This window comes from Aptenodytes patagonicus, chromosome 1, assembly GCF_965638725.1.
Source record: "Aptenodytes patagonicus chromosome 1, bAptPat1.pri.cur, whole genome shotgun sequence".
Lineage (NCBI taxonomy): Eukaryota > Metazoa > Chordata > Aves > Sphenisciformes > Spheniscidae > Aptenodytes > Aptenodytes patagonicus.
In genome coordinates, this window is record NC_134949.1 from 39686616 (window position 1) to 39748848 (window position 62233).

General features: G+C 40.3%; 1 protein-coding gene across 1 annotated transcript; it reads left to right on the forward strand.

The window, feature by feature from the left end:
• The first annotated feature begins 26852 nt into the window (after positions 1-26852).
• On the forward strand, positions 26853-59078 carry RAP1B (RAP1B, member of RAS oncogene family). The gene is made up of 8 exons (XM_076332477.1): positions 26853-26928; positions 45808-45892; positions 47314-47382; positions 50137-50193; positions 52218-52358; positions 54429-54572; positions 56289-56404; positions 57853-59078. The coding sequence occupies exons 2-7, from the start codon at positions 45836-45838 to the stop codon at positions 56373-56375; spliced, it is 555 nt and encodes a 184-aa protein (XP_076188592.1). The 5' UTR covers positions 26853-26928; positions 45808-45835; the 3' UTR covers positions 56376-56404; positions 57853-59078.
• Positions 59079-62233: the final 3155 nt, after the last annotated feature.

Genomic DNA, 62233 nt, shown 5'->3' on the forward strand with positions numbered 1-62233 from the left:
TGATTTTGCATTTAATAGCCCCCAGTGGATTCACCTTTCATTAAGTTGTCTAGTCACTCTGGAACCCATGCTAATTTTACTCATGTACAGCATTTTGTGGTGAGGGGAGAAGAGAAGGCTCTGGGGAGACCCTACTGTGGCCTTTCAATACTTAAAGGGGGCTTATAAGAAAGATGGGGACAAACTTTTTAGCAGGGCCTGTTGCGACAGGACAAGGGGGAATGGTTTTAAATTCAAAAAGGGTAGATTTAGCCTAGATATAAGGAAGCCATTTTTTTATGATCAGGGTGGTGAAACACTGGCACAGGTTGCCCAGAGAGGTGGTGGATGCCCCATCGCTGGAAACATTCAAGGTCAGGTTGGACGGGGCTCTGAGCAACCTGATCTAGTTGAAGATGTCCCTGCCCACAGCAGGGGGGTTAGACTAGATGACCTTTAGAGGTCCCTTCCAACCAAAACTATTCTATGATTCTATGATCTTCAGCATTCTGTCCCCCCCCCATGTTGTTGCTTAAGGTCCTTGGTTTTGATATTTGACGGCGATATTTCAGGAAATAGTTCACGAATTGACAAACTAGGGTTGATCTTTGACCTTGAGATGAAGAGAGGAGATGTGATTCTCCTTCAGAAGATCAGACAATGGACCTCTACCTTTAAAGAAACAAAAAACCCCACAACTGAGCACAGCAGTAGCATATGTTTTTACACAGTGAAAGTACTTGAGTCTGGTTTCAGATGCAAGCCTTTCATCTTGCACAGTTGAACCCATTAGAAAAGTTCTCAAGAAGTAATCTAAACTTGGCTGCATAATGGAACTGTGCAGATGTATTGTTTTTTGATAAGTATTGACTGAATTTATGCTGCAGTGTGGCTAGACAGACTGACTCCCATGGAGTTTCATAAGCAGCATCTTCTGTTTTCCACCATTCCTTCTTGCCAAAGGAGACAGTTCCCTGTGCAATTCCTCAGAGCGTTCAAAGGAATTCACAACAGAAGCATGAAGTCTATTGTATACTGAGAAAAAACAGATCCTTTGTGCCATAAGGTAATGGAGCATATCTAAAATAATACAGTACAAGCATTAAACTCAGCAAGAAAAATTCTGTTCTGTTGCCACCAGCTTATTGACGGAAAATGGAGCTGAAATATTTGGCCAAGCACACTTACGTATTTTCTTCACGCCTGGTTGTTGCGTTCAAACAAAGGCCTCCTCTTTTCCACACAATATAAATGCTCCTTGTTTGAATCTAGAGTTCATAACTTAAGAATTCATTCCTAGGGAAATTGTTTTATTGTTGTTACTAGTGCTACTGAGAAGAAGGAAAAAAAGTGTTACTAAAGCATTTAGGATTCTGTATTATATTAATACAGACAGCAAGAAGGGAAATACTAAAGCAGTGAGATGACTTTGGACAGCCTGGACAGCCTCTGCACCCTGCTGGCATGCCCAGGTTGACCCGACATTTGCTTTTGCAGTTCAGGGAGGGCGAGATCTGCTTTCTGATTCCCTCTGAGGACACCAAGGGCCCAGAACCAGTGAGACGGTGAACAGCAGTGGTGTAAGCAGGCTATGGTCCAGCAGGCTGGATTTTGCAAAGGAAGGGTGGGCAACTAGACCACAGGGCTGCCATTCAACTGAGTGACTGCTTCTCAGCAAGGCAATGTGTGGTGGGAGCTGCAAGCAGCCACAGGGCCACAGCCGTGCAGAGGGACAACCAGAACCTCCTGTGTCTCTGTTGCTGTGAAGCCCACACTGAAAGGAGGAGAGAAAATGCCTTCAATTGTCGCACCCCCAAGCATCCCACCTGTGCTCCTGCACCCTCAGATTGAGTGCATAAAGATTTTGCCCTGAGGAACAGACATAGGTTGTTCTTCAGCCACTACTGTGTCGTGCTGTGCTGTTTGCTGTAAACTTACATTCAAAACAGAGCTGGACTTTTGAACTGGAGGCCCCTGGGGAGGAAAAGCTATGTACCATTACTAAATTTAGACGCTTCTAAAGTGAAAAATGGTAAAATGTTTTGCAAATAGCAAACTTTTCAGGATGCGGTGCACAAGACTTGTTCCACACAGCCTGGCTGCTATGAACAGATGATTGGAAAACGGGCAATCATTAATCTCCTTCTGGAAAGACATAGATTCCTGAACTGTTCACAGATGACTTCAGATACATCCAGAATGAAAGGCCCGATTTTTCTTCCTGGCTCCAGTCACACAGAACGTTTCACACTAGCACTTCTGCCTAGGAATCGCTGTTCCCCGAGGAGGCATTTGAATCCTCTGCAGAAACAGATGAGTCTATGTAAAAGCTGCCGCATTTCCTGACAATATTTGGGAAGGGTGTTTTTACCCTATATTTGGCTTTTTTTTTGAGAGAGAGAGAGGCTTTATAGGTATTATCAAAATTAATAATCCACTATGTCAGATAATTGTGGCCTTTATCACCTTCAGCTCAGTTCAGAGTATTTACTTATACTTCAGATATAACTCACTTTTCTGTACAATCTTCAAAGTCATTGTTCCGACAGCAACATACAGGCACCTCCTTGAATAAGTTATTATTTCTTAATATTGGGATACATAGTGTTAACTAGGATGCCTTACTACTTTGTGTCTTGCTGTGGCATATTTACAAAGATCTGTAAGAAATCTGGCATTGGATTTCTTGACTCTTCTGAGAAAGCTCATCCACTGCATTGCATCACAACATCTGCTTCATGTAAGCTCCTTGTAAGTTCACTGGGACACAGCATAGCAAGTAGCAACTAGAGGTTAGCTTGGCTGGTGGAGGCAAGCGAAGGTTCATCTGCAGAGCCTTTCTGACAAGCACCACGGTCACTACAAGTGATCTGTGTATTTCCATGGATATTCAAAACCATGAGTCCCAGGTGGCTCTTGGGATCTACAAACTGGAATAGATAAAGAGGAACAGAAAAAGCCCAGAGCTATGCCTCCTCCTTTAGTTTTTATTCATTAACAATAGAGAAGCCAGATGCAGTGAAATAAAATGTGTGTACTTAGACAAGAATGCTTTACTATTTAGAAAACAGAATTATTTAATAACAAGAGGTAAAATCCTATAAAAATTAGCATTTTGCCTCTCTGACATGGAAGATATGATGCAGACTGGTGGTTCAGAGTAAAACTGGGATAATACAGTTGCATGAATTAGGAGACACTATGATTTAAGAGAAAATGTAATTCTATTGCAACACCATCTCTTTGTTTAAGTTGTACAGCAGGACAAGGGTTTCCTAAGACAAATTTGATAACCACCATGGACATTTTTTTCTTCTTTTAGTTGCCTAGCTACAGAGTTTGTAAGCATATATTACAAGGTTAGCCCATTTGCAAGGTATCCTAAATATGTTAGGCCTGAAACTATAGACTTGGCAATGTACCAGAGACCCAAAGGTCTCTTACAGGAGACTCTGATATGCATCAGTTTCCAACAAAACCTACAGATTAAAATAATTTTTGGCTTACAAAAAGATCCAGGCGAGACCCAGACGGACAATGATCCAGTGTTTCTCCATGGATTAGTCATTAGGCTTCTTTGCGATTCAATCCAACTGATATCTGTAATGTGCAAAACAAAAGTATATTTCCTTCATTTCCACAAAGAATTTTAAGATCTACAAATAAAAGTGTTGTATTAACAGAGCTAAGTACTATTATCCTAAGTAACTCCATTGCTGTGGCTTAAATTGATGTATCTACATTCTGTGAGTCATAGATTTGCTCTTTTTAGTAGTAGTTTATATAGTTTTTGGTTTTTTAAATTATTTTCAATATTTTCTGATTTCATGCTCTAGAATTTGCAAGGATTCACTTTCTTCAGGACTCTGGTCTAGAACCTAAATTGCCATGGTATCTGCCTCTCTCCTGTGTGGTCGCAAAGGTAACCTTGAAACTGTGACGGCATCATCAACCAGTGCAGTAATGTCTTCCTGAGGCTGCCAACAGTCTGAATTTAGCACAATAAACTGCCTGTTCATATTCCAGGTGACCATGCATACGCTGTGATTCTGTGGCTAGAAATTGTCTAAGAACAAACAGGCAGTGCTTTTTTACATAAAATATTTCACCTTCTCCAACCTCTTCTCTCCAACACTTTGTTTCCTCTTTTTCTGCCCTACCGTGACCTCTCTGAATCTGCCCTGTTTTCAACCCTCTAGGAGCAAATTAATTGGATTAAGCAGCTCCTCCTTCAACCATCACGAAAGGAAGTAGAGTGTTAGAGATCCCGTCTGCAGCTCTTCAGGCAGAAAGCCACGCGTGCAGGAGGCAGAACCAGGCAGCCCAAGGACCAGCTGGGAAGCTGGGACCAGCCGAGTCCCAGCACGGAGCTGCTGAAGCCGCCTAAAAGCGACCTCTTTCCTTTGAACAAATGGAAGGGAAAGAAGGTGCTGAATAAACATCAGCCGAGCCAAGGCCCAAGGAGCAGAGCCTAGCCAAATGAGAGGTGTAATGTAATAAACTCTTCCTCTGATACAACCTTTGTTGAGAAAAATTACCAGTTAGTTTCACTGTCAACTTCAGCAACAGTCAGCTGTCAATTAGCCATCACTGATTATCCATCCTGCTCTTGCTAACTTCTAAGACAGGTCTGGAAACAGTATGGGCCCTTCACGGGGAACTGGGCCTGCCTGATGAGCATAATGCTAGCTCACTGGTTTTTTCTTACTGTATGTCTTTATAGCCTAATTTAGATATGTTTCGTATTGCTCATTTTTTTTCTTCAAGCCGAGTGTTCACCTCTGTCTTCCCTGCCTGCATTTTGCTAGATAATTAGCAGCTGTGTGAACCATACTTACGGGATGAAGGTGGGCACGGAGAGCTGGGAGCAAAGATTAAGGCCCCATTCTTTCACCTTAGAAACAGCATTTTGTTTCAGAAGAGCCCATGAATGTTGCCATGGCACTTGGGGGTTGTTTTTGTGCGCTGGGTTCCACTGTGTGGCGACTTACATAGAGCTTCTTTTAATTTCTTGACATTTTCAGTGATGGGGCTAAACTATAAATTCTTGGATCCCTGAACTTTGCTCCTATTTTGTGGTTTGAGCTCCTTTTATTGACTGATAATGATTTTATAATAAGAGAATTGTTTCACTCATTAGCAGTGCAGTGGCTGCTGGAAGTCTGTGCCCAGCGTAGATTACTTAATCCAAGCTGACCAGATATTTAAATCAACCATGCATTTTAGCTGTTTCAAATGAACACTGTTTTCACTGAGCTGCTTTCTATTAATTTTCACTGCCCTCTGACAGCTGCTGCATCAGAATTTCCTTTCTGCAATTAGTTATTGCAAATTTGTATATATGAACAGTTTTTAAATACAAAAGGTAGCTGATACTGGTGCTGTTTGCACTGCCAAAGCGATTAGCCCAGCAGGAAAATAAGTGTAGCAGGGAGAATAGAGGGGACCTTACAGAAGTGAGCTCCTGCCATATGAAATTACATTTGACGTAGTGAAAGGCCTCAGAGCCACACAGCAATCATGCAGTGTGCAACGTCCCCCCCCAGCCATGTAAAGCCGTGGCCCACCACAACCAACCAACACTCCCCGGGGGTAGCTCCCTCATGCTCTCCTGGACCCCTCTGTCACGAAGTCAACTCTGCTGCCATGTATTTAGCAGCCCAGATATACCATAGGTTGCAACGAGAAGTTGACATGAAATGCTAGTTGCACTTGAAGAAGTGAGGCTGCCAGGCTAGGCTATCCATCAGAGCTCTCTCTACTGAGACACCTCCAATGGACAAGTCATTCACCATCCTCCAGCATAGCAAATGGGCAGATTTTCCACTGGCAGTGACAGCTTAACCAGGTCTCAACATTTCTTTTAGCCACCCATTTCTGCCCCCACAAGAATCCCTCAGCAGGTCAGCAAAACTCTGTGTGGCTGCTCTGTGACCACCAGAGCAAATAACTAACGTGGACTAACAAGAGTTCTGGATTTCCCAACACAATTCACTGCGCCCCCCCAACGACAGCTTCACCAGCACCAGTCATACAACAGTGCAGAGGAGCAAGAAGGCAAGGAGACAAAAAGAGCTGCAATTTAATTAAAGCCATTGCTGACAGCAAAGGAAACATCTGTGGAGCCACCGTGTCCACACAGACTGCAGAATGACCGAGCCTCCCCTGGTACTTGTCTCTGCTAACTACAGACAGAGCCTGGGAGACCTCCTCAGGCTGAACACCTAACTTTGAGACGGTTATAGTCAGATTAAAAAACCCCACCCAAAACATCTCTAGGTCTTTGGTGTGAAAGCACCACATCCTGATATCTTGTTTGCTAACCATTTTTCAGGCTATCAGACACTTCATTTCTGATCATGCATCTATCTTGGTGCCCCCTCACTACCTACTTTTTTTCTCCCCATCCTTTCAAATTGTATTTTGACCTTTTCATTTGCTCTTGCTTCTGTTGTACTTCTTTTCCCCTTTCTTTCATGTTTTTTATCTTTTTTTTTTCCTCCTCTGGTTTCAGCTTTACGTTTCCGTACTTTGTTTTCAGTGCACCGCTGCCTCGTGGGTTGTCACAGTAACACCTCGTATGTAATTAGGTCCTGTGCTCTTCGTAGTACTGTCGGGTAGAGAACTAATTGGCCTCTCAGTTCCCCTGCTACAGCTCCATGGCCAGGCCAAAGACAGCCTTGGTTGTCCCTTCCCTTTCGTGCTGATGTAGGCCCAGAGCCAGCCAGCTCCCCGCTTTGGTAGCTCATCAAAAATCTGCATTCCTCAAAACCTAATTTGGAGCTGGCAAGTCCAAAGCCGAGCATCAGCAGTCGGATGAGCACGTGATTTCTGGCTGGTGTCACTGACTTTGGGGAGTTGTACGCGCCAGAACCACCCTTGGGCCCTCAGCACCAAAACCTCTGAAAGATGGAAATAGAAATAATTCTAAGAATTGAAGCAAGGGGTGGCTGGGAAGGAAGGGGGGAGGAGGAACAGACATGCTCCTCGGTGTTTGCCAAGAGACAGCTTGCTGTTCAATCTGGTTTATAACCATTAGCTTATAAAGAGGTACTTCTCAGCTCTGCTGGGCAATAACACCGAAGAGTCAATGCTCTCCCAACTTGTGAAGGGCCCATGCACAGCCTGTTGTAACCAAACAGTGCATTTGATACGTTTCCTCCAGGTATTGCCAGACATAAATATCCCAGATTGTTTAGTTCCATTAAAGAAAGCAATTACACTGTCTTCATTCAGCTGGACTGGCAGGCCAGCACCACTGTAAAGGAAATTCATCTCCAGGATCTGCAAATGACAGAGCTGGCTCCCCTGTACAATAAAGCTTACTGCAGCAGCATTAGCTGCAGTACCTTTTGTTACATTCTGCTTACACTGTACAATATTGGGTAACTTGATATGTCTCCAAGTGACAATTAAATTTAAGTCCAGAAGAAAGCTCATTGTCATCTTTTGTGAAAACATTACGTGAGAATTTTAGACCCCTGTGTCACTTGACATAAATCAGCTCGGTATATAAAAAGCTACTGAACTACCCTCAGACCCCGTAAGGGCTATAATTTTCACATAATTTTGGTGTGATTATTGTTCAGCCATTTATGTGTGACTATGATAAACATACTCCCTTGGAATTAGTCCATTTAAAAACATGTTTCCATGATCAGCCTGCCCTTCTTAGCCCTTCTTGACCCCCACTTGGTAATTTCTTCTGTCATTTTAATCATGTTTTATCATTACGAGGCTTCTTAATAGGACAGTCTAGCCTTCCCTTCTCACTGCATGAAACGCTGCTGCTGGTGCTTGATTTGCATGACCTAAATGATTTCTGCAATCACTGCTCTCCAGTTGTTTGTCCTGGAGGGACAGTGAAGGATTATACTGTTTTAAAAGCATTTCTATTTAGCAAATACCTCATTTGCAATAAGACATCAGCATTTACCACATTCATAATGCAGCTTGTCCTGCTAATAAATTTCATTTCTGCTTCAATTTCCTTGCTTCACAGAAGACCAGAGACAAAGATTGCATAATTGAGATCCAAGAGCAGGTAATAATTCCTTACCCATTAGCCCTCCAACTGCAGAGCTGTAAGCTCTTTCGAAACAGTTAATCAGCAGCTTGCACCATCCATCCTATCGCAAGGACCCCACATGAATACCTCCATATCCGCCTGCATAAAAAGGGAGGAAGACCACTCTGCTGAAGCTTTGAAGTTCTGTTCCTCATGCTACTGTTCCTTTCTGCCTCAGTTTCCCTTCATTTAAAAATTAAAAAAAAAAATTAGAGAGAGGCTTTTAGCACCACAAATACTTTGAAACTAAAGATGATATCTCTATTTGAGGGACTGAGCCAATCAATATGAATCTCATTACGGAGTTAAATCACTCCTAGTTCAAGCCCACTTTTGGGGATGTGAAACAGAAAAACTGTGAGGCGAGGCGAGGTGAAGGGATGGTGTTCAAGCCTTCTCCAGCTGCTCTCCAAGATGGGCTATTCTCAGTACCAACAGCTAATGGAGGTAATACTCGCTAGGCCAGGAGCTATTAAGCTCATTTCCTTTGCTGCCACTACACAGATGCACAGAGGAAGAGTTAGGTGAGAGGAGGAAGGGTCTGAAGTTTCCCCATCACATTGCAGCTACGCAATACAAGAGGCACGATTTTCTTCATAACAGTAAGCTAAATGAAAGTTTGAGTTGATGAATGACCACGGCAGAAAAAGAACCAATAGTGAAAGCATTTATAAGTCACTGTATACTTTCCAGTCCGGCAAAGGATTCTTAAACAAACTACTGCATGCAGTGGCTGCTGTTGAAGGGAGGCATTCATCTTGCGTTATTGATTTTGTTTATTCATACAGGTCTCCACTATAACCACCAATGTCATGTCAAAAGCAGCAATAATGGATTTCCACATCTTTTTGAAATAGCCTATGTCTTTCTTAAAGCAGGGTATATCTCTCTGCCACGTTTCTGTAATGCCTCAGACATTGATATCGGACCTATTAAGACCTCATCATGGTAGAAGGAGTAATTATTTTATAATCCTTGTAAGAACAATATAAGTCAATATAATAGTTTGGTTGGCTTCTATATGTAGACGATGCAACAGCATCCAGCTCCACAGTTCTTTTCATAAAACAGGTCCATTTCTGGCAAAGGGAAACATTTGTTTCTTTGGGGAAACATTTTTTTTCTCCATCCGTCATTGAATCCGAAACAGCGTTTCCCTCAAGACCACCAGCAACCCAGAATATTGCTGCTTGGAGCAGAGCGCGCTGTCCTCCGCACTGCAGGCCTACCTTTGTAGGGGATAAAAAAGCAGCTGAGCCAGTGGACACTTGTTGAATTCTGAGCATTCTCCACCACCCACCACGAGCGGTGAGGGCAGCTCGGCTGCCGGCTGCAGCAGGAGCCATACAGAAGACGTATTAACAGAACAGACCGTAAGGCATCTTATCAGGTTACACAAACACTCACACGCAAGTACACACATGCACACACAAAGCAATAATAATGGCCCAAGAGAGATAAAAGCAATTTATAAGGTTTCCATCTTGCAGTGGCACAGCAAGTTAAGAGACAGACAACTCCCCAAAAGGTGGCAAATGGCCATAACTGGAAGTCTCACTATTAGCAGTCTGTTTCTCTGCTAAATTTGGATTAAAGGAAGAATCACAAAATCTGTTGCTGGAAAGAGCAGAATCCCCTATAGAGCCAGTAACACTCTCAGAGCAGGTGAGACTCGCAGTGAGTTGATACAGCTCATGCAACATCAGGCAATATGAGGTGTCATTTACAAAAAACAAATATTTGGCAGATAACTTTGGGTCTGTTGGCTGAAGCAGAAAAAGCAATCAATACATGTTGGCAATATTTACCCACTTACAGTACTGCCAAATCTGAATTTGCGGGAATGTATTGGCTGTTTTGAACTGATCTTTGACTTTGTCTCTTCACAGATGAATGTGGACTGAAACTAGAATAATCACATTACCGAGAAAGAGATACGGCAGGAATGCACAGGGTCACCCCTATTATTTGTTCTTGCCGTAAGAGTCACTGCTGAAAAAATCAGGTCAGATGATACAATTTCCAAAGGGATTAAGTGAGGTAAATCAGATTGATAACTGAATATGAGTCTGAAAAAATTCACTGTGTCAGACTTGATCACTCTTCTACCTGGAATAAATCCTAGATTTTTTAAAAATTGGAACAGAAATTTTGGATTTCAAAAGAATGAGCCCACATCTGGTACATTATCTGTTTCCAGCTCTCTCACTCTCCCTTCCTCTCCCCCTTTAGGCAGTGGTGTTCAGATGCACCCCCTCAGAAATACAGACTAAGACACCAATAGTTATATGACGTGCTGCAAGTGGACAGTAAAGAATAACACCTACAAGATAGAAACACATCCTATGGCAATAAAAACTAGGACAAACATGACTTCTGCTTATTTAATTTGATTCATGATTGCTATTACAATCCAAGTGCTATGAAAATTTCACTGAAAAACAATAATAATTTCAAATACCAGGTCCTAATTAAGAGCAGCAGAAATGTCCCACTAAGTCAAAGTAATGATCCATCTTATCCAGTATTCTGTCTTCAGTACGGGCAGTGGAAGATGTTGTTCATGGAGAACATGTGAGTCTAGACACTTTCTGCGGTCCATTCTTCCCCATGTCCCAACAAGCAGAATTGCTGTTTGAGGGATGTCAGATGGTGCGTTGCTGCCTAGTGCTGTTAGCACATTTACTGACTTTTTATCTGCAAATTTGCCTCATCTCTTTTTGTCCTGGTGATAGCATCTGCCTCCCCAACCTCCCGTATCACTAGTGTAACACAACAAAGCCTTTCCAGTCTCCACCCATGTCTTCGCAAGGAAGGCCTGGCTGACTCAGAGAGACAGACCTTGGACCACAAACGCCAACATGTGGTCCCCTTCCTGGAACACAACGTCTTTCTTCTAGCTCTGCAGAGGTCAAGGAATAGTTTGAAACAGAAGAGCTGGTTTCTGTGGGAGAGCAAAGGCAGGAGAGGAAAGTTAGCCATTTGCAAGTTGCCAACAGAAACAGGGCTCTCCTATGGTCATACAGAATTTCAAAACAATTAAGCAACGAGCCTGAGACATGGAATAAATCAAAGGAAAAACTAACTATTGTTTGAGGGCTTTTGCTAGCATTTCTAATTGTGGAAAGAAATGAGAAAACTGTCAAGTGGAATCTCTTTGATACAACTGCATTAAAGGATAATTTCCATTCCCCGGATGCATGACCTAACTCCTAATGAAAGGTGTGTCCTGAAGGACAGAATTTGGCCTTATGTGAATCTAATGAACCCAACATCTTTAGCAGGCTTCTCAAATACTCCTTTGTTCTGCAAAGTGCTTTACTGTACTGTTTACATGAAAGAAGCTGTACAAAAAAATGAGTCAGATTAAATGCTCTAGGGCCAGATTTCATCTGACCTTCCCGTGATACCCTAGTAAAAAATTAAAGGAAGGTCTTGTACAGGCAGTATTTCTTTTTACTGCATGAAGCAGCGGGTCTGCTCCCTCACTGGGAAGGAAACAAGGACTCGGGTCTAACTTCCGTCTGCACCAGAGGAGATACTGAAAAGTTGAGACCATCTGCATATTTCCCCCACGTAGCAAAGCTAGGTAAGAATAGTGCCCAAGGTGTAGCCTTACCTTTCAAGAATATCTAGCTTATAAAAGGATTGCGGTTTTCCCTGCGTCTGCAGGGCGGAGCTGCTTGCAGACTGTGGGGCTGAAAGGCATATAGGGAAGGTTGATGTAACTGTACAAAGCTGGAAAAAAATTAAAAAGAAAATGAAGCTTTTAATGAATCACAAAGCTATACTGTCCCAAGCAGGTGATGAATTCTGAATAATTGAGAGTTTCATTTCTCTTACAATGCAGATGTATTTATTTTTAAAATTTCCTGCAGTTGTAGTGATATCACCTTATACTCCATCTACTTCTTAATGACAAATCTGCTTAGATGCCTGGAGGACTAAGTTCAAAATAAACAGAACAACAGGCACCAGGCCTAGGAGGACCTATAGTTGGCATGTAGCACTCCGGAAGAACTGCTGCTAGGTATGAGCTCTGTTCAACAGCAGTGCAGAACAGTTTGGGAGAATGACAGTAAGATAGACTTCGGAGGTGCTGTACGATCCCTGGGGAATGAAAAGTATTTTGGAGGTGATTTTTAATTTATTGGCAGAACTCTTTAAATGTGCATGGTAGAGAAGGAGATATGTTTTCTGCAGCTCAGTTAATAAATTAAGGTTCTGATTTACGTGGACGTTCATTACGAAGGACTGTTAGCCTGTAGATATGGCCAGACTCTACTTAGTGGCAAACCTGATGGGGACTGAAGTTAGAGCTCTGTGTCCCCCACTCCTCACGATCACTAACAGCCAGCTTTAAAGCAGCTTTAAAACTACTGACTGTATCTCAGCAGCAGAGCAGCACAACCATAAGGCCAGGCAGAAGGACATGCTGTTGCACAGCACACTGTGTAGCTGCTGGGTCTGATCTGGTTGGGCTACCCCAGCTGGCTCGCGCCCTTGCGCCTGGCCTTGGGGCCCCAGCCTGGGAAACCCCCCGCTGTGCCTTGTGCTTTCCTGGGCGCTGAGAAAGGCAACAAGATGGACCTCCATGGCCTCGTGGCCCTCACAGCAATGTCTCTGGACACACACCCCACACATTGCCCTGGTTGTCCCTGGAGAGGTCCTGGTATGATCTCTAGCAGGACAGCAGGGGCGAGGCTCTCACCAGCCTGATCTTGCAGCAAGCACAACTTCTCTACAAGTGAGGGATGGACATGTAGCGCTAAATCCTGGGACCGCTTCAGGCACCTGATCTGGTGCCTTCTCACTTGGCCACTGAGACTTACTAACATTTAAAGGTCCAAAAAAGACTACAGTGCCAGATGGGGATCAGTAGTTTGCCTCCAAATTTTGGCTTTGCCCCTCCCCATAACTCTGTATCTTGCATGGTGTTTCTACTGACAACTGTAACAGAAATGCAGGCACCTATCTCAACTCTCCCATATATTAGAAGCCACCACTATTTGTTCGTGAACACTTTCCCGTGCCTTTCAGTTGAGAAAACCACATAAGAAGCCATATATGATATCCAGTTTAGACACGAAGGGTCACAGATTTTTTTTCTGAGAACTACTTTGAAAAATCTTTGTGAAATAAATGCAGTATAATGCAATGAGGTAGATGACACTAAGCTGTTTGCTTTACAAGATGGTTGTGCGGTATGAAAGGAAACACGAGTACAAGAACCAGAAAAGAACAGAAAAGAAATAGTGAAAATCTAATATGCAAAAACCATTCAGGAATTGGAAAGAAGGAAATGTGTACAAAGAGGTAGATTGGGAATCTTGCAGGACTCAAACAGCAACAGTAATATGATGAAGTGCTACAAATAAGAGATGGAACCAAGGAATTTAAAGAGAAAAGATATAGTCCGAGAAGCAAGAGAGAAACTGATTTCTTTGTCTTTTCCTATGCCTTGTCTTCATGCTGATAAAACTGCAACTATTTAATGCACAGCATTAGTGGCAAACCTTACTCTGAGCTTTCAAGTATTTTCAGACATGTAGTCAGATTTCAGCTGAACAACAGTTGAACAACTTCCAACACATGCACAGACAACAGGTCCATAAATGAGTATCAAAAGCACCAGGTACCCTCCAACACCCTCAATACAACAGTTCTGGATGCTGGGCGTATATGCGAGGAATGAACCACAGAAAGTGTCAGGGCTCACTTGCTCTTCTACCTGTACAATGTCTCCTATCTGGGCCAAAGGCAGAATACAGGACCGGACAGATCGTTGGTCTGACCTCGTAGGGTATTTCTTACGTGCTTGTGCTCTTAAATCCTTTCAGAAACGTTGTATTAGATGACCAAGTAAACTTCAATCTAAGCTCACAACCCCACTCTCTCTGCTGTAGTGTCCTATGCTATAAATGTACTAAGGGCATTCAGGAAAGCTTCTGTCGCACTTGGGCAAAAGATTTGCAGGATGGCCACAACAGGCCACATCATTGCCAAGTTGTCTTCTGGTCCAGAGGAATCCTTTCAGCAGATCAACATCTCGGACTGATCGTAGGGAAAACCTCGTGGGCACAATACAGAACATGTGGACTCGAGAAACCCAGAAGAAATATTAGATTACTGTGACAGGACAGGAGAAAGGGATAAAGTTGTCATTACTTGAAATCGTAACGGCCAGTTTCTTGTACCCCTTTTGGCTATCAATATAAATCTGAAAATTCCTGCTCTGCTCAGAAGAGCTGCTGGTTAATATATGTGCAGTTTTCCTATAGGGCTTTTTCCTTAGTGTTGCTGAGTATCTTTGATTCTCATGTTAATACTTTATCAGCCAGTAGGAAAGGAGCCGGCACCATTTTACACTTGGCCCACAGGTTCCAGTGTGAGTAAAGAGTACTCATCATCTCCTACCATTGCACCCAGTAATTATCTTTGGGATAATTAGCATATGTATCCTGGAGATCTCTATCAAGACTCTTCTTTCTACTGTGGACCATAACTATTAGGTTGGATCTCTGGCTGTATGAACTGGCATAGCACCCTTAATTAATATTTTTTCCTCTCCCTCTGAGCTGGGAGGAAGCCTTAGGAATAGATGTTGTTAAGGGATATTCAAGGCAGCTGTGAGCTGAAGATTTGAGTCTCTTAAAATCTGATTATGCATTCCTTGTGCACTCAGAGCTCTGAAAGTTTTAGCTTGGTCATAAATATGAGATCAGACCCTCGACTTGTTTAAATGGAGGAAAGTGTGTTGCATAGAATGCAGGTATCGTTAAACTGCTAAACTTTGCACTGATAGCAACATTTTTTTAAAGACTGAACAAATGATTTTCAGACCCTAAAACCTCACAGCCAATATTTATGATGCAAAAGTGCTTGGTCTGCCATCCTTCTCATTTTAATCAGTAAAATTATAATGGATTACTTTGTATCATTTAAACAAGTTCCCATATTGTCATCTTGCAACCAAAATACCAGTGGCACTTCATGGATCTATCGCAGCTTGAGGACAGCTGAGGTTATTATTATTATCCCTCTTTCTCTGTTTGTTGTAGCTATGGCCTGTTTCGTGTCTGCTGCTGAAACACGACTACAGCCTATTGTGGCAGCGGATCTATGTGCAACCTGGGGAGCCGGCAGCGGGAACAGGGAAGTTGTGTCCCCACTTCCTTTCAGTGATAAAAGCCTCAGGATAAAATGTCTGTAAAGCCAAGTGCTTCTGAATGAGCGGTTCAGAGGAGTGGAAGCAGGCTGGGATTGAAGTCTAGCTATTTATCTCTTCCTACAGCAGATTTGTGAGTGTTCGCTCTGGAAAGAGGAGAGGCTTCAGAAGCCGCCAGTGTTCACAAACCACAATGTTAGAGCAGAAGCGTTAATGCCTTTCTGTGGCAATGCGTTGTCTTTGTAAAAAGTACAGCAACTTCTGCCTACAGATAAATGCTCACAACATGCATCTCTCAACTTGTGGAGAATCTATTAGTAATAAAAATGGGGTTTCTGTACCTCGTAACATTTCTCTGGATTAAAGTAAGGTATGGATTTTAATTATAACGACAATTCCAGGACAGCTACTTTTTCAGGCACATGTAATATACTACAGTTATTTTGGTTAATTTTCTCTCTGCAAATAAGTACCACTAGTAATAGCTGGCATGTCGTTACAAGCCTCTTACCATCTTTCTCATCACATACATTTATACACAATTGTAATTATTATTATTACATAGCCCTATATAATAATTATATATGCTATAGGTATGTGTAAGTATATGTATCATGTCATTAAAATAATGTGTGTTGTATAAATAAATGGCAAATATTAGTGTATATGTATGTGCTTTGATACATAGATGCACAAGGGAGTGATGGATACTTTGACATAGTGTATGATATTTTGAGACACATATGAATAAAAATTCGAGAAATAAAAAAAAGGGCTATGTTAGTTCAAACTAAATTCCCTGGAGACAAAATAAGAGAGAAGATCTAAATAAAAGCAGTGTATAAAACAGAGCCTAGACATAGATTCTGATGGCAAGTCAGCGCTATAGATATTCTATCAATATCCAAATTGTTAGTGATAAAGTATTTTTGAGGACAGATTAACATAAAAATACCCAAGAACAAAAAAAAAAGTAATCACCAATCAAAACTATATTTCCTTTTCTTTCCCTCATAGAATGACTTTGATTTTGACTGTACTCAAATAGATCCCAACATCCAGGAACTGCCATCAGGCCACTTGTTATTCATGGGGAAATATAACAGAACTTGTCTTTCAGTAAATGAAACAGGAACATCTGATATTGCCAGTATAGTATCAGCACCTTCTATTTCATTTGGATACAATTAATCTGGAAATACGGTAAGGTCCCAGGAAACCAATCTTTCCCTAGTTTTACGCAGCAGAAATAGATGTCATTTACTGGAATAGCGGCCTCACTATGTGGGACAGACCTTCCAGTTGGAGTTTCCAAGCACCCCAACACTTCTACTTTGCCAAGCTTCCTGTAGGGTATATATATACATTTTCTGTGCTGGCAGTTACGTGAGCTGTGAACTCCAGGTGTAGTGACACTGGGTGCATAGCCTCTGCACTTAAGAAGAGGGGAACTTGCAGGACATTTATACGAAGATTTGGGTGACATACGCAGGAGGACAAAATGGTGGATGTGTAAAAAGGAGCAAACACACACTGAAGATGTGAAGCTGAGAGGCAAAGAGGGTCATCTTCAAAACACCCCTTCTCAACAACACACAGAGAGGACAACTACAAGGTCTCCTGCTCCAGTGGAGTTATTGGCTGGTTTTGAATCCGTGTGGTAGCCTTGCAAGGCTTACAAGCTCCTCGCCCTCTAGATCTGCTCTCTGTCACGACTGCAAGCACGACAATGGCAGCTTTTCAAAAAGCTGCTTAATCAGGGAATGAAGATTCCTACCGGGATGCCTCTGTTGAGCGCTGCATCTTCCCAGTGCCACCCTCAGCTGCTGGCAGCTGTGGCTGGCACTAGCCAACGCCCAGGCATAAATAAATGTCCTTTATTGTCTGGGGATGAGGTATTCAAACACAAAAAATGGCAGGTAACCCCCTAGCCTATAAAACCACTATGAAGATATTGACATTTAGCTATTGTGACTTAATCAAGATTTGTAAATACGTTAGAATGAGTAAGTGATACACTCAGTGTCAATTAAAACAAGAGGATGACACAGCACTGAGTTAATACTAGCCAAAGATATTTCTTGATGATCTGAAAACCGCACCTCTCTACTGCTGATGCTTGGGGCAAATTATTTCTGTAGGCTCAAACAATTAGAGATACCCTTCTGAATGTTGTTTATCTAACGCTGCTTTCTTCACAGTAAAGACTGTTAATGCAGCAGTTGAGCAACTCCAGGAAGGCACAGTTATCCTGAGATAATCAGGAGCCTGAGGGCTCAGAGGCAGTCATCTGTGTTCTCTGCCCCAATTTCATCGGTATATTAAATTAAAAAAAAAAAAATCTGTATGTTAATACATCATGAAGGTCAAACATTTCATTGCAAAGAAGTGTGGAAATTCAAAAATAGGATTCCCAGAGCAATCCTAACTATATGTTTACATGTATATAGGTATGGTGCATTTTCCCAAATATTATTACTGCTGTCACTCAAAACCTATTAGAAATGTGGACAAATTATTAGGAAACTGATGTCTCAAAAATTGCTTATTTGTTTATTTGCCACCATGTATGTGTTTGTGAAGTGTGTGGGTAAGTAAATAACCAATTAGTTCAATTTCACTTTGGACATATATTTAACAATATTCTTTGAAGAATTTTGTAATTTGTCTATATATTATGTGATTGCGTATATAGGAGGGCGGAATTAAGGTTGATCTGTCCATCTTACGAATTCCATGTAACTACATGGAATCTATTATATATGATACTGGTATCAAACCACAGGACACTGGGTATATGATATGTTTTTTACTGTCCTTTAGGGAAATGACAGTTTCCATATAGGTTCAACTGGCAAGCTTTTCACCACTGATACACTCTGAAAGAAAATGGGGTTGCGATTTATTAGTGGTGGTTAGGATTCCTAAATACGGGCCAAGCCGCCTTGGAAATACACTAATAAACCTGAAATGAGCTGTAACGAGCTGACAGACATCTATATGACAGAATGGTTCATGACTCTGTTGTGAATAGGTAGCTTATTACAGAGCATTTAAAAAATACATCTCCAGAGTGTAACTTGGACAAGTACACGCACAGCTTTTCAACACGGGTGTCATGAATGTATGCATGTGGCAAGGAGTCATGACTGACTGTCCTCCCTACACTGCAATCTGAGAGAGCCATCTAATCACACTCTGGCTAGATGAGCAGAAATCCTGAGCATGGAAAATGCTGAGAATTACTGGCCCAGTGAATTGATGACACTCGGTGTTCTCTGTACATTAAACAATGTGGGCAGCTCTGTTCACTTTCTGGAGTCCATATGCCCGTATACTGCAATCCCCACACATGCAGCCTTCACGAACAGCCTAAACCATGCAGAGAATGTTCCTGGGAACTAAAATACGATGCTAATGCCTGGAACAGGGCATATACAGGGAGAGCAGGACGTGGGCCAACCTGGGAAAGCCTGAAGCGCCTCAGAAATTCTTCTATAAAAGGAAGGATTCCCTCCTGAGGGCTTTTCCTCCATTACTGAATGCCCAAAGACAGACAAAAAAATTCACTTAAATGATAAAAAGCTATTTGCAAGAACCGGCTATAAAATGACTTATATCCAAGGCACTGCTCTTTCTCTGAATCCACTGTTATGTACCAAAATTGTTAAATAACATGGTGCTAATCTAAGAGCATTTTCAGGAAAAAAAGCTACAGTCCTCTCTTTTTATATCATTGAAGGAGCATAAATAAATAAAGTAAGAGTAAATGCTGATCTCCGAGCATAAATTTCAGTATTGTAGTGGATGAAAGGAAATGTAAAGATTATCTTGAAGTTGATTATATCACACAACCCCACCCCAGAACTAACTTGCAATCTTTAAACTGCTGTGTTGAAGCAAAAAGGGAGACAAGATAAAGAGAAAAAGAAGGGGGGAGGGGGAAAGTTGCTGTTTTATAAAATAATGGAATGAGATATAATAAAGCTTAGATGAAATTATATGAGTTAGAGAAAGACGGCATGAAATTCATTACTGCAATTCATTGTGTCCTCACTGGAGTCTGAAACGCCCGTAATTTGTTCATTTTTTAAGGAAAAGGAAGAATGGAAAGAAAAGGAAGAATGTAGAAAACAACAAGAGTAAGGAAAAGCAGGGAGCAAAACTAACAACTCAAGTGGCAATACCATTTAAAAAAAAAAACAACTAGAAGTTTTATTTTATGTTACATCATTGAAATCATGGCCCTGTGTCTTCTTTCACTTGAACTGAATTTGGAAATGCCACACGGCGCGCACAAACCGGCTGCACAACTAGCGTAGCCAGTGGAGTATCAGCTTAGCATGTGAAACACAGCACCAGGGCAACAGGAGTATCGCCTTCACGCAGGGAAACGCAACACCAGGGCTACAGCTTCCACCCTGTCCCTACCTTTGGTAGTGATTCACAGGGCTCCTCTTCACCCAGCCTCCTCTGAATATTAAAATACTGTCTAGAGCTCAAATTAGAATAAATTTTATGCTGCTCGAGGTTGTAATAGAAGATTCTGTGTAGCGCAGAGGTAGTTAAAAGGCTTGGGACCTTGGAGCAGTTCTGAATTTGTAAGAAAAGTTTGGAGAGGACAGCATTTTCATTTCAAATCCATATTTTTATTGATAAAAATTGAATGTAACAACACAGACGTCTCATGGGAGTAGGATATTATGAAACCTTCAATTTGAGTTCAGCATAACTGCATAGTATAGCAGTAGTAAAATGAAAGGATTCGTAAAATAAATCTGTAACACAAATAATCTGTTCAGAACCTCAGGCCAGTTACGGAACAAGAAGGGATTTGACCCCTGAGTCCTTCTGAAAGTGACAGCAGAAAGGGGCAAATAGGTGGTAGGCCTACTAGCTGATAAACCACCCTGAAAGACGGGCTAAAATGAACCAAGCAAGCTGCAAAGAGTATGGCGAGAAGGAGCAAGAGGAGGCAGGAGCATCAACACGTCTCTGCACAGCTCCGATGCCATTGATTATCCTAGCACCCTCACGACACGGAAAAAGGTCAAAACTTTTCCAGATCAGACTGTGAGCCATGGCCTGTGGCAGATGTACCAACTTATTTGGAGATGGTTTGAATATATGCACTCATCCAAAATCAGCACGCTTGTCAACATTTTCCTGTTTTTACATTGGTTATTTGGGGGATACAAAGTTTCACTAAAATATTACCTTCCAACGAAAATATACAGTTGGATCAGCGGTAAACACTTTAACGAAATGGCTGTTTGAGGGGTTTACCACTTACGGACTTGTTAAGAAAGAAGTAAAACAAAGAATTTTTTATCAGCTAAAAAACCCACAATGCATTATTTTTGCAAAAAAGATTAATGGAAAAAAAAATTACCCTGCTTTTTGGCTAGCTTTAAAAGGCAAGAAGTATGTGTATTCCTTGGTGTAGACTTTAACAATCCTCATTAAGACCTCTCTCCTGATTGTAGTTTCAGCAACAGCTTCCATGGCCAGAGGAAAGATATGGCAGAACAAGGCCATATCTACAAAGAAAGCTTAGGAGAAAATGATCTAACGAAGTTATGAAATAAATTTTCCTTTCTGTGCTGTACATTTTGTTCTTCTAACCAAACTGAGTACCAAAACTAGTGAACTGCTAACATAACTAATGATTTCAAGAGATCCCTGTGAATGCTTTTGGACCACTGTGTTAATAAAGGCTTGATTCTAAAGTGGACAGAAATGAAAGGAAGCAAAGAAAAATCATATCTATATTTCAGTGTAAACTGCTACGTTAATTAGGATATAATTCTGCTGCTGGGGGAAGCAGGACAAAAACACTGAGTATTTTTAGATCTGTCATCATTAAATATACTTGCTCCTGTCTTAATATTGACATAAACTAGAAGTGAATATATATTTTAAATGCAAGTATTGCTAAACGTTGCACATCCCTCAAGGGCTGAATTTAAGTCCTGGTATAAACCTCATTAAAATCAACAGTAACTTTTCCTCTGTCTCCAGTAGAGTCTGAATCTGGATATAAATGTGTATTCTAAGAAAGAGTAACAATGAAAAAGAAAAAATCAAAGAACAGAAGAAAGGTACGGTAGTTAAAGTGTTGGTACTGACATTCAGTTATAATTATAAACACTCTTTTCTCAGGTCAAAATTCTGTACTTTCACGTTCTGGTAAAGCAGAGTCAAAAGTACCCACTTCCCATATACTTGACTGGGACTACCACTACGGTCCCAGTGCTGTCTTTGCTCAGGCTATTTTGTTCTAAATGCATTATGCATTATTATATATATTATATAATGCATTATTCTAAAATATCTGGTAACGGGGTGAAGAAGGACATTCTCAGGAAGAGTGCAGAATTACAAATGGGGGAAACTAAGCGTTAGTTTAGAACTTTATACTGCCATGTTATCTAAATTGTGAATGTATCAGTCATCATCAGTTAACTGCCGTTGCACCCAGTCCTTTTATGGAAGACTTTGAAGAACTATCCAGGTATCACACGAGCTGGTGATTCAGAAGGTAGTAACCTTCTTTCTGCATCATGTGCTGCTAAAGTGCTCTCCTGGAAAAGGAGGGAAGTAAAACTTCTCAAGCTTTGAAATTGTTAAAACAAATGTGACTTTTTTTTTAAGAGAAGTGTTCACCCATATCCTGGATAGATTCTGCTCCAGGTAATTACATTCCCTCTCTAGTTCCAATTGGATACATTATTCTTCATTTACTCTTTTAAAACACTTATGTTGCTGTGACAATCTTGTTCTTTATCTGATCAGCTGGTTGTCCAATGCAATTTGAAGGATCTTTTCAACACAGGATAAAATAAAGTAGGCTTTTCCTTTTACCAAATTAATCCTTATTTTCAAGAGTTTAAATTCCAGAGCTCAGGGCATTTTCTTGAATCTCTCTGCAATTCAGAGTACTGTGCTTTCACAACAGCCATGTTGTGAAACAGCTATTCCTTGCTTTATCTGAAGTAACAGCAGTGATATAAAAAGTAGTCTCTCAAAGACAGGAGAAAATAGATTAAAAAATGAGACCCCTGTAAGTAAATGTTGACATTTACAATTCAGACTCAGTAGTGTCCATTGCCTGTTCTTCCCCAGCTTAGACAAAGAAAGGCAAATTTTGCTCCTCAAAGCCGTTATCATGGGGTGGGGCGGGAGACAAATCACAAGATAAAGGGAGGGCTATACTACATGAACAAACAGTACGATTTGGGCCAATGGCAAGGAAAAGGGTTAGCCCAGTAAGAGATATTGGCAGATAAATTGGAAGATGATTGGAACATCCCTAAGAGGTAGGAAAAAGCATTAATTCAAGATAGTTTGGAGGAGGAAGAGGAGCAGAGAAGTGACTGAGGATTTTCCTCAACAATGAGGTAAACATATGGAAAGTGAAGAAGACTTGGGGAAAAAAATCTGGGAGTTAAGTTTCAGTCAAGCTTATGATTAAACCCTTGTTTAAACAACTTTGATTAGTAAATGGCAACACATCAAGAAGATGCAATGAAGAGCGGTTAAGATGCGGAACTGCATAATGGAAGCTATGTCAGAAATGAAGATGATGAACTGGTAGAACTGATAATTATCAGTGTAAAAATCTCAGGCTGAAGCTGTATCAACAGATACGAAGACACAGAGAAATTGCATCGGGTTTGCAGGGGAAGACACATCTCTGAAACGTCTCAAGGAGCTATTCAGGCAGGCAGGTATTCCCAGTCTACGTGACTAAATCTTCTGAGTATGGAGAAATACCAAACGAAAATCATGTTGAAGGATAAAGAATGATAAAGATATCTCATGCATCTATGTCTCAAAAATAACAGACATTTTTCTTTAGTGTTGGAGATGTTGTCTCCTTATTGCTCTCAGGATCCAGAGCACATTCTGATCTAGTAAACACTCCCTTGCTGGAACAACCGAGTCTCCGAGCTAAGAATCCACCCCTTTCAGTCCATTCACCAGAAAAGACAAGAACTTTGCTTCCTCTCTGAAAGCAAAGCATCCTCCTAGATTAACCAAATGATATTTCTTTTCCCTTCGGGACAAATTTCTGGAAAAGTTCACATCTAGTTGGCGTGCAGCCAGCACAACATTCCCTGGCACCACATGCCCATTAAACTTCAGAGTTTGCTGGCACAAGCCAGCTCTGCATTCTGTCCCGGAGATGGCTGTATTTCAGCAGTAATGAAACTGCAATACACATAGAGCCACATTCTTCGCTCCAACACCCATGCAGCCCTAGTGAAAACAATGCAGGCAAAGTTAGGAAAATTATCTGGAGGTGACCAAAGGCCACCCTGTCAAGCTTTTATTAAAGCATCGTTTAAAAAAAAATTCCTTTGTTTTCCCCAAATAATCTATCAACTCCCCCTAGCCCCCCACTAATTCCACAGAACTTTTTAACAAGATCTGTCAGTATTTTCCTCTTCTTCTTCCATCAGAGGGGATCTTCTACCTTCCCTTGTAGCTGTTCCTCACAAGAGCCATGACATTATGAGACAGCTCACTGTGTTAGTGATGAGCAGGCTGAATGAGCTCCAGCTAAGCACTGGTCGTTGAAATAAGAGGTTTTTGAAGTACAGGCAGGCAACTGGTAAATTGGGGGACAGAAGTTACAGCCCAAAGGACAAGTGGTACAGTGTTTTGGAAAGGTCTATTTGTCATGAAGGTTTATGGGCATAAGCAGGTCTCTTCTGTTTTTTCGTTTGGTGAGCAGGCGGCTGGGTATTTGACCTCCTTCTTTTAAAAACTCCAGACCTATGCTGGGCACAGGCAGGCCCACTAAGCAGGAAAGCTGATGCAGCTGTGTCGTTCCTATTCAATACAACAGCACTTTGGCCCTATCCCCCCATTTCTTCCGTATTCACGGTTCTTTGGGGAGTTGCTCTGTCACAGGGGCACCTCCGCACTGGCACAGTTGCTTGAGTGACCATCAGCGAGAGGCTCAGGCACATGCGAAACACTTAACAAGCTGAGCAGAACAAGCCCTGTGGAGTACCGGGTGAATATGCTTAACAAGCACACCAATTTCTATTCGCCAGTCACACTGATATGAGTAAAGCTGGTTTAAGAATTGCGCTGAGGATTAGCTAGATGATTCATAGGAAAATCCAAACTTAAGGGCCCGATTTACATTCAAAGTGTGTGGCTGAGAGTTAGAAAAAGGGAACACTCCATCTCTTGCTCAGAATGGATCCTAATTGCCTATTTCTTCTAGTTACAGTGATCAATCTCCAAGCATGTCTATATTAAGTAAACCGTATGTGTATATGTGTGTGTATACACTTCTTTTAAAATACTGAGTTTCAGATTCCCCCGTATGAACCTCAAAACGCCAAGATCTGCTCACGGGAGATTCACGCAGACTCCCAAAGGCCCCTTCCTGTTTTCTTGTTGTATAGCAAAGAGCAGTATTTGCTCCACTGCCTATAAAACACAGGGCAATTAAAGGCACACTGTAAAATATTATTACGGTAATGACACACATCTGTTCCTGGAACACTGCTTGTTATTTGTGATTAATTTGGTTCACTGAAGAAAGTTGTGAGGGCAGAGGATATATCTTTCTGTTTGTTCTTTTCCTCTGTACAATGAGTATTTCTGGGGGCTGATAATAGTATCTACTGGCAGAAAAGACTACAGAAACAGGAACACTTTTCTATCTGGTGAGTAAACATACTATACAGCTAATAATTGCATGAGATGCTCTTATGGTTTTTACTTGAGAGACTGTATTTTATGTATTTTGACATCTCTCATTAATGATTTTTGCCCCGCATAGGACGCCCCCCTCAGAAAGGACTGGTTTCTATGTACTTGATGTCTCACAACCCGAGCTCTCTTGCATTATCCGCCATTTACAGGGATTCATTATCAAAGTACTGCACAAGGGTTTAAGCTGTAAAACACCAAGAGATTTGTCTGGACTTTGGAAGAGATTTTATGACGTTTGGGATTTGGGAGCAACACTCTAAAGAAAAGTATTTTTTAAATGCGTCACTTTCTGGATGCCTTGAATCTAGATGAAGCTTCTCTTACCGAGGGCAGTTCATTTCTCCGGTCATTCTTTGACTCTGCTCTGAACTCTAGTGTCTCCCACACATTCATTTGAAGCTGTATGGTCTCCAAACATTTACAGCAAGGAACTCTCCATCACACAACTTGGGGAAATGTAATCTCTTTTTTTTTAATCCCTTTTCTATCTCTGTGCTACAAACAGAAAGCCTGTGCTTCCTCCACACCCACTCTCCTTGCCAGAAGCCTCACTGCAACTTCCTGTCAGTTTTACACACTCTGCTGTGGGCTTCCTCTGAGCAAAAGTTTTATCTGAACGTACCATGTTAACTATTTGCTTACTAAGTGTTTCCTAGAAACATAAATGCTCGCTTATTTTTAACCTTTATCATTTAAATCCTTTGTAACTGGAAAACATTAGTGACACTCAGAAAAAAAGCGACTTATTTAGGACTAAAGTAAGAGAAAGGCTAAGAAATATTGTAATTATTTGCAGGCAATGGGCATCCTGCTTTGTATCAGCAGGGCTAATCATAGGCTGTTCACATCCAGAGGTGTAATAATGCACATAAAACCGGTAGTATGTAGCATTTCTAAAACACCCTTCACCAATGGATCTCAAAACCCTTTCAGAAATGTAAGAAATACTGCCCTGGCATTTATGTTTCCAGCTCTTGATGTTCCAAATTAACTTAAAGCAATCATAATGTGCTGTCGACCCACCTTTGAGCGGTAACTAACCTACGGCTCCTACTTGGGGCTTACAAGAACTTGGGGAGAGGGACGGCCTTATCCCAGTGAGAACTCGGAGAGAGAAGGACCGCGTTACCCCGACGGACGCGCCGCTATGGAGCACAAGCCGTCTTCGGGAACGTCCGACAGGGCTGGAGACGGGGCTATAGATCAGAGGCCTGGCACTGCAAGACAACCCTAGGCTCTCCTCTCCAGCTTTAACAGGCGCTTCCAGCCCCTGGCCGCTGAAACAGCACATTTTGCTCGTGCTCCACCCCCGAGCAGAAATCGCCCAAGTCCAAAGCAGAGGCGCGTGGACGACGACGACGGCTCACGCGTCCTGCCCGCCCGCCCCCGGCCCCCACACGCCCCGGGCCCGGGGGAGGCCTCCCTCCCTCGCTGCCGCCACAGGCGGTGGCGGCAGGCCGGGGGAGGCCGCAGAGCCGCACGGCGGGTGGCCCGGCCCGCCCCAGCGGGGTTTCCAGCCGGGGCAGCGCCGCCGGAGCGGCGGCCATCCCTTCCCACCCGCCCCGCCGCCAGCCGTTCCGCGCCGGGGGCGTGTGCCCGGGGTGGGGGGGGCCGTCAGCGCCCCGCGGAGGCGAGGCCGCCCCTCGCCGCCCAGGCGGCCGCACCAGCATGGGGCCCGGCGCGCGGGCGGGCGGGGTGGGGAGAGGTGGGGGGAGGGGCGGCCGCGCGGCGCCGCGGGGCCGTGCCGCCGCGCGCCTGCGCAGGGGGAGCGGAGCGGCGAGGTCACCCCTCCCCTCCCCTCCGCGCCGCCCCCGCCCCGCCGCGCCAGAGCGAGGCTGGGCGTGCGGCGTCACGGCGACGGCCCCAAGCCGCGCCCCGGCACAGGCAGCGAGAGGGAGCGGAGCGGGCGGCGGGCGGAGCGCAGCGCAGCGGGCTCGGCCGGCGAGGCGGCGGCGGCGAGCGGAGGCGCTGTCCGGTAGGTCGCGGCGGGGAGCGCGGGCCGGGCCGCTGTGGCGGGGAGCGGCGTGTCTGGTACAGGTGGCGCGGCGGGGCGGGGACGGGCCGGTGGGGGCGGCGGTGGCGGGGGGGGGGAGAGCGGCGGCGGGGAGCGGCGCGCTGTGAGGGAAGGGGCACGAGCCTGAAACATGGCGGAGGAGGAACTGGGAGCCGCCGCCTCGTCCGGCCTCGGGCGCGGGGCGACACCGCGGGGGGGGTCGGGGGGGGAGAGCGGGGCGCTGAGGGGCAGCTGCTGCCAGCCGGGCCGAGGGCCCGGCCCTGCCCTTCGCCGCCACCCCCCTCCCGCCGGTCCCCGGAGCAGAAGTTGGAGCGGAAGCGGAAAGTTGTAACCCCGCGGCTCGGGGCCGCGACGTGGGGCCCGGCCGGGTGCGGGGAGGGGCGGGTGACGCCCGGCTCGGCCCCGCCGCGGGCGGGGAAGGGGACGGTCCCCGGCTGCCGCCGCCGCCGTCGTCGTCGTTGTTGTCAGCGGGAAGTCCGAGCCGGAGCCCCACCTAGTCCGGTCGTCGGAGAGAAGCTGCTCGCTCTTTCCGGCCGGTGTGTGGGGGCGAGGCGAGGGGGGGACAGGCCGGGTGCGGCCGGCGGGTTGCCCGGCCGGTCTCGGGGCGCTGCGGTAGCCCGCCGACCGCCGGTGCTTGTGCCTGGGTAGCCACGGAGTGGGACAAGCAGACAACGTCGTGGCCAGCGAGTTCCCCTCCTGCTTGTCACAAAATAAAAAGGAAAAGGGGATGACAGGGATGTTCATCTCGTCTAAACAACCCCCGCACCCGTGTGAAAGCAAATGGAAGAATTTGACTGACGCTTCCTGCACCAAACCCGTCTAATAACCCCGAGATACCTCGTACCCTTCTGCATGTGTTGGTGAAGAAGCGGTGGAAGGAAAGCGAAGTTTGCAAAGGGTCAAATAAAACCAAATCCGAGTGTTTTCACATTGGCCTCGGATTACAAAAAGAGGATAATAAACCAAGGTTTCCTGCAAAAAAGATCGGCGTGCTTTACTCCCTTTTCCATCTTAAAGGGATGGGTTATCCTTTTCAGGGGTTATTAAAAAAAAAAAAAAAGCTTTTTCTATACTGCTTTGGGGTATGATAGTAAGGTAGTACGGTTCCAAGAGAGAGGGTATTTCAGAGATGTCCAGCATGAAAATTGCACAGGTCGTGTGTGTGTTCTCGCATTTAGATGTTTTGATTAGTGTAATTTGTTATTTCCAGCATATAACAGCTGCATCTTACCCCAATGTGAAATGTGTAGACAGTGTATGACAAAGACTTTTCAGTACTCTTTCACAGTAAAATATACATCGAAATTACTGTTACAAAAAAGAAGACACAAAACACTCTTCTTTTTCATAAATTATAAGGCAAAGAAGCAATCTCATTGTCTTATATAGTAACCATTCAAAACCAAATGTATTTCCCTTTGGAAATAGATTCTTTTTTCCTCTATGGAAAACTTGCCAAATGAATCAAATTATCATCTTTGGGATGACTTGCCTCTGTGTTAAAATTGCAAGTTTGGGGGGGGACACACCAAACTTGCTACAGTCAAGTGTTTTCACTTTCTTTATTCATTGCATCTTTTTTTACTCTTGCTCAAAGTCTGTCCTTTGCTAGACTTCATTCTAGCTAAAAATGAGCTAGAATAGTGAGTGAGTGAATAGAATGAGTGAATAGTGGAGGTTACCTTGGCTGTTCATATCAAAGGCTTTGCAAATAAACTTTCTAACTAATTAGATGCAGTGTTTTACTCCTTGGTACCTGCATATTTTCAGGGATGTTTCTTGTAGTAGTATGAACTACTTCAAGTTCAACTTGCAACTGTAAAGCTTTGTGATTTTCTGTAGCTAAATAACTGAGTTTTGAGTTGCACTGTACAATATAAATGTCATGTATCTTTTTTGCAGCAAAGCTCATCATACTTGGAGCACCTGTCTGCCTGGGGGTGAAATAATCTCCAAAACAGAGTTCAAAGACTATAAATGTAAAAACAGAACTTGTATATGGGGAGATAAAACCCAATAGTCTTTTTACTGTCTGTAACTGTGTCTTGCTTCTATTAGTACATACATGCACCAGATAAGTTTTCTGAGTGGAATTAAAATTGTGCTATTTTTTTCCGAAGCTCTGCCATAGGACAGTTCATCAAAAATAAATCTGAAGTGAGCCATGACAGTTCTCTTTGTGCTGTGCCAGTTTTGCAGAGTAAAACTGTCTTTTTAATTGAGAGCCTTTCTGGAGCAGAGGCAAACAGATGGGAATCTAGGTGAGGGCCTACAAAAGGAGAAAGGAATTACTTGTATGGCTGAGGAAGGAAGTGTGGTGAAGACTACACTGTAGCTTGTGATCCAACAGTTAGTAAATGTGACTGGGAATTAAACAGTTGTCCACCTATCATCTGGGATGTGGGAAGTGCAAGAGTCACAGAAGTACTTGAGTACTTGATGCTTACTGCTATAGTGCTAATCCTGTCATACGCAGAGCTCTGCTAGCTGCTTGGAGTTAGGTATGGAGAGGTGCTCTTAAGGGTAAGAATATCTTATAGATAAAAACAGGCACTCTGTTGTCCTTGGGTGTATGGTAAGAGAGTAGACGGGTCCTTTATGAATTGACCTGTCTAAGTAACGTTTAGATGACTTTCAGGTACTTAACTGACATTTGAGTGTATTCTTCAGGGTAAGTTCAAGTTGTTGTGAGTTTTAATCAAAATTGCTCTCTCAGTAAAGAGATCGCTAAGCATACCCTGTGCAACAGAAGTTCATGTTTAGCTTGTGGTTGGAAGCACTGCCGCTCTTTTGCCTCAGAACAAATACAAAAGCAGACTGAAGTGCAGTGTGTAATGTCAGTGCGTTGAATCCCTGCTGAGTTGGGGCAGGCTTCTGCTGTGTTCTGTTGCATCTAGGTCAGGTAGAGGGATATTTTAGACAGCCTCCTTGTTCAGAGAGATTGAAGGAGTATCTACAGTAACTACACGTTCATATTTGAAGGCAAACTTTGTTTTCCTGCTCAGACGTGGTTAAGATGGTCTGTTTCTATTCTTGCATAAAGCAGGGAAAAAGGAAGTTGTTTTGTTACTTGAATGCCATTAGTCGGGGACCTGTTTTCAAGTTGATTAAGTTTTCAAAGTTGTTCAGCAGTTGGCTGCGGTAGAGCTTTAGTATCTCATTTAAAGCATCTAATGTATCACTTTCTCCTTAGGGCCTGTCAGCCATGAGAAAATCGAGTGGGACAGGCGTAGTAGAAGCAATATTCTGATGAAGCTATGGCAGTTTGCTTGTAGTAGGCAAGCACATTTGGAGAAAGTCAAAGACCTTGTCTGCTGGCACAAACTGTTTCTTCATGGAACAGTTGAATGAGGCTACCTTCAAAAGCAGCAGTAGGTTCTGGCTTGAAGCTCTCATCTCTCGAGCTTTAGAATGTCTAAAGAAACACTGGACAACTAAAAGTGAAAATTTTTTTTTTTTTTAATTACTATGTGTGCCTGTTTATATATGCTGTTGTGAGCTCCTGACATACTATGTGTTCCTTTCCTCTAGCAGCAAGAAAAGGGAGGAAGGCTGTAAACGCCAGGTTGGAAATCTGCCTATTAGGCAACTTTTGAAATATAAAATCATTTGGGGGCCCTCTAGCTATTCAGGATGCTCTTTTTTCAAGAGCAATGTTTTAATAGTAACTTTTACTACTGAAGCAGTAGAGTGAAAGTTACTATAAGACCCTACAGGAATGTGTGTAGTAGAGTTAAAGGAGCTTTTTAGAGTTGAACCAGGAAGAAGAGGCATTCAATGGTATCTTGTACACTGTCACACTCAGCTTTCTAGTTATTAATCTAAGGACTTGATGTTATTTGAAGTAAATCCCTGCTATGCAACTATGAAAAGAGACTGACAATTACAGTACACATGGTTAGTTCATTCTTGGCTGAGGGAGGAAGGCCAGACCATAGTGCAGGAGTGGGACAGCCTAGCCCTTCTAATGGACTGGTGTTTGCATCCTGTGGCAGAGAAGCAGCATCTCATGTTTCTCTCCAGCCTGAGATTCTCTTCAGGGAACCCCTAGTTTCTTAGATCACTTCATATCATTCCTGCAGCTGTTGCAATACAGGAAGGTGTTCTAAATCTGAATTACTTGACCAGGTCTTCTGCAAAAAGGATCTTGTGTGCCACTGTTATAGATTCATGAAATAATTTTCAATATAACTCTAATCGTAGAGCTGTGAGAAACTTTGTATCATTAAATTTCTGGACAGTATGGAAGAACTAGAACAGGAGAACAGTTTATTTTCATAACTGAAGACAAACCTAAAGCAAGGATCTGTAGTTATAATTCTTGCCTTTTCTCATAGAAACTCTGAGGCGAATGTGCTCTTTGCATCAAAATTTGACATTGAGGTGAATGTTACTCTTACTTGCTTTAATTATAACAGTTACTATTAAGTCTTGATTTCAGTAGGTAATCTGGATTAAAGGAAAAGATGTAGATTAACAGTATTTCCTTTAGTGTGGCTTACTTCATAACTTTATGTGAAATTAGATGGTGAAAGTTTTTTTTTTTTCTTAAATGAATTTGCTATCTATATCTCAAATAATGTATGTTGGCTAGCCCCCTCTTAAGTTAATCTAAAATAGCTTGTGAACACAGGTCCCTGCAACTGTTTCTTTTTGTTTCTCTGTATTAGTTGCCTTAGCTTTTGAAGTCTTGTCCTATTTTTTCCGCTCATAGTCTCTGTTTCTGCAACCTAACCAGTTGTGCCTTCATTTTTTTTTTTCATGTCTACAATGAAGGGAAGTTTCTTAAAAGCATTTTTCATATATCAGGAAGAAGCGAAAAGAGTACCACCCCATCTGTGTTAAAGATGAACTGCAGATGTGTGTGAATTACCTGTGTGGAGTTCAAGAGGGGAGGTACAGAAGACAAGGAGGACCTGTACGTTGCTAGGTGTGGCACTTCAGCACTACTGAAATCAAAGTGGTTTTGGTAGTTGCAGGGCCAGACCAGCTACTTGTGTTTTTTCTAAAGGTTTCATGTATGGTCAGTATTTTTTATTTAAGATGAAGCTAGTATGCTGAACAGTGCTTGGACTGCATCAGAAGCCAGGCAATACTGATAGTTAAGTTGTGCGGTTGTATAATCCTTGCTTGCAGTTAATCAAACTTCTGTAACATCTGGTCTGATACTTCCCCCAAAAGTGATTCATTAGAAGACTAGTGGAAAGTTGCAACGTGTTTTGTTTTTCATGAATGTGGAGGAGGGTAAACTGGGATGTGGAATGGAAGTAATCTATTAAGTGGGAGTTATCTAAGAATCTTATTCTCTGCAATACAATAATTAGGACTAGATTATTTGTTTATAATGTGACATTTGCAGTTGAGACTGAGCTGTGTGTGGCTGTGTGTCCAGGCTTATGTCGTTAGTTAAGTATGGGGGCAGGTCAGTGACATACAGTGCAGGAACCTCTTTCATTAATCTTGCAAATGTGAAGTGGTTAAGGTGAATTGTTAGATGTTGTAAGATGCAGTCAGTAACCCTCCTCTGATCTTTAACTGTGAAGCTACTTACAAGATAACATTCTGAAAGCTTGATGTACAAGATAACCCATAAGCATAGCCTACTTGGCTTCACGTGATTGCTTTTTGCATGCAATATTGTTGAAGGATTTTCTTGGGGTTGGGAAAGTGTATAAATTAATACTGCATGCAAAGCCTTGACTCTTACGCTTCTGGAGTTATATTTATGTAGTTAGTATGTGTAAGGATATATCGTACTGTCTTTCTGTGACCCTTCTGACTTGTTTAAAATGGAGAATTGATGGGTAATAGGCATTCTGTGAGTGTGGTGGTTTTATTCCCATTCAGGGAATGGTCCTTTTGTTATTTACTGCCTATTGTTTGTGCAAGCGTACAGAAAATGGCTATGTGTTTTCATGGATTTTGAGAGCAGCATCAGAAATGAGTTCTTGGCAAGTGTGACTTCACCTTCAGAGTTCTTGCACATATTATACCAGTCCATAGATGAATTTCCAAGGTAGTTTTGTATTCACTGTAAGTATATAATTTGAGATGCCCTGGACTTGTGTTCTTAGTGTGCTGCAAAATGCTGTGTTCAAAATCCAACTTCTGCTGACAGTAGTTATTTGAGAATATGCCGTGCTTCTAGAAATTGATGTCAAATTGTCATCTTAGCACTGGTGGAACATAGGACTACTACACAGTCTCTTGTGGCATCAAGAAGGAGCACTGGAAGAGGCAAGAATAGCTGACTGTCATGATGGAAAATCACTCTTCCATTTATCTGATATATCTTTTTTGACTTAAGTAGCATATTAGGTGGGATCTCACCAAAGAAGAGACACCCTGTTACTTGATATAGATCATCCTGGGCATTGAGTAAGTTTGGAGGCCAACAGAGAGAAGTCTGCAATACTATAATAAACAGGCATTCATAACTCATTTTTTAGCTGGATGCTTGGTCTTCAAATGTTCTTACTTTTGGTGTACAATTTTCTACTTGCTTTTTATATCTGAATACTAGAGAGAAACAAGCATTTCTGAATGATACCTATTTCTGCTCATTGTATGTTCTTACAGTTTTTGTTAACCTTTTCACCTTTCTTTATATTTGAGCAAGTCCATTGCTTTTTTTAATGATCCTCTGTTGTGTTTTTTTCTGATGTCCCTAAACCTTTTATTTCAGGAAATGCCCTAAGCAAAATTGAGGTTCAGCCAGAGATCTCGCATAGAAAACTTAAGTGTGATAGTTGAAGTTCTGCAAAAACTGAGTAGCTGAAAACAAGGTTTTACAATTAAGTGCTTTAGGCCACTGTATGTGCTGGTGTTTGGCATCCTGTGGATCTCTGTGTTGGTCTTCATCAAACTCTTAAGAGTAATCTCAGAAGAAAAGTGCTGTATCTATGTGAGTAGGAGTTAGAGTGAGAAAATAAGAATATTTCATGTGAAGCCTAGAATGAAAAGATCAAGTAAGTTGTACAGTTTTATTCTTGACGAACAAAAGTCCTGATGCTACCCCTTCCTTTTCTGCTAGAAATCTGGGTCCTGTCTAGCCAGGAAACTGATGAAGAAGCAACATTAAGTGCCGGTTAGTTTGGACTTAATTTAACTGCGGTAACCAATATTTTGAACAATGTGCAGTCTTGCTAACTGAAAGTACGTCCTGCTTTTAGCCAGAGGCAAGATCTTAAGATGCAGTTTGCAAATACTTTTTTCGAAGACAAATATATCAACTTGAAAATATTTGTATTGTCAGGTAACGTAATTCTTCCATTACTTAATCTTATTGTGGACTACTTTTTAAATGAAATTCGGTGCTGTAAGTTTCACAGAGGAAAGCTGAAGCCTCTTTTCCAAGCAGAATGCTGAATCTGCTGTGATAGTAGAAGTGAAAATAAGGAACCATTCACAGCCCTATCTACAGAAGGCTGAAGTCATAGATCCCAAGAACCTAAACAGAGGATACACTGGGTAAACTGGGAGCACCCTTAGCAATGTGGAAGTACAAGACTGTGGTTTCATGAAGGATAAACTTGCTTCACTGGAACAGTCAGGACTGAAAAGTCATTCTTCCAGTCAGGCTTTGCCCAAAACATAGTTTGTTTTGAGATGAATATATTTAACTTGCTGAAAGTAAAACTCTTCTTCAGTAAAAGATTTAGAATGTAGTAGTAACATTTGTTCAAATGCTGTGGTGATTGACATAGTCTAAATATAATAGATGTCTCTTAGAAGACCAGACATGCTGATTTGTGTTTAGAAAGGTCTTCCCATCCAAACCTCTGGAGCCGATTTTAGATTTCAGTATGCTTTGGACATCTTCTGCTATCTTATCAAAGTACATGTTTGATTTCACTTAACAGCAAAGTGAGTCTTAAGGTATGACAGGTTTCTCCAGAAAATGGCAAGCTTTGAAGATGCAGAGGAACCAAAGAGTGCGCTCTAAACAAGAACTAGAGTGATCTAAAGAAGATTCAAATAGACTCTTGTGGAGACTTGATTAAACAAGTTTAACCCTCACTAATTTGGTAACTCTGTACTAAAGATCTCGTCCATGTAATAGAAAGTGGTGTGGGAATGAGTGTGATTCAAATTCATTTGGTTAAAATTATTCAGCTTTTTGTGTGGGTGTCGTTGTGTCTATGAGCTCAGGCTTGCAAGCGTGGATTGCTTACCTTTGGGTTCCTGCTCATAATTGTCAGATTTTTCCCTCTCTTGGAAATTCCTAACCCATTAAATGATACTTTTTTGGGGCTAAGATGCGTCAGCTGCTCACAAAGCAGGTGCAGAACTACAGCAGTTCACAGTTTGGCATGTTAAGATAAGCCAACGTTTGTTTTAGTGATTTTTACTTTTTTTTTTAAATACCTTGGTCTGAAGCTTGCAATGACTTAGCAGTTGCCTCAGAAACAACCAAGTTGTATGTGTATCTGCATATGGGCAGAGGTGTGGAGGTCAACTTCTACACTTGTCATCTTCTAGTCAAGGTATGTTTGCGAGTTGGACGTTCCCTGAGATGCTACCATCTACCAGTGGCCCACGTTTTGGCCACTTCAATTAAACATTTCAGACCTTTTACAAACTTAACTTCATCAGTGGATTCAGCTAATGAAGCTGACTGTGAAAAGAAGCAGTTAAGGTTGCACCTCTATTATTGCAGAGGTAGCAAAACCATGTGGCAGAAGATGGTAGTTATTGTTGGGTGTTGGTGTATTCTTTTTTCAACTTAACCTCAGGACAGATGTCTCAAGCTTTAACAAAAGAACTGTTTGTGAAATTATGTCTAATTTGGGTGACTGAGTGATGTTTGCTGCTCACGTTCAAATACCATGTTTCTATTAGGGAAGTATTGATTGAGAGGTCAAAACAGACATGAGTTACAATTAGTTGGGACTTGGCTGGTATGGTTCATTTATCACAGAAGAACTCATTTTCTTCCTGTTAATGAATGTTAGTAGCTAGTATTCTTAATTTGCATAGAATCAGTGTCCTTTCAACAGATAAAACTTCTAATCTTAATTAAAATGACGTATGGGAATTTGTAAGACTGCTCTCAGGCTACCAACCTGATGCGTAATAGAATTACGGTAAATCATACTATGGAAGGATACTTTGTATGTAAAGGGCCTACACCAGCCAGTCTTAAATGGCCAGTAACAAAAGATCATATAATGAAGGAAATCTGTATATCTGTGCCTTGATGATGTGTTAGTAATCTAAACAAACCTGAACTGAAACCAAGCTTTTAATAATGAAGACAGTGGAAGTAATGATACCTTGGTATGCAAGCTCTGGCATGGCCAGGGATGTATATGATGTGTGGGTTATAGAGAAAAATAGACAGGAGGGACAAAGATTCAGGTGGTATTGGAATTGCAGTTGAACTGAGCATTGCCTTATGTCAGTAGAAGGAAACCTGATACAAGGCTTTACTGGTTCAGCAGCCGCCAGCGTCACAATCGGAGTAGAGCTAGGATCGCCAGCTGTTAAGCAGGTAACACGTGGAATTTGAGGCTAGGTCTTGTTTCTGCAACAGAATTTAAGCTGCCTTTTTCCACAGAAGAGTATCTTAAGCCAACTGGCAAGTTTATTCTTGAAGTAACTTTCAAACTGCACGAGTGCATTTTTACAAGAGAAGTATCTTGACTCTGAAAATGTCCATGCCTTACTTGTAGTCCTGCTGTTTTTAACGGTTTTTGTAGCTTGAAAGATAAAATTTACTGTAACAATTATGCGGAGAAACAAATGCTTATATCTGCTTTTAATTGGAAGGATGCATATCAGGTAAAGCATGTTGGGTATACCATGATGTGACAATCCATTAACTGATAAAAGTTTTAGAGCTAAATACTCATCTTTCTCTGCAACGATAGTAGAGCCAAATTCACAGCAGTAAATTGCGGTCTCAGTTCTCAAAACTTGCTGTATGGTTGAATACTTAGCTTATGCCTACCGAGATATCATAATGTGGTAATTATACATTCTCTGAATTTAATATACTTGTAGTATTTTTAAAAAGCTGAGTAGTGTTCTTTATTTATTGTCTGCCTGGATTATCTTTGCAAGCATAAAAAACACTTTCAATTCAGTTTCTTCAGGAATTCTGAGATCATCGTTTTAGCTGGAAGTCTGATGGGTAGAACATACACAAACAACTTCCATGGGGGATGGTGACTATTTTACAGAAATAGGGAGAAAATGCAAAACCCTGGCAAACAGTCACCAAAAATAAGAATAAATCTGATAAATGTTACAAACTCCCAATTGAGGCTTAAATAGATTCTATAGCTTAGGTTTTTATAAGGGACTCCAAATTTGAATTGACAGATTTGAATTTTTGCAAAGTTGAAACTTGAACTCGGTAAGTGTTGAAGCATAGCATATTTTTTAGTAGCTTAAGAATGTTCATTACATCACTTGCTTTGAAATGACTTTTTATACTTTGTATGAAACTACTGCAAGTTGCACATGCTTGTTAGTCTCTCACACTAGGAGGCTTTCATCTTGAGATATCAGTGGCTTCAAGCAGACCGTATTTCATCCTTAGAACATGCATTGTTTGTGTTCAGATTTAAGATCTAGATGGGACTTAACTTTGACTTAAGGAAAAAAAAAATTCAGCTGTACTAATTATAGACAGTGGAACTAGTCTCACAAGGTAAGCTCACGTTAGCTGCTTTGCAGAAATTGTCCCTGTGTGCAGTATTAATCAAGGTAGCTACCTTCAATGAAAGGAGGGAAACTTGGTTAAGCTATCTCTGTGGATAAGTGTCCCCGTGGGCAGTTCAAGGAGCAGCTTAAACCTCGGTGCCCTGTTTGTGCTGCAGTAACTTGTTGTCGGGTCTCAGCCTTTTTCTCAGGTGGTCAGTATGATTTCATGTCACTGGATAAGCTTAATCACCCAGACAGCTTTTTGAAAATCCTCTGAAGATTCTCTGGCATCAGTTAAAATATATGAACATAATTGAAGAAATATTTTTATCCAAGAAAAATTACTCTTATTATTGCCCAGAAGAACTAGCTGTCCAACTGACAAAATACCTGTTTGTCAAGACAAGAAGCTATCAAAACCAGGTAAAAACTAGAAATAAAAATAGCTTCTAGGTTTGTTTACCGAACAGTTGACTCGCTTCCAAAGAGTCTGCATTAGTAATGAAATAGCTCTACTTCAGGAGTCTTGAGTATAAAATTCTTTAATTAGACCCGATCAGCTTTTCAGTGTATCTTGTCTTCAGAATTGATTTCTGAATAATGTTTTCTATAAATAAGTGTGAAAGTCAGCTCTGGAGTATTTTAATTTCTCTTTTGTAAGAGATACCACTTACCCTGCTGAGTAAGGATTATCTGAGTTGCTTTAATTCCTAAAGCATCTAAAAGTTGGTGAAAATGAACAGGCTTCCATTTTGGGTTATGTTGTCAAGGTGCTGTTTAGACACTAGAATTATTCTTAAAAAGCAAAAACAAACCTCCTTGGAGTTGAGAGACAAGAATTTAGGACTTCCCCTTACATGTAAGTATTTGGGGAATATTAAGAACAGCACACATCCTCTCTAATTAGTTGCTTCCCTGAAGAAGGGGTTCTAAACCAAGAGACTCAAAACTTAGTGGAATCTGGATGGTACAGACAATTAGAAAGATTTAGGTTTGGCTGTCTGAGACTGCTCCAGTACCAGAAGTGGGAAACATCTTGTCTGGGAAGACTTAATCCTCTGACCTTGGTTGGTCCTGTGACTGAACTAGAGCTATCTTTCCAAACGTCTGACCATTGCCGTCTTGTTCCATGTCAGGGCCAGTATCCCCTCTCTGAGAAGCAGGTTTTTCTTCCTTGCCTTTTTTCCCCTCCACTGCTAATTGTAAGCAGGTAAACCAGTCAGTTAATTTGCTTCATCTGTCATTCTAATGTTTGAAACTTTTTTTCTCATGCAAACAGTTGAGATTAATTTAGGAGGGCTATTCCCAGGGTGGTTCTAACAAAGTGTCTGTTCCAGAGAAGTAAATGTGCTGGGGCAGAAGCATTATGAAAGTTTTAGTGAATACACCACAACTTCATAATACAACCAAAATGTCAGGGTCTGAACAAGAATCATGGTGTCTGTAAAATGCTGAATAATCATGATCCCTTCTGAAAATGATAATGCTTCTGGGAGGGACTATTTGTTTAATTCCAGACCTGAACAACTAGTTCACGTAAGCAAGTCTCGGGGATATCTTCAAGTAATGACTGTATTTAGTTCATGTCTTTGGCTTGGGGCCAAAGTTACAGTTACAGCTTCATTTGGCTTAATATCACTTGGAAAGATTGCATTATTAGCTTTCCCATTCCTCAGACAGGTAACAAAGTTGAATCAGAAACTGAAATTTGAAGCTGAAGGAGTTGAAAGAAAACTAGCGAACTAAATTCTACCAAAAAAAACCCCAAAACACTTTCATAAGTATGATATCAAGCCCAATTACCAATGGTGCTTGAACCTTGATAAATTCTTCATTGCGTGGTTTCTTTTTGGGAAAGCTTTACAAGCAGTAAGTGTGCAGTTTCTTTATTCACTGCTAAAGTAGGGTTTCTTATTCCTCAACTTTCTTAGCATCATCACTTTGGTTTGCCTTTTTCTGGAGACAAACTTCAAGAAATTGCTCCAAGAAAATGTCCAGGAGGCACTTTTTCCTGGTTTATCCGATAAGGGCAGAAGCTGAAAGCAAGTTCCATGTTCACAGTCCTTGACAGATGTGAAGCTTTTAAAAATACATTTCTAGTGTGTTGTCTTGTTTAACCTTTCTTCCTTCTGTTCAAATGGTGTTTATTCAAAGATCTGCTCATCCTTCAAAGAGAATCTTTATTGGAAAAAGTGTCCATATGCATATATAGCTCTTGCTCCTCTAGTTTATCAAGTACTTTAATTTTAAGAAGGGTGCCATTCAGAAGTAGAATTAAGCAATTACTTTAATACACTACACTAATGCATTAATACATGCATTAATTAGAAAAAGTAATATGAACAAACTAACGATGTGGTGGTTTTATGGACTGTTATGTTTCAGGAAGTATGCAAGGCAGTTACTGAAGCGCCACTTGCAGTTAATGGATGCAATCTGAAAGTGAGCTCTGTACTTTCGAGAGATTGTATACTTGAGACAGCACTGGAATCCGGTTTATGTAAAAACACTATTTCTTGAAGAAGAGTAGCTTCCCTCGTTTTTCTCTTTCTAGCTAAATCTTGCATTAGACATCTCCAGAGTTCACAGTTATGTCAAATATCTGTGCATATAAATACTTGACTCAGCTGTTCAAAGGCAGTACCTGCTGCAATTAAGAGGAAAAAAAGACTTTTTGCATGCTTCCAATCTTCTTGTTCTTTAGCACCTACTTAGAGACCACAGTTGACAGTATTTTCCTGCCTAAAGATGGAGAAGCAGAAAAATGAAAAAGTAAAGGAAGTTGGCATTGCTCTCACTCCTTGCAGGTCTGTCACCTTAAAGGGTAGCTAACCTTCAAAGCAAAATTTCTCTCTTAAAATAGACTCCACTAAATGAAGAGGGATTCAAACAGGTTACTTGGTTTATTTGGTAGGAATAAGTTTAAACTTACTTATATCTAATTGTTGGGTGATTTGGTGGATACTTCTCAGCAACTGTCCAATAAATGGGGGGGGGGGGGGGGGGGGGCGGTGGCGTTGCTTATCTGTTAACTCAGTTATCGTAGTCTCTTCATTTCTGTTGTGCCCCTCTGAGTATATCCATTTTACAGCCCTGGGAGTACAGACAAATACTGTCGTTGGACTTAACCCTATCCTATTCTAGAAATGCTGGCCATGCTGTGATACAGCTGTAGCTTTAGAGTGCTAAGTTTTAGACAAGGAAACACGTAAACCTAACTGTCTCCTTATTTGAATGACTGAGATAGTGTGATCTAATGATCCTTTTTCCTCCTTTCCAGTTAATACAATTGCTTTCTGATAGCTTTAGAACTGAAGGGTGTCATTGAAATGACTGGTTAATGCAGACTGCTGAAAATTATTCTTAAGGTGCTACACTGAGCTCTGTCTTGACTGTACAAATGTTTCATAATTACATATTCTTCCAAAGTTCTTCCAGTAACTTCTTTTTCTTGAGGGTGGGAGGGGATGCCGATATGTGAAATGGAAGGCACAGACTTCATAAAGAGATATTGCATGCACTAAGTCCAGTATCTGTTTTAGAATGGCTAGAGAAGTGTGTTTTGGTTTGTTTGGTTTTTCTTCTCAGGCAGAAAAGGAAATCCACCAGAAGTTTGAGCCTCCATCTCAGGCTTTATAGTTTGCATCTCTTTCAACAGTTGAACTTTTTACTTTAATGTTTTGCTTGAAGCTTAATGGTTTCTGTTGTTTCAAATGCCATCAGGTAACTGAAAGACAGGGTGCTTTATGGCTTAAACCTCCTCTTTTATACTTTGTCGTCTTCCTCCTCTGCCCCACTCGTTTGTCATAAATGAGTCAAAAGGAAATCGTGTTGGCAGTGGATGGAGCTGAATACAGTACTAGTTCCAGAGTCAAGCATTGTCAATCTGAAAAGTAAAGTACGAGCAAGATCGAGGTTTAGGATGTAAGCAGTCTGTACAACATGTGATACGGAAAAATAGGTTTGAGCTAGAGCAGAGTCGGGTCAGGCTAGTTGGGAATCACTGGAAAGTCAAGTTCAGGCAGGATCAGAACCCTAACTCAGTCTGGGGCACACTTGCAGCCAGTGGGCATACTGGTCAGTGAAAAAGTGCTTGCTAGGCCCTTATTCCAAATAGTGTGGCAGTCCGCAGTGTCCTAAAGCAGCTCCTAGCTTCCTGGGCTGGTGGTCTCTTAGTTGAGAGGGAGGCAAAGACCTGTAACCAGGCAAGTTTTCTTAGGAAAGTTCTCTTAGCTAGGAATTGAGTTTTTCTTTTCCATTAGAAAACAGTAAGAGGAAGGTGAAGTGACACCAGGACTGCTACTCAAAGCCAGTGGGGTGGTAGACCTACGTGGGAGCAGATGATAGAAGGTGCTTCTGCTGCATGCTGTGTTAGAGATGTCCAAGTTAGCTTTCTTAAAGCATTTTCGAGAATACATTGGTTTGTGTTTCATTCCAAGATGTCATGGCCAGACCACCTGATGATACACCAGTGCGGAGATGCCAAGCTACCTCTATGCTGTATAGGTTTGTGTGTATATAAAGGATTGCTGTGTGCTCTCGGTGAGTTAAGGAGTAACTGTACAAATGACAAAACAGTTGTCACAGAGAGAGAGGAAGTTAGTACTTATATTACTTATTGCCCGAGTTTGGAGGGAAGGTCAGAGAAATGTTTGAGTGTACTGCAGTCTGGCTTTTTCATGTCTTCAAAGATCTTTAAAAAAAAAAAAAAGCTTTTTGCTTAGGTGCTTCAGAGATTAAGAATATTGGCCAACCAAGCTGTAATAGTGTGTATATATATGCTTTAATTATGTACCACCACTTAAAGTAGTGAAGTCGGCTCCAGAGTGTTTTACAGCAATTGGATATTTAGGGCTGACCTTCCAAATCTGGATGCTGAAAGAAGCCTTGGCTTGCGTTAAATTCCTGAATCCCTGTTTGAGAGCCAAAATGGAATTGCCAGTCTCCCACTAAAACCAAGTTGATAGCCTCTTATTTCAGGAATTGGAATTTTCTTTAAGGAATTGTAGATCATTCAGTAAGAAAAAGTCACAAATAACTTAAAACACTAGGTAAAACAGGCATTTGGTAGCTGCTTCTATTACTTCTAAATTACTGTCAGCCTTCGTTATTGACATCTCCATATTTAGTTGCTAACTTCAGACTGAAGACTGAAAAATTCAGCTTAAACTGTTCTTTTCAAGACAGTGAAATTGCTGCAGTTCACCCAGATTACTGTACTGGGATTTCCCCTACACCCACTACGTTTATGTCATTCTAGTGACACCTTTCCAAAAATAAAGGCATAACTGAATGTTTGTTTTAAAGAAATGACAGGTAGTGTAGTTATAGGCTTAACTTGTCACGAGTTTGAAAGGTGCATTGCAGTACAGTTAGAGACAATCCTTTTTCTTATTGTTTGCAGAAAGGCTGGACAATTTACAGGTTTGTGGATCTAATTGAACATTTACAGTGGTACCAAATAGATTAAACTTGTGGTGTGCATGGTTCTGGTGGTCTATGTTTGCAAAAAATAGGTGTAGGGAAGGAAACATAGTTTTTAAAGTCAGGAGTGAAAAGATGTTATATTAGGTGTGAAAATCTCTGAAGAGTCTCAAAACTTACTGGTAACAGAAGCCTGTGGAGAGACCTGCTTTGCTGGGCATCAGGTCAGTATTTCCTTATGGCGCTCTCCTTGCATTCCTATTGCTTGCTTAAGGTGCAAGAAGTGGTTTAGGTAAGTTGAAAGATTGCTCATTATGTGTTTGCAAGAAAATTAAACAGGACCTGGCCTGTTGATTTCTCAAGTCTTCTGACAATGTGGAGTTAATCGGTGATGGCAAGGATGGACACTAACATGGAGGTGCTCTAATTTCTATGTAAATCATCTTAGCATTTTGTGCTAAACACCTAACAGATGGTGTCACTCCCAGAGATGCTGTGAGATTACTGGGGATGAGAGGGGTCTTTCTTACCTTGCTTCTGCTGCTTACCTTGTACAAGCACCTGTGTTGGATTCCCTGCACTTCCCCTCTCCCCCAACCCCCAAATTATTAGTCTGTTGGGAAGGGTTTCATCTTTCTGTGTGCATGGAGAGGGGAGAAAACAGGTAACTCAATCTCATAAGAGCTAGAGCCAGTAGAGGAGAGGAACTGAGACCTTCCTCCCAGGGCAGCAGCAACAGTCCTGTTGGCTCAGTTGCTAGCAGGACTGAGAGGTGTGTTTTCTTGAGCAGTATGACCCAAAGACATGTCCCAAAATCTGTGGCCTTGTTTTGTTTTTGCTGGGTCAGTTTTCAACAAAGATGAGCAAGCAGATCTGACAGACTGCTGTAGGCAGCCACACTAGCTAGTGTGGAACAGGGGAACAGATCTAGCTTGTAGGAGAGGAATGGTCTCAAAAGAATATTTTAGTTGCTTCCAGTTATTCATGAAACTACAGTCATTATAACTGTGGTTAGATATCTAGCAAAACATTAATCAACTTTCAGACTTAAGAAGGGAAAACTGACTTCTGGGATCCTGCTGTTCTTTTTGAGAAATAGTTTTGGGGTTTTTTTTGCTGGGAAGAGGTTGGTTTAATTTTCTTATACAAGTCTCTCTCTGTGATTCTTTGTTTAGCATTTAAGTGTTTCAGAATGAGAAAATGTATGCTATCTCCTCTTGGATAATTGTTTCTTATCAATAGTAACTGTTAGCTTTACTATAGTAGGGTTTATTCAATATTTCTTTATGGGAGAACAGTAATGAGGTAGAGGAAATACTATATCTGATGGTTTGCAGCATTTTATTGTAGCTGCATTAAGAGTTGATAGTTTGAAAATGGCCACTGTATTAAAAAAAAAAAAAATCTAAGCCCTTTTATCAAACCCTGCTTAGTGAACTGGATTGTGGTATCATGGTTGTACTTTCTGCGTATATATCAAACTTTGGGTCAGTACATACAAACTTTGGATGTTATTTCAAGTAAATGACAATACAAATAAAGAGATGCTGTTGCCTAAAGAAGTTTCCCATTCTGTTTCTTTTTGTCAGCATGCTGATGCTTTCAGTTCTTCAGAGGAGACTGGAGACATTTCATGCATGTCAGCTCGTATGAACAAAATCATTTACACGTGTATATGTATATATATGAAATTACAAAAACTTGTGTGATATGAAATAAGTTTGGAGGATGGATGAGGAGAGGATGTAGTAGCTGTGAAATTTAAGAGGCACTTTTAGAATTACTGTATCAGTACCATAGGTAACAAACATTAGCAGCGGTTTACCCGATAAACCTATTCAATACTGTGAATGTAGTGGTTGTAAAACTGCAAGCTCTTTTAGGCATCTGTGTGGCTGTTGGGAATATCGGTTTTGGTCTGTTGTTGCAAAATACATAGTGCAAGCCACTTCTTGTGAGTGAATGAAAGATCTTGAGAAACCTGTGAAATACCTTAATGCTTGCTGTGACTATAGCTGAGAGGTGCCACAGACTTGTTTGCATGACTAGAAGAGATTTTGTAGGTTTCTGGAAAATGTTATGAGGTGAACACACCTCACTGGATGGTATGCTAGAATCCAAGTAATTGGCCTATCAATTGGAGTAAATTAATTTCTATGCCTGATTCCTCCTTGCTGTAAATAAAGGAGATAAATCCATCCAGAGGCCTCTGAGGAAGTGATACATGCACATGGGTGTGAGCAGTTCTTCCAGATACTTGTGCGCTTTTCTTTGAAACACCTGTGATATTTTGGCAAGATCATGATACTGAGGTCTTTATTACAGAGAGTCTTAATCTGTTCTTGCCTTTTCTCTAAATTACTGTTTCATGGGATATAAAAATCTCCATTTTAAAAACTTTCCAAATCTGTACTATTTTGACTATGAAATTAGGCTAGATCAAATAATGGTGGTTCTTTAAGTGTTAAAATTCCGGTAACAAGAAAACCTTGGAGGTACTTTATTTGTGCTAGATGAAAAAGTAGTATTGTTCAGCGGTTACTGTGTCTGGAATAAATATCTATAGTTTCCATATTATGTAATAATTCAAGTGACATCCTGCTTACGTTATGCCTGGTTATAATGGTATATCTCCTGCATTTATCAGTTGATATCAATATATAATTGTTCATGTCTTGTTAAATATGCGATCTTACAGTGGCTGTAGTAATGATAAAATAGTTGTCTTGCTGATCAAAAGGGTGAATAACTTGTTGTGTGTTTTAGGTATTGAGGGTGATTTATCTCTTGCATCATGCGTGAATACAAGCTAGTGGTTCTTGGTTCTGGAGGTGTTGGAAAGTCTGCTCTGGTAAGTACTCTGTGAGGCAGTTCAAGTACGTTTTCTTAGGCTTCTCATCTTTTTTTTCTCTAATACACTTTCTATTAACCCATATTTCTTTTATGTAAGTGTGCACAAATAAACATAAATATAAGTAATGACTGCTGATGGTTCCTGGCTAGAATAGGTACATCCTTTACTGGGTGTATCTGCATCCATTGGTGCACTCTCGCATGCTAATATTTTTGTAGGGGGTTGGTTGATGGTGCTTGGTCAGGTCTTTGCCTGTCTTACGCAGTGAAGTGCATAGCCACAGCATCGTGAAGGTCTCTGGCTTCACTGGGTAACCCAGCTGTAGGTCTGTGGGAAATCAAGCTGCTTCATGAAACTTGCACAATGAACTGGTTAGCCTGTGTCTGGCCTTGGTTACTCCTGTCTCTAGAAAGGTCTTCAGGGTGCTGTTTGCTTAATGTTTGATAGCAGTCTCTAAAGTGCTAATATTTCTTTTATGCAAATACAAATATATTTTTGCATGCTTGTAGGAAGTTTAGCATGTTTTCTATATCTTTCCCTGCAAGTAGGTGTATAGCTGCGGCAGGTAGATGATTGTAAACCAAAGAGCTCGTGCATTTTAGTTAAACAAACAATTACAGAAAAGTTTAGTCTGACCTAGACTAGCATTGAACAAGTTCACAGAATATGATGTTCTCAACCGACCTAAGAACTTTACATCTTTCAGTTTAATTGTGCACCTTATCATAAAGTAAGGTCTAGAGGTCCACTTTATCAGGTAAGAACTATTCTCTTACAAAGCGGTTCCTGAAGGAAAACTTAAATGACAAATCATCTTAGGTTGTGAAAGAACTTTTTCTTTCACCTCTGAATTCTTTATCTTACTGCAGCATTTCTGGATTTGAATCTGTCTGCTCTGACTTGGCCATTGAGTCTTAAAGTTCCACTTGACTTGTGCTAAAAACGTCCTACGTGCTAGGTACACAGGAATATCCTACTGAGTCCAGTTAAGACTAATAAATGCTGGCAGTCATTTTTTGACTAATTCCTGTGCTGGCAGATAAGTAGCAGAAGATGCAGTAGTTCTAAATGCAAATGTAAAAGCCATGCAGCTACATACAGTATCCTATTCAACTAAAAACTAATAATGATTCCAATAGTTAGACAAACCTTAAATCAATGCACGCGTTAATTCTTATGCTCCAAGTGAGAGCGGATAAAGGAAGGTGTAGCATTGCTTCATCTAACAGTACTTACTCAAATAGGCATATACATCTAACTTCCTGTTGTTTCTTATAATTTGTAGTTATGTCAATCACTTAATTTGTCTTCAAAAATGTAATGGATAACTGACTATACACCTAGAACAGTAATTTGTGTATGGTGTTTACAAAATGTCACTATATAAGAAGAATCTTACAAGAACTTTTGTGTTGCAGACTGTACAGTTTGTTCAAGGAATATTTGTTGAAAAATACGATCCTACGATAGAAGACTCCTACAGAAAGGTATATGCAAAAGACCTCCCTAGTGTTACAGAAACTTAAAATTGCAGTACACATTGTCAAATATTTGAGTCATTGCTTGAAAAAGGGTATGCCTGGTAATACCATGTAATACCTGCTAACTTAACAAGTTTGAAATGTAAAGGTGCTCTTAAAGTCTGTCTAAAAGGAATAATTCAAGACTAGCTTTTTAATGTTTAAGCATAATACCTTACTAGCCAGTCAGTAAAAAATGGTAATTTCATTGTCAGAATTGGCAATATTGATTTTTTAAAAAGTAAAATAAACTACCACTTTTTTTTATAATATTTATTATTATTATTTTGTGTGTGTGTGAGTGTCTGCAGGTAGATTTGCACCTGTATGTTGGAGGTTCTAAGCTCCTTTGCTACTAGGAAAATCTGCTAAAAACAACTTGAGGCTCACCTTTAGAACACTGGAGGCAACATACTGTATTCCTAATTTCACTGGTAGCTTGGTACGCTTCCATTAGATGGGTTGTTGTTTTAGTAATAAGTTAACACAAACCTATCATAAATGAACAAACACTTACAGTGGCCTGTTAGTTTCTCTCTTCCCGTCTTCAGCATGACAGGCTGAAAGGTCTGACTCTGCTTGCATCATCTTGAATCTCCATATTGCTCACTCCTCAGTTTCAGCTGAGACCATGATTAATATTCCAGGCTAAGATAGGTTACATCTGGACTGCTACCAAAAGAGTTAAGCATTTGGTGAAGCAGATTAGTTTTCGGCTGTGTCAGTTTCTTAATATTTTTTCCTTTTTCTAGCTGAATTACTTTTCAGATGCATTGATGCTCCGATATAGCTCACCATGTGGCCACAAAAATACCAGTGTCTATACAAGGGAGGCAAGATGCACAAACCCTAGCTGGGAAGGGGCAGAAACTGCAGTACCTCCTTTTTTAGCACTGGGCTATGTTTATATTGGAATAAAGAGGCTGCTTTAACAGCCATTCCAGCCTGTAATTACCAGAATCTCTTCTGAACAGAAAAGGAATTAGTGAGAGCAAAACGATAATTTCACACTTGTTTTCTTTGACCTCATAGAAATCTATATGCTGGAAAAATCCTAGTCTGTCTGAAGCATGTGGACTTCCAGCCAAAGCTAGAACTCTTATTAAAGAGAGAACAGCAACAAAAAATTCTATATAGCCACTTACTTTTTCTGTATTAGAGGAGAAGGAATTTTGGATCCTATCCCGATATTTGGTGCAGGCCTTTGGGTCAGGCCCAATAAATGACTCCAAAAATATTCACAAGCTGTACTAAAGTGAAACGTTGCCTTTGTTATATATTTACATTCTTCAGGTCATACTAGATTCATGATGTTTGCTGGGTGAATTTTTCCAAAGACTGTTTCCATGGAGCCTGGAAAAGTAAAGCCATCTCAAGAAATTTTGCCTTTTGCTAAGTAATTTTTTTTTTAGCAAAGATCTTATAATGTTCCTTTCAGGTTTGGTCCTGAAATGACTAGGAATATCTCTGTGTATTCTCTTCAAATCAGCCAGATTGTTGAAGTCTTGCTTAAGTCTGGACAATACTTTATGCAGTCATTTTCTTCCCCTCACTGCTAGTTACAATTCTAACTTGCTGCTTGTCTTGGGTGACTTTTAAAATGTATTGGTTTGGCAGTTGCAATTCTGTACTATTAATCTTAAATCTAATTTTATAATATTTGAAATTGAGAGGATGTGGCTTGAAATATTTTAAGTTTGTCTGGATCTAAATAATACGAGCATGAAGTCTTGAAACTTGACACCTTGGTTTACTCCCCAAATAGTTCTTCATAAAGAGAATAGATGCTGCTTAATTAGCTGAATGACTTTGTCAGCAGTACATGCTAAAATAGTGACTATTGAAGGAATATCTCCATCCCTAGGAAATATTCCTCTTCCCCGCCCCCCAAGCTCAAATCTAGTTACAAAAGAAAAGACTGAAGTTAAACTAGTGATAATGCATATATCGGGAATAGGGGACGCAAAGTTCTTTCTGAGTGCTGATCTGCCAACTAGGAATTTTACGTGCAAATGGAAACAAGGGAAGTGTACCAATAGCTTGAAAGGGAAAAAAAAAAAAAAAATGTGGGAAGCCTGCTTGAGGACACTTCCATGTCCTTTGATGCCCTCAAGGCCTTTTTTTTTTTTTGAGGTAGAAACTAGATAGAGGAACTCTGAAATAGATACAGAAACTCATCCGGCTTCTTAAACCTTCTATTTTTGCAAATTTTTCTGAGCTGGATCAGTTGCCTAATTAGTGTCACTAAAGGTTTGTTTTGGGGACACTACTCTTAGTGGTTTGCTTGGTTTATTGTTTGCTGTGTACTACTTGTTGATCTAAATTACTATTAAATGAGCATTAGTATGCCAATCCAACTTTCTAGCTTTCACCTGTACTTTTCTTTCAATCTGCGAATGATCCCTGAAACAAGTAGAAATTAGTTGTGCTAGTTGCTGATAACCATCATTACAAGTTTAACAGCCTCCTTTTTAATAATCAAAAATCCCTAATCACTTTGCAAAGTGGTACGTGGCTGCTGACGCTGCTTTCGAAAATGTCACTAGGGCTCTTTGAGAGGCTCCTTCCTGCTGTTTTCAAAGTGTATATCCACATAAACTTCTTAAGTCATTATGTTGCTTTATGCATTATGAATTTGCTTATAAAATCACACAATTCCTGGTGTCTTTGGAGGGGAGAGTTGCAAGAGGAAAAACTAACCACATCTTTCTCTCTTGACAGCAAGTTGAAGTAGATGCACAACAGTGTATGCTTGAAATCTTAGATACTGCAGGAACGGTATGTAAAACCAACTTTCCTAAATACTGATGTACAGTGTTAAAACCATCAAAAGCTGTAGGGATGTAAATGATGACACGTTTCCTTACTCATTCTCTAAAGAGTAACTGTGGTTAGTGCATTGGATTAAAGGATGTTCTTCAACATACTAGTATTGTCATGGTTTAACCTCAGCTGGCAACTAAGCCCCACACAGCCGCTCGCTCGCTCCCCCTTGGTGGCATGGGGGAGAGAACTGGAAGGGTAAAAGTGAGAAAACTTGTGGGTTGAGATAAAGACAGTTCAATAGGTAAAGCAAAAGCTGTACACGCAAGCAAAGCAAAACAAGGAATCCATTCACTCCTTCCCATCGTCAGGCAGGTGTTCAGTCATCTCCAGGAAAGCAGGGCTCCATCACGCCTAACGGTTACTTGGGAAGACAAAACGCCATCACTCCGAACATCCCCCCCTTCCTTCTTCCCCCAGCTGTATATGCTGAGCATGACATCATATGGTATGGGATATCCCTTTGGTCAGTTGGGGTCAGCTATCCTGGCTGTGTCCCCTCCCAGCTTCTTGTGCACCCCCAGCCTACTTGCTGGTGGGGTGGGGTGAGAAGCAGAAAAGGCCTTGACCCTGTGTAAGCGCTGCTCAGCAGTGACTAAAACATCCCTGTGTTATCAACACTGTCTTCAGCACAAATCCAAAACACAGCCCCATCCTAGCTACTATGAAGAAAATTAACTCTACCCCAGCCGAAACCAGCACAAGTATTTAAACAAAACTTGAGTATTGCAGGAGAAAATGAATTGCAAGTTTGCTGTGAGCTCATGTTCTGTAATAGGAGAAACACAAGATTGATAATTTTAAGAGCTTGTGCTCCTGTTTTAAGTTTATATTGCCCAGAGGAAAATTTAGGCCCGATGGTTACTCGGGTTTGATTTTTGTTGCTGTAGAGAATACGTGCTTTCTTCTCCTCTCCTTTTTTCTTTTGTGTGTGAAATGTACTCTGACATTGGGATAAAAATAGTATCGCTTTAGTCAGCTTATATGAACTCAAAGCGCAGGGTTTATGCTGACCCTTTGCATACTGGTCAGGTTTTTTGACTTGTTCCAAAATCAGTCAAATAAAAGCAGTCATTTCCTTTGATTCCAGTGAGCACAAGCTCAAGATCGTTGGACTGTAGCATGTGTTCTCTGAACTATAATAGTAATCTGGTCCAATAATTTATTTAAATTCCATATTAGAGTAAGGCCATGTAAAACTACATGGAGTGGCTGTTCTCTCGAAATATACTGGGCTTTTCATCTGACATACAGCAAGGGACTTGGTGAGCGATTGATCAGTCACAAGATAGCCGAGTCACCAATGCGAGAAAGGCAAATGCTGTTCCACAGTCATACTGGTGAGAGTTTTCAAACAGGGAGAAGTCCTAATGCTGCTGTGCAGTGCACCAGCGAGTCTTCGTATGCAATACCATAGTTGTCATCAAAGTCTAGGAAATGTGACGAGTCTATTGAGTGTCTCCATCCTTTAGTCAATCTGCTTGAAAATGAAAGTAGAATTTAACATAGGGGAGTGCCTAGACTACAAAATGGAGGCTGAAAAGGGATGCATTTACTTTGTGATGCGTTTTAAAGAACGGTAGGGAGATGGGGAAAAAGTTGGTATGTAAGGAAGGATTCGGGAGGAATGTAACTTATGTAATCTACAGATTACACTGTACCTTCCACTGTGCCTCCTCTCTTTTGAAATTACTTCAGTTTCTGTGATTCTGCCCTCCCCCGCCCCCCAGGGTATAGCCCTTGGCAATATGTAGATATTGTTCAGCCACCCCAGATAATGTTCCAAACCAGATTTATTTAAAAGTGGTTCAGTTTACTGTAATGCTTATAGTCAAATAGTAAAATATTGGTCACTTTAAAAAGGGGGGGAGGGCACAAATGCATTGTACTTGTGATCCATTTGTGACCTGAAGTATATTGCAGTTCGTGTAAGGAAAGTGCAAATTGAATGCAACATCTGTATCTTTTTTTAATTACAGGAACAGTTTACAGCAATGAGAGACCTATACATGAAAAATGGACAAGGTTTTGCATTAGTATATTCCATCACAGCACAGTCCACGTTTAATGATTTACAGGATCTGAGAGAACAGATTCTTCGAGTCAAAGACACTGATGATGTAAGCATCTCTAAAAATGCTTATTACTTATATTTATAGTTTTCATTACAGTTGTTGTAATGTATGCACTGTGATCGGATAGCTTCCAAGCTTTAAATTAAGAGACAAATCAACCAGTAGATGCATAGTACAGAAATGCAACTCTTAAGGCAAACTGGAGAAATTGTAAATTATCATGTAGTATATGAAGAGAATTGTCTTTTTAATATCTTCCTTTAAAATACTCTATTTGAAACCATATATAACCTTATTCACTAGTACTGCAGAAAACATTTCTAAAGCAACTCTGTTCTTACCTTAGTTACTATCAGTGAAGGTTCAAAAAAACCTACAGTTCAATTTTTTCTCTTCAGTATGCCTACTGTTTATGGTATTTTAAAGCACTAAATTCTAAGTCCTTACAGAAGACAGTACTGTAAGCTTTAAACGTGCACGTTATGTAGCTTTTATATTTTGTGTGTGTTCCTGCAAGTAAGTTTGGTCATACTATTTTCACACAATTTCAGTATGCACCTCTTAGCATTATTAAAGCTATAATGTGAGGCTAAAACATACCAGTTTATAGCTGATCTATATTTTTTTTTAAAAAACCAACTTATTGCAGTTGTAGGAAGTAAATACTTAGTCCCTTAATAAAAGGAAGAAAGGTATTTCAAATGTGAAACAGCAGTAAAAGTGTGTTTTTAACAGAAGCACCTTGTGTGTAGGCATCAGACAGAAAATCTTCCTTGAAAAAAAAATGTAAGCAATGAACAGTGTTTAAGTGTGCTCATCTCATTTAAACTGTGCTTATGGAAACTTCAATCCCTTCCTTACTGCATGTATCCACATATGCTTCTGTTGCCAGCAGACACAGAGTGTATTAAATGTTTTAATTTCGGGGAAGTTCATTGTGACTCTTGTAATACAAACCACCTTGCACTTTCTTAAGCGTAAGCATTTGCAGGTCTTGTCTGTGTTCAGCAGATTTCTTCTAGCAGTGATTTATTACCCATTATCACAAATGTATATCAAAAGGGTAGTAAAGTTGCATGTGCCTTTCCCATCCAGAACCTACCAAGTTATAGCCTTGTTCAGCATCAAATTAATTTTGTACACTAAAATCAAGATAAATGTGACAATATTTGAAACCTTAGTTTACCTGGTATATTTATGCTGATTCGCATAAGCTTTCTTTGGTAGTATTTTGGTAGTATTTCCTTGGAATTGTATTTCTCTTTAGAATGCTCCCCTCAGTCTTGAAAGCCATTCCATAGTATCAGGAGAAAGATAATGAGCTTCAAGTTGCAGCTTTATGAAAATTTTGGTGAGAACTAAAGTTTTTCCTATGCCAAAGCTTAGGCATGACTTGCTTTCTCGGGGGGGGGGGACGGGACACTAAATGATCAAAATATTGTAAACCTTTTTTCAACACTTGAATTTGGGAGAAACTTAGCTATGTCTTTAAATTAGTAGAAGGAAGGAAAAAAAAAAAAACAACTTTGTATGATTGCCTTTTCTTGCCACAAAGGTCAATTCAGCGTTTTCTGTAGTTAGTAATTTTGATAAGCTAGCATGTTTCTTTCCTCTGTGTGCATCAGATTACTAACAAGAACTGTGTGAGCAAACAGCTCTTGAGAGGAGTGCGGATATGCTGGAAGTAGAGGAATGGTGAAAGGAGCTTTAGCGTCCTTCATCATGCAGTCCAGTACAGGCCACTTTTTCCAGGATTTCTGAATATGTAAGAATCTTGTAGCAGATTCTTCAGTAGACTTCTTGATACCTTAAACATCTAAAAATGAAATCTCATTAGGTCTTCTAGAAGATGTGAAATTTTCTCAGTTGGCGATGTACCAAATCCTCAAACCATTCCCCCCACCGCCCTGCCAAACAACAGGCAAAAAATGCAGTCATTTTGATTTGAAGATTAAAGTCTCACACAACCATGAACTTAAGTTCCTGTTATACCAGAGCTTGATTATTCTGGAGGTCAGGATGCTCTAAGGATTCAGATAGGGTTTTAGGTGTGCATTTACATTGTGCCTTCCCAAAATTTTAATGAATTCTTTGCTGGTATTAAATTGTTTTTAGGTGCCTATGATTCTGGTTGGCAATAAGTGTGACTTGGAAGATGAAAGAGTTGTGGGAAAGGAACAAGGTCAGAACCTAGCAAGGCAATGGAATAACTGTGCATTCTTAGAGTCTTCTGCAAAATCAAAGATAAATGTTAACGAGGTAAGGCACACTACCTGTCGGGGCAGGGGTGGCAGGGAGAGAAGGATGGGACACTGTTCTGGTAACCAGACATTACCGTTTGTCAAGAAAAACTAACAAATTATGAATAATTTTCACTATTAATGGACAAAACTGTACAAAACTATTGTGAGAATTTGAGATGTTTCGATTAAGGGATGTAGTTAGCTTTGACTTAGGACTTTTTAAAATTATATTAATTTTAGTATAATTAGTTTTCAAATTATATTCATATGAATTTGGGATAAATACTTTTTTCATGTTACATTCCCTAGTTGATATAATCTCTATCCACTGAGAATGCACTGCTAGACTACTTTCTTAAAGGTTTTTTTTAAGAGTTAAGTCCTTAAAACTAATTGATTTTAAGTTATTTGTTATTAAATTATTTGAGATAGTAAGGACAAAAACTCTTAAGGGTTTTGTCCAAATTAGCAGCTAATTAGAGAAAAAGGAGGCAAAAACCTCTCTACTATCTAGCTACTTACGTATTTAGCAGGAGCTAGGTGACTGATCACACACATGCATTTTTGGGACTTGACATAGTGCATGCCTTCTTATCCTCTGGGGGTGCCAGCATAAAGAAACGGATGCACAAATTTTCAGAAAAAGAAGCTGTGTTAGTGTTTACATTTCTGGAACAGCTTCATTGTGTCTTCTGGAAAATGTTGGCAGCATCAGTCAAGTTGAAAGGGCCTCTGTGCAAGACTTGCATGTAATCAAATGAGTATGGTGGTTTTAAGCACAGTTTAATTAGTTGGGAATTTCTGGAAACTACTCAGTTTTTCTTATACAAATTAATCAGCTTAACTATATCAAAGTCATATGTTTAATAAACTAGAACTTACTTCCGTCAAATACTAAAAGCCCTTGTTGGAATGTTCGCTGCTTTGCAGCCAGTGCTTAGGAGACTGCTAGGATGGTTTTAGTATGAGGACTTCCTTGCTTTAGGAGATGCAGAAATAATTGGAACAATGTCAGTTATGACCAAAACAGATGCTGTTTAATTGTAGTATGTAAACTTGTTTTAAATTAGCCTTTCAACAAAATCATGTTCTAATTAGAATTCTAAGAGATTCGAAGTGTGAGAGTGTCTCATACATGAGTTACTTTTCTAGGAAATGTTACGCTTATGTCATGCTGTAGTCCTAGAGAGGCTGCTGAATTAATTCTCTAGACTTCAGTATTTTTAAAGTATCTGGAAAAGCATGATCTCATTCAAATACAAGAGACTATTACAGAATATGCAGTGTACTTGAGTTACCATGAAAATGTGGACTTAAAACTTACTAGAACTTTCTTTAAAAGGATATCTTTAGTGATTTGAGTTAGAAGAAAGCTGTGGCCTGTTTCTTGACCTCAGTGCTAAATTGCAAAGTAATAGCATATAGTAGTTGATCACTGTGACATGTATCATGCGTGTTCAGATAAATTTGACGCAGAGATTAAACAGCTACAGATTATAGATGCCTTTCCAGTTTGCTTCATTGAAAGTAGAAAAGCCTCGACAGACAATTATCTTAAACAGAAAATAAACAGGTATTAATTAAGTATACAATTTAACTTTCTGGCTTTGTGATAACTAAGTATTTACAGGGGTTCTTGAGTATGTGAGTACATTACGTGTGAAGATTCAAGACTTAAGGTTATAAGAGAAGCCTCTTAATTCCAATAACCAACTGATTTTTATGTTCTCAGATCTTTTATGACCTTGTGCGACAAATTAACAGAAAAACTCCAGTGCCTGGAAAAGCACGCAAAAAGTCATCATGTCAGCTACTTTAATACATAGCTGTACTGTAGCTCTGAGCCAGGTAAACCTTTTAAAATTTTCTGTGTATTATGGCTATTAAAAACAAACAAAACAACAGCAAAAAAAAAAACCACCCAACCCTAAACAACTGTGGTAGCTGTTGATGCAGAACAGCATTGAAAACTCTTGATTAAAATATGGTCTTTATTTTGCCATTCCAAAGTCAGAACTACAAATATGTGCAAGATACACTGTTCACACTAGTATCATATTTCTTGTTTCAAGCTTTAAGGTGTTGGTAGAGCTCAAATTAAGGATGTTCATTCTGATACTTCAAAACTTTAGTTTTTGGAAACAGGGTTTTCTTTTTTAAAGGCTGATAGAATATACTCCAAGAGCTCAATTATCAGGAATGCACACTGAAATATTGCAGTTTGCATGCTAAAATGTCACTTTCTGCTTTGAACTCCTGCACATACTTGCATGATGTCATAGGAATTTAGCTTACTTTCTTTGGACTATATGGATATTTTATAGGCTGCATTGTAACTGGTACATTTGGAAGAGAACAGTGAAGTGATCATTTTAACACTCCAAATATTTGACCTGCAGCTGCTGGCTACTAGATCAATTTCTTACTCGTTGGCAGTTGGCTAATGTTCTACGTGACAAAATCCTTGCTTTAAGAATGCTGCTGAAGGCTCAAGCAAGCTCCAGCCTGCTCTTTAAGCAAGCCTTTTCAGAAGTTAGTCAGCAGGCGTGAATTTTTTTCTGCAACTTGTTCTTTGGCAGGTTGTTTCCCCCTTTCCACCTCTGAGCCTTGGTATGGACAGAGGTCTCTTGATTGACCTGACATCATGCAAGTTGCCTGTTCATCTTGATTCCCTTCAATTTTACTGAACATATGGTGGTTCGGTTGTTTCAGTGCTGTTATCCATTATTTTGTCATCTGATAGACCTGTTTGATATAGTGAGGGATCCTGATAGGACATTTCACTGTCATAAATTGCAGGCTTTTATTAATATTCAGATAGTGCCATGTTTAACTCTTTTCGGTATCAATATTAAAACTTACTTAATTTGAACAACTTGAATCAGTTCAAAGTAAAACTGAGAGGGTTCCAAAAGTATTAGCTGAGGATGGCAGAAATGGCTGCTGCGTTTCCTTAGCAGGGCTTTTGATTCAGGAGCTTTGATCCTCCAAATCTGTTTTTGTTTTTTAAAGCCACTAGAACTGTCATACTGTAAGCAAAACTAGTCCCACACATCAAATACTACTTCCACAGTTCAGCTTGGATTACCATATGTATCCCAATTCAGTTTTACTAATTGAGATAGTCTGTTATTTGTATGTGCACAGTAGAAATTACATCAGTAGAGGAGAAGTGATAACCTTATCTTCCAAGTCTGTTTGCTAAGAACTTTGCTAGTTCCTGCTTTAGTTCTTTTAACTAAAGAGAAATGACAACTATTTGTCATTAATACTAACCTCGTGTTTTGTTGTTACAGGTCTGAAGAACTGTTGCCCAATTCAACAGTGCCAGCATTCCAACTTTATTAAACCTACCAACATCTTAAATGGACTTTCCTGTGGTGGTACCCTTTAAGAAATGGATGAAAGCTACTACATCAGTTTGCACATTCTAATCACTTTCCAGTGTCACGAGAGATTTTTACTTATAAATATTCTAAGTGTATGCAACTGGTAAAACCAGAGCCTACATCCAGTATTACTGATAAGAGACATTATTCATCCACCAATGTTGTACATGTATGAAAACTGTGTACTGTATACTTCAACAATCCCCACTTTCTATTGGAGAGTACAATAATGTAAATCCTAAAAGCACCACTATTTTAGCATAATAAAAGAAAGTCCAAAGAGCTCCTATATAGACTACTCCAGATAACTTTGCTTCATCGGTATTTGTAGCTTATTGTAACTTTTTTAAAGAAATACAGGATCATCATCATCGTATTGTACAAAAGCGCTTTGATTAACACAACAGCTATATAGTTTTTTAATTTTAGGAAAAACCTGTGGAGACAGTGATCTAGTCTTTAAGAGTCCTTTCAGTATAACGTCTGACTAAAGACATGGCCTTTAATATCTGTTGGGAAGGAAATGTCCAGACTTTTCAACCTTTTATTGTATGTTTCCTTTTCCTTGTTTACATAGGGAACAATGTTTATAGTTGTGTGTACAGTGGGGGTCTACAACAAGAAGTGTATATTTTAAAACGATTTTTTAATGATTTAACAATTTTTTGTAAATCATTTTCGGGCTTCTGCAGCTGTAGATTCTCACTGTGAATTCCCTTGCTTGCTCATGCATAAGTGTATTTGCAATACCAAATATACAGGTTTAGTACTTTTGCCTGTTAGTGATTGTTTTACATGTGTAACGTTTTGGTTGAGATGTTAAATGGTGGAAGAGTACTGTGGATGTGAATGTGGGAAGTAATTTTAATCATGTGTAATTGGTCACAGGGCCTAAGTTGCAGTAATTAACTTTTGCTGATTTATTTAACAATGCCTTGTTGCTTTGTATGCATTAACGTTTGGGTGTAAAGATTGTGTGTATATCCAACAGGGAGCCACAGTATTTAAATTGACCAACCTAATGTTACAACTGCTTTGAGGTGGCCAAATGTAAACTAAAAGCCTTAATTAAAAGTGGTGCAATTTTGTATGACTTAGCATCAGTAGTTCAATAAATTTGGATTGCCATGCAAGGGCTTGCATTACAGTTATATACTACTTGAATGTTTTGTGTTTTAGTAGTGCTAGTAAATATTGATTTTTAAATCTCTTGCACAGTGCAGATTCATACATCTTAGGACGAACAGGAACCGTTATGACTTTGTCTTCTGACAAATACATGCCATAGATATTTCTTCTAATAGCATCCCATGTGCTAGGGTGGATGAATTTCTGACAAAGTTATAGTTTTGGACTTGGAGTATTCCAAGTTCTAACATAAGGGAGAGTCTAACAGAAAAATAGCTGTCTTCAAAGGTTTTGAAGCTATTAGTGGCTATTTTGGGAACTTGAATATACATTGCCTGCTATTTTCCTTCTTTCCAGGAAGAACTTATTGTTAAAATTGACAGTGTAGCTAAAAAAAAAAAAAAAAAAAAATCCTGTTGGGAGAAAATATGATTTTTTTGCATGATTAAACCATATTTGTTTGGTTTCAAGGAAATCTGCAGAAGAGCATTCTTGCAGTATTGAGTGTAGAGTTTTACAGACTTTAAATATCTGTTAACACTGTTGGACTGTGAAGTGGAATGCGTGGACTGTGGATGATTTCCCGATGTTGGCTGTGGTGCTGAAAATTAATGTCACACCCAAATACTTGGTACCTCCTGTTTCTCTGGCACAGAATTATCAGAGCTTGTTCTAATCCATTTCTACAAATTCAATCAGATTAGGTTAGCTAATACCGGTAAGCTTTGAGATAGTTTACGTTGCCCGAAGTGAATTAAGGAGCCCAGCTGATCCTTCCTGCTGGTAATTTCATCAGTCATTGCCATTGTTTAATGGAGGTAGTACGCTCTTTCACTGTGCAGAGTCAAAGTTAAGACTGAAATTCCTTTTCATTTATCATTAGAAACCAGAGCATGTGGTTGATGATCCCCATAAATACCTCTTTTGGTACTCTCTGCATCCTGATTGGTCCCCAGAGTAGATGAGACTGGAGCACTGGATGCTCTAGTTCCTTTTTCACTAGGTACCTTCCTCCTTGATGAACTAATCGGTATTTTTCCTCCCTTCGCTTTCAACCTCTGCTTATTCAGGTCTTATAACACTTATGTCCCAGTTGTCCTTTATCTGTGTTCTTTTTAATGTGTTTCTTTTCCAGGCAGCTGTACAGATGGCATTGGGTGGGAGGGAGAGAAAATTCTTTGATAACATTAGGGAGGGGGCCCTGGTCTGGTCTCAGTGTCCAGCCAACAAGTACTGATTACAGGGAACATCGGGCTTTGTCCTGAAAGCTCTGTACTGAAGCATTCTTGGTTGCTTTGTGGAATAGTAAATGTACATTTCCGCAGCATTAGAGGTAGTCAGTTTGATCAAATCCCAGGAAAGTAAAATTTGCAGAAACTCCAGGCTTTACCATCTAAAGATTGTGCTAAAAAAGTGAAATACGCTTTTTCCCTCCTATGTTTAGAACTTAGGCCAGATTTGTAAAATTAACACATCATAACCCAGGTAATACCTAAAAACCAGTATTTGTCTCCTTGAAAACTTAGGCAGGCTTCAAGGGAGCAGTGTCCCGGTTGTTAAAGGGAAGATGTGTGACAAAATGATGCTGAGGAAGTGATGGACATGAAGCATAAGGAAAAAAACGCATGAAAGAATTTTCTTCATATCTAAGTAATTACAGCATAAGAAACTGTTCCTGCTGAGGAAGTGAACATCCAGTTCCCCACAGGAATTGGAACTATGTAAGCAGTTACCAATTCTAGAAAAGAATCCTGTTGTCTGAAATTTTTGAACAAACTCTTACATATCTTCAGGATAACTGCTTTGTGTTCCAGCGCTTCAGAAGTTCATGCTTGAACTACTTGTACAGAAACAGAACACTTCTCATAAAGCTTTAGATGAAAACATGCATAATTCATATCTTGAGAACTAATGCAGTAATTTTCCAAATTCAGTGTTAATACACATGTATTACTGCTTGTAAAGTTAGCTTATGCTTACAGTGCACACGAAGGTTGTGACTGCTTTATTTCCACCCTAATCTGAAACTGGTATATGTCAGTATTTAAATGTCTGAGCTTTCTATGGAAAAAGTAATGTTTATGTCCTGAATTATAGAAGTATTATTTACTGGAATTGCACTCTTCCTATTAGGACTCTTTCCTGTCAGTATAAATTTATTTCTTACACCTTACCTTGTTACTAATGCCCTTCTTCATCCTCAAATTATTCTGTGAAATGAATGTCTACTTGCCAAACTTACAAGAGTATTTTGAGACTTTGCAAGATGTTTTCAGATGTCCGGATGAACACACTGTAAGCTCAAACTACTACTGCTCTTCTGCATAAAAGAATGTAACTTGTGGAAAAGTATTGTAGAACTAGATATTGTTTCATAATGTGTACTGATATTGCAATGCTAGAAATGGGAGGTGGGAGGAGAATCCTGCTAGAATTTGGATTAAACTCTGCATTTTTCTCCCTTTTCTGCTGTAGTTAGAGTTGCTGTTTCCTCATGGGCGAACGCTAAAGATGAGGATTTTCTTATTTTAGAATGCTCTAAACAAACTGTGGATGAATCAAACTTGATGGGTTTTTCCCAAAGTTTTCTAATCTTTGCCAGTTTTGGGAATAACTTAAGAGGGGGAGAAGTTTTGCCACAATACTGTACTAGTTCTAGATAGACCTCAGTTTAGACGTATCAACAATAGAAAGTTATTTCTAGATGTGAATGGTCAAAAATAGTAGTCTATATACAGCTGTCTAGTGCTTCTTGAATTGTAATAGGAAGATGCAGCCAAGCATCAGCTTTTTGTCCAATTTTAAACTGCTGTCCCAACAGCATTAGGCTATACTTCAATTTATAGCTTTTATTTTGCCTGTGTATGGGGAGGAGAATAAAAGCAAAGAAAGTTGCTCAAATATGTAACAAAATGCAGTTGTATGTAGTTCTCTGAGGTAGCATTAGTGAAGCAGAGCTCTTAATCAAATTAGGTTCTTGCTTCTGAGTCTTAAGCACCTTATGCTTTTCTTTGAAAGGTTTATGAACAACTTGAAGATTCTTAAAACCTAATTTAACTTCTCTGTTCTAGAAAGTAAAACTCTGGAATCATACTTATTTGTCACAAACTTTACATTCTTAGTCTGGAACTATAAGCAAAGTTGTTTTGTGGTCTTTATT

Coding starts and splice junctions, on each gene's coding strand:
- RAP1B (XM_076332477.1), top strand. CDS start 45,836: ATGCGTGAATACAAGCTAGTGGTTCTTGGTTCTGGAGGTGTTGGAAAG. Junction 47,383..50,136: donor TAGAAGACTCCTACAGAAAG/GTATATGCAAAA, acceptor CTCTCTTGACAG/CAAGTTGAAGTAGATGCACA. Junction 50,194..52,217: donor TCTTAGATACTGCAGGAACG/GTATGTAAAACC, acceptor TTTTAATTACAG/GAACAGTTTACAGCAATGAG.